Consider the following 72,089-nt stretch of genomic DNA (forward strand, 5'->3'; position numbering starts at 1 on the left):
ATTCAATTGTGATATAAAACATATTTCAAGATATATATTGTTCTATAATTGGTTAAGCAATTAATAATTCCATAATAGGAGTTTTTTTAAAGTGAATATGAAAGTAGCTTTATTAGAAGTAATACTCTAAAATGTGCGCTTCCAATAATCTTTTGTTTTCAATTCATGAGACAAATTATAGCCTATTTAGAATTTCTTTGTTTATAAAAATATATGTATTATTAGACAATTATTATTGTCTATAAAGTTTAATTTTTTATTCATTCATTTCATCTCTATTTACTGATATGTTTTGATTCTTCAGTAAAAAAAAACCATAGGAGTTTTACAGAACTCCTTGTAGGATGTTCTAATTTGTCTTCCTAAAACTTGTTTTATTAAAAGTTGTTGCATATTTTTACATCTATAGTAGCAGGAGTTTTTCATTGTAGTTTCTTTAGCTTCTCTTCTTTGAGTGTCCTAAGAATACTGAGTTTGAATTTTTATGATCTTTCTTATTTCATTTTTGCTCCGTTGGGCAAAGCTTCTGCTTTTTATTATAGCTAAAAACATAAAATAAGTAAAAGACTTAGATTTATTTTTTTCTGTTTAGATAACTATTATAGTACATGACTACAATGGTGAACGTTTTTGTGCACTACCATAGTGAATTGTATCTTTTTACACATGAGACCCCAATTTATTTTACATAATGATATTCATTGCAATGACAAAAAACCTCCTACAACTTTTCTTAAAAATCTTAATAATTTAGGGTACCGAAAATAGGGTCTAAAACAATATTTGCGCATGTGACAATACTGGAAGTTTGAAATCACGTTTCAACATCTTATATTATTTAAATTTTCCTAAAAATTTGAAGAAAGTTTGATGTGACTAATGAACACCGTAATGTAAAAAATTTGGATCATAACTTATATATGTGTGAAAATGTACGAATCACCGTGATAGTATATAAAAAACATACATTATTGTAGTCGTACCCAACTATTATATAGAAACTTTTTTCTTTATAAAGTGTTTGGATATTAATTTAAAAAGTACTTTTATGAGTAAATTAAATAGTAAAATTATTCTAATTTAAAAAATAGCTTCTCAAAAAGGTCTTTTGTAAAATACTAGGATTCTTACCTTCTCCAAAAATATCATTTTTTTAATCATAGAAACTAAAATCTGCTTAAAATAAGCTAAGTCAAACAGGGTCAATCTCAGTGAGATTTTCTCATTCGAAATATTATACAATTGTTATATGTCTTTCCATGTGTTGTTTTTTTTGGATTAACCAGTAGACATGTACTTTCGATGGATGATGCATTCACCTGGTTAGAAGAAATTCTTTCAAACGTGAGATACCAATGTATTATAATTATGAAATCAGTCTACTTAATAAGATATATATATATCTATATAAAAAATATGTATTTAACAATTTTTCTTAATTTTAACAATTTTTCTTGTTAATTTTAACAGAATATTCTAAATATTTAATAGAATATACTTTTAAAACCAATTAAAAATAAATATTTATTAATTATATTAATTTAAATTTAAATGTTATAAAATATTATTATTATTATATTGAATACAAAACTAGATATTTAATAATCATATTAATATAAATTCAATTGTTATAAAATATTGTTATTATAATAATATATAATACAAGACTAAATATTTAATAATTATATTAATATAAATTTAAATGTTATAAAATATTATTATTATTATAATAATATATAATATATAATCCTAATTTTATAAAAATTTAATAAAAATAATTAATATATTTTCTAAATAAAACTTGAAACTAGCATATATATATATATATATATATATATATGTATCACTTATAAAATATATCATTTTGTGTCTCATCCTCCTTGGGTTTTACCTAAGTTGTCCGATCGATGTGGTAAATGGTTCACATCAAGTAAAAACTGGTGTTAAGAATCTATTTTAGTGGAGTCAACTTTCTCATGAAATAGGGCCACAAGTTGTTATTTTCTCAATCAATCATGGAAAAAATAATTAGATACAAGGTTGTTTGCATCTAAAGCAACAACACATAATATGACTGCCATACTTTACGCAGTCCTATCACATATATAACACGACGATGTGGTATGATGCCTCAAATTAAAACACTTAGGGTCAACTCGAACTATGAAATGTATTTTGGTGTTGAACCAACATCAAAATTGTATAATTTTAATATCATATTTTTTTTCCATTCCAACCACAATACTAAAATTTACACTAAAAGTATATTCTATATTATTTTATCTTATATATAAAATAATATACATGCATTTTTATTATTAAATATTAACATAAAAAGTAAAAAAATAAAGAATTTATTTTGTCGTTGCTACAGTATCCCACCAAATCCCACCATATTTGGTGGGGTACTATAGCTTGACAGCATAATAATGAGACAAATACAGTTCAGTTGGATTTTAATATGGTGTGATATTAGCACTATTTTGGCATTTTGCAGTCCCATTAAACTTAACCTAAGTCCGAAAAATATACTTGAATATCTTCCTCACAAAAATCATATGGTACTTGAATTCTTCTTAAGTGTCGACACCTTTGACATGTGGTAGAGTTTTTTCTTTCCTGCACTTTTAAGCCATTTCGTATGTCAAATTGTCTTTGAAATCTTTCATTATATTGGTTACCAACCCATCATTGACATATTTCTTACTTATAACAATGATAAGCCCGAGGAAGGTGAGGATGAAGTCAAGTGATTTATAGTCAAGGTTGTAACATAAAAGTAGTCTTTCTGCCTTTGATTGAAGGAACATGAGTTTCACTTGAAAAATCTTTTTATCTCAAATATACTAGAACCAAACTAAAATCATTATCTTTACAATATAAGTTATATACTTCTTTACTACAAACTCAAAATTATTCTTTATAACGTAGCACACAAATGAATTTCACCTTCAAATGGAACTTATTCTACAACTATTCATCTAATCCAATTCACATTATTTTGTTCATAGTGTATCCAACCTAGACTAAGTGCATATTTCATACTTTTGATCAAATCCAATCGTACAACAACTCAAATCCAATCTAATCTAATTATTGGATTTGATTATTTTAAATCTATTATTATTTTGACATCAAATTATTTAATAGTACACTAAAATGTATATTTTTTATTGGATTCAATTAGAGATGAAGTATTCATCTATTTTGATACATTAATAACTGCAATTTCTACGACGTATATCTCTATAAATTTTCACAAACACAACTCTAACTCCGCTGTCATACCATTAGAAGAAAGGGAAATATCACATACTATGATACTAATATACCATAATTTTTAATTATGTCAACAAAATTAACTATTCCAAAACTATGTCATTTTGTAAAATTTGGACACAATTGCCTCTGTCATTAACAACCCCCCTCTCTCTAAAACTATCTCTCAAACATTCTCTAACCCCCCTCATTCTCTATCATGATGACATCACCATCAAAACCTCCCCGGCGGCAAAGCACCACCTCCCTACGTTGTCACCTTCATTACCACTGTCCTCTTCATTGGCGCTGCCACCTTCCATCACCATTGAAGCACTACATCGAATATCTCTCTTCATTTTTTTTATGTTTTAATGATTCAAAATGCAATCATCGAAATTGTATGTTCTACATACAAATTTTTAGGTTTTACATTATCTAATCTTGTAAATCTCGAAAAAATACCAAAATTAAAATAAAAAAAAACTAAAACGAACATTTAAGTGAAAAAATATGAATCTCCAAAGTTTTCTTCAAATTTCAGCATAGAGCATCGATATTGTATCGAAAAAGCATCGTTTTGGCTAAAAATCAAGTTTTCATGATTGCATCGCAAGAGCATCGAAACAACATCGATTTTGCATCGAAAATGCATCGTTTTTACAAAATCAATGTTGTTTCGATGTTTTTTCAATGCTTTTGCAATGCAATCATGAAAACTTGATTTTTAGCAAAAATGATGTTTTTTCAATGGAATTTCGATTCTTTGCACTGAAATTTGACGAGAATTTTAGAGATTCGTATCTTTTCACACAAATGTCCGTTTCAGTTGATTTTTTTTTAATTTTAGTATTTTTTCGAGATCTACAAGATTAGATCATGTAAAATCTTAAATTTATAAGTAGAACATACAATTTCGATGATTGCATTTTGAATTATTAATACATAAAAAAAATGAAGAGAGATATTCAATGGGTTGCTTCAATAGTAATGGAAGGTGGCGGCGCCATTGGAAATGATGGTGGTAATAACAGCGACAACTTGGGGAGGTGGTGCTCTATTGCCATGGGGAGGTTGTGGTGGTGGTGGTGTCGTCATGGTAGAGAATGTGAGAGGGCTTGAGAGAATGTTTGAAAGATAGTTTTAGAGAGAGAGATGGTTGTCAATGACGGGCAATTGTGTCCAAATTTTACAAAATGACATGGCTTTAAAATAGTTAATTATGTTGCCACATTTAAAAATTATGGTATATTAGAATGCATAATATGTGCTCTAATTCACAATGTTCAAGGTTGAGTTATTTTACAAAAAAAATAAAAATAAAAAATAGTAAGAAGAAAATGGAAACATGGTATTGACCAAGGGCGACGAGAGAAGGATTATATTCTATTCTCTTGTCCATTTGTGTCAATAGACATTTTGCCAACATTTTAAAATAGATCATAAAATATCAAGCATAGTTTCTCGAAATCTTTTAAAAGATAAATAGTCTTGAAGAATAAATTACTTTTTTTTAACAAGAATAAATTACTTGGAAATGTTAAAATGTGTAAACCGCTCAAGAAAAGAAAAAGATATTCTAAAATATAAATCAAACTAATCACAATAGGTAAACGAATTGATAATTTTTTTTTCACAAAATGTAAATGGTAAACATAAAATGTGCCTAGCAGTCATAAAATGGAATGATGAGAAAGGAGAGTGAGTGAGGGCAAACTCTTTTCAATTTATAGAAATGGGTGGTCGACGTTCATAGGGTAGTGTATGTACTATATATAATAATATTACCAAACTCTTTCCATTCCTCAACTTTTCCCAACATTATACCGTTTAATGAATTGTGTAATTGATTCAATTTAATCACATTGCTCATAATCTATCATAATATTATTATATATAGTGTATGTACTATATATAATAATATTACCAAACTCTTTCCATTCCTCAACTTTTCCCAACATTATACCGTTTAATGAATCGTGTAATTGATTCAATTTAATCACATTGCTCATAATCTATCATCTGAAAAGATTGATGCTACAAAATAACATCAATTTAAACTTGAGACGACAAAACGATATGTATCTATGTGATGAAGAACCTCTTATTTCCATTTGGAAAATATGTGGTTTACTTTTCTGTATGCCGATACTACTGCACCGCTCATATATAAGATACCATAAACATAAACATAAACATAGTTGTACAACAAATGTCAAAATCTGTACAAGTTTTCCGACGGCCAATTCTTTTCTGTACACTTTATATTTACAAACAAGCTGGTCCCTAGTTGTAGAGCATCTATCTCCTAGAAAACTCTCCAGTGGGACTTCTGTCATTTTAATGGCTTACTTATAAATCATCGGCCAAAAGTTCTGGCCAGTGCTGTTAGAATATTTAGTAACTGTAGTGGCGAAATCCCACAGATTAGAAAATGAATACAGAAAATGTTATTTCAATGGAAGGAAAAAAGAAGAAAATACCTCTAGTATTTATGCCGTTGCTGCTAAAATCTGTAGCTTGACACCAGTTTGAAATTTTATAATGTGATGACAGCAGCAGCCAAGAACATAAGTTTTCAACCAAGAATGACTTCTACAATGAATTGCTACTGCTCCCAAAAGTTGAACTTTGAGGTGCTGATGCGGGCACCTGTGGGGGAGACATGGTGCTCAGCCCTTCTTTTGAGACATTTTCAGAGCTTGCACCTTCCGTACTTGGTGCATATGGTCTCGTGACTTTATTTTTTAACGAATCCTGAATAACATAACAAAATAACGTTACAGAACAAAACCTCCAATCAAATCTTTACGGAGATGTTTACAGGGCTGCCATATTTGCATCGGCAATTGAATGAAAACTTGACCCTAGCAATATATCAGTGATTTATTCGATAGGAGACCATATATAAAGGACTAGACTCAAACTTATCCAAGTAGCTGCTAATTTATGACATCTCGTTAGCATGAAAAGAATTGATTGTTCTTTCACATGTATCTCCTAGACATAAGAGGTCCACAAAATCATAAGATATTGCAGAGCAACTAAAGCAGGTGTGCTCTTTAAAACACATAATACAGCGCTAAGGACTGACCTTTGATTGGTTGGGTCCGTAAGTTTGCAAAGCTAGCTCAATCGAAGAGTAAACTTCAAAAGCCTGTTGGGAATCAGGATTGCATTTTACAACACGAAATTGTTCCTTCAACTCTGTTGATCTTGTCCGTAAGTACAGTATAAGACGTGAAGGTAGAGCATTTGGATTATCTTTCTTTCCATGGATCAATTCCATGGTTGCAAGGTCATCCAACAGGACATCCCATACTATTGAACATGGATCCTTTGCTGGGCTGAACTTTCTTTGACCAATGATATTGGAGGGTTGCTGGAATTGACAGAAATTCAACACTACTTTATTTAATGTTGTTTGAGAAGGAGACTACATAGAGACATAGAACGTTTTTAGTCAAGCTAGCTTACCTGTAATAATATCACTCTTCGATGAGTAACCACAAGAATTTTTGATTTTGGGATTAAGAAATGATCTTCATAAGCATCAGTTAAGGCAAACTTTCCACGTACTTTAAAAAGATCAACCTGGCCTAAAAATGAACCTGATTCTGCCAACTGTAGAATAATCTGCATAACAAACAAATAATAGCATATGTTTTCGCACATCAGAATGTTGACTATTTATATATATATATATATAAATATATATATATATATATCTTTCACTCCAACAAAATGAACAAGCATTTTTATATCTTTACTAATTAATGTCGGGACCAAACAATTTACTACTGAATGTAGATCTACAAACATTGAAATAATTTTAGATAATTGCAAATCAAATTATCAATCTTAGAGACTTCCTGATAACAAATATTTAGTCAAGGAATTTACATAACCAGTTGAAAAACAATACCTGTCCTCGAGCTTTGTACTCGTCATAAGGCCGGAGTAAATTATCACCACTAATTACGCGAGGAAGTCTCCTGCGAAGAAGTTGTTCATCAGAAGTTATAGCTGATGCTATCTTCATTCTCATTGCATTGGCTCCTTCTGTGGTTTTTGACAAAAGATCCAGAACCCCACTAACTGGTTGTGCCGCTGCACCAATTAGTCCTCTTCCAACACCTTGAACAAAACCCTCAACACCAGAAGTTTTTGCACCTTCAAGAGGCTTTGTTAATATTCCAGTGACTCCCCTGAATAGGCCTTTTGCTAGTGCACCACCTCCTTCTCTAATAACATCACCAAGATCCTCTATGCCCTTGTTTTCCTGTCATGTTAATCGACTTTAAATATTTGAACCTTCAAGATATAACCAAAACAACATATTGACCTTGTAAAAAAAGTATGCAAACCTGTCTCTGCCGACTTTGGATGAACTTCTTATCCATTGATAAGGCAGCCATACCCTTACTCATATGTCCAAGTGCACTGCTTGCGTTACCCAATATATCAACACCAGAAATCAATTGAAGAGGTTGGCCAAGGAGATCCTTCCGTATGTTTGAAATAGCAATATTTGTCATTGAACTCTGCCTCATGCACACATTCTCATGAAACCTTTGATTTATTCTAACCTGGATAATAAATACAAAATATGTTATTAAAATGTTCTGTCAACCTGATGGACACACTCTCGTAAAACATTATCATGTGGCTTTAAGACTTTGACTGCAGTTAGTTAAAGTAGCTGGATATCTCCTTGGTTATACCTCCACCTAAGTCCTATGCTCTTGCATGTTGAAGAAGAGATGGTGTTTAGTGGGAGATGGCCTGTCTGGGTGTTTCTTTGGGTCTTTCTACCGAAGAGTTTAGTTGTCACTTCAGGCACTGTGGTTAAGTTTCTGTTTTGTTTTTGCCTGGTTGTTTCTCCTTCAATAAGGTTTCTTGTTTTCTTAATTTACTAAAAAAAAGGAAAAAGACCTCTCGTTGACACTAGATAGAATAGCACCGAAATAAGTAGAAATGTCTGATTATGAAAACATACAAAGATAAGAGAGGTGCTTGTTTGTAGAAACTTCCTGGTGTTTCTGTGTCCTAATGGTAAAAATAGAATAAAACAAAAGCAATATTGAAACTCCACAGTAATGCCATGTGATTCAGGATGGCCAGAAACATAATGATGGCTTGATAAATGGATGAAGCTCACATAAGTGGTGCAGAGGGAAATATAGAAAGGAGATAACAGGTATTATTGAAAAACACTCATCTACTCAAGACATAATTTTGAGTAGAAAGTTTCATAGTAAAATTACTAAGGTCTGGCCATCATAACAGATTACTGTTTCCTAGCACAGGGATGCCGTTGGGGTTACAATAAAACAACTTCGCTATCTAGAAACATAACATAATAGAATTAGAATACATACTGGCATATTCTCAGTGTTTCCCAGTGCAGTCATCAATGATGCCCAAAAGCCAAGTACACCCCTTGGTCGTTGACTGGGTGACATAGCCATTGACACCTTGAACCGAACTTCTGAGATGTTAAGAACTCTGTACATTCCACAAACATAATTAGAACTCTTCTTAAATACAGGGCATAAACATATAGCCGAAAAACAAATCACCAACTTGAGCATCTTACATACCCAATTTGGATAATTGGATCAACAGCAACGGCAGTGGTTTGGTTATCATATAAGCGATTGAAGTTGACCTGCTGGATCATTTCATGAAGGCGCCATATAATAGGTTCATGAATGTTTATCAGAAAGGCAGCATTTTCAGGACCCTAAACGATCAATAAAAATATGATTAGTATAAAAAAGAAAAAGGAAACAAAAAAACCTCCTCTAAACAATGATCTACTCACATAAAAACCAATATATGGATAGACACAAAGATCCAGCGACCCGTTTGATTGCATGGTCACAGAAAATTTCAAGATATAATCCGTCTCATCCCCAACTTTCTGTGGTCTGAAAAGAACTGGCATTGGAGTTAATGGCAGCTGATTATCCACTTGTATCCCATGCATTCTTAATTTGAACCTACAACACAGAAGACAAATGAAGCGTTGGAACTTGGCGGTTGTGGATAATTAGAGAAATAAAAGCAAAAGCACCAGAGCACCAAACCAAAGCAATGGAACCTATGTGACATTACAAAAGAAACACATGCATAAATTTATCCAGGAGAGTGGATCAAACTAAATCTGTGTTTCACATTCAAGTATACATATAGATGTGTTCTTAGGAGAAGACCCCACTAATTTACTTAAGATTGAACCACAAAATACTAACCAACACATTTTTCCCACCACTAGTATAGTACATACCTTTCTTGTTGATCAAACTGGGTATTTTCCCTAGTTATTGGGTAATAATATGCACAAGGTAAGCTTACACTTCTAACAAGAATAGATGACATCCATAAAAAAATTATATTAATAATAATAAATAAATAAAAACAAGAATACAGCATCAATGCATCCTAGAGATATTCATGAAATACACATACACACGTATAAATATGCTCATAGAGAAGCACAAAAATATGCAAACGGACCTAAACTCAACTATAAAACATCCAAAGGAACCTACCTACTAATTCCAGAGCCCAAGCCAGTAGAATATGCAAAAATAAAAGTCTGAACAGAGAGGTACAAAATTTCTTCAGGTGTGTGATCAATGATTGATACTCCAAGCTCAGCTAATTCAACAATAACATGAAATTCTGAGTCTGAGGTGGACGGTGATTGCTGTTGAGGTGGGTTCTTTAAAGAAAGCTGTGATAGAGGAGATGTGCCTGTTTTACTCAATATTCCAATAGGTTCACTCTCTGGCAACCAGTCACTGATCTTAACAACATTGACTTTCTCTTCTTTTATTATCGAAATGCTTAGAGCTCTAAAAGTCCCACTTGTAACATGCATGGGTTGATGAGCAGAAATTTCAACAATATCAAACTTCTGAGATTTAGACTGGTCATCTCCATCGATGAGGAGTTCCAACAAATGTCTTCTACCAAGATCTTCCCAAAGAAAAGAAGCTGCCGAATTAGGTAGAAGGAACTGCCATGAATCATTCATACCATCTACTTGCCGGAAATGAATGGGCAAAAACATGGAGCGATTTTCAATCCTGCAATTAAAAATTTGATCATTATTGCCCAGTACTGGAGGATATGAATTTACTGACTAATGTCCAAAAAAACATACATAAATAACTTGAAGCAAGTTCAAGTTCATCATAGCAGAATGGAAGAAAAAAAAAGTATATCTCACTACTAATAAAGTTGCACTAGCATATCTTCTTTCACAAACTCATTTATGATTTACAATCAGATGAGGTGGTATAGTTCACTAAAGTAGAGTAAAAGTATAACCTGTAAGGACTTGATGATGAGTCTGGACGAAAAATAACTTCGTAGCTTGAGCTCTTTGCTCCACTTCTGATTGCTACTCTTAGCTGCAGTTGGTCATTACCAGTCTCTTTCTTCAAGCATATTCGCATCACACCTTCATTACAAACACTAAAGGGAGTACTCCATTTATAGCCATCAACCCGCAACTGAAAGGAAATACATATCTCAATCAATGTCATGTAAATCTTATTTATATATACATAAATAATAAAATAAATAAATATATATAAATATATATATATATATATATTTGAAAGAAATAGGGCAGCATGGACCTTCAAAATTTCAAACTTATAAGACTGCCAACGGAAGGGTTTTGGAGAATCAGTGGGATGAATCCATGATACGGAATGAGATTCACACTGCTGCAGGCAAAGACTGTAACCGACCCTATTAATAAACAAGGTGTAGGGCTGAAAATGGAGAACCTGAATATCAACCAATTTAGTAGTTGTTAGATAGTTATTAGGTTCCATAAAAGCCAGCAAATATTCACATAGTGAAGAGCACAAACATTTTATGCAAACATTACGTATACAATGGACCTTCCCTGCAAAAATTTGTTCTGACAGCTATAACTTATACATTGGAAGCCTTTAGCCTAAGTGGGAAGGTTTTTTGTCTAAGGAAAAAAGAAAGAAAGAACTATTTTGTTAATAAAAAACTTACAAATACTAGATAGTTTAACAGCACCAGAAGCAAACAAACTGACGTAGCATATGGATTTTCTACATAAGACTCCTTGGATGGGTTAACTTTAGTACATTTGTAATCTGCTTGTACAGGTCTGGGTCAAAGTTGTCAAGTTTAATTCCCAAAGCCACATCCTTTTGCAAAGCAATATATTTTATTTAAAGTTCATACTCATATGGACAAAAGCAAGAGAATCAGGACGTTTCCGTAAAACTAAACAAAAAGACAACTGCATAAAACCAGATTATACAACACCAAGTCCCATTTTGACAAACAGCAAACTTGTAAGGATCATTACTTTCTTCAATGTACATGATATGAGATTATTTATGTTGAGGATTATTGGTACACGACAGAAGTAAAAATAGCAGCAGGAATAGCTATTCCTGTGAATGGCATTAACATGGTATGGTCATTTCTAATAAAACATGCAACTTTTTTGCATCAAACCAACTTGTGCCATGTATAAAACTCTTTTCCTGCTTGTTGCAAAGTTAAGTTTTTCTTGGTTCTGTATATGACATAAACTGAGCTATAGGTTTCCTTCATATGAAGTCAAATTTATATTAATTATGGGGAATATTACTATATTTTGTTTCGTGTTTTGTGTGAGCAAATATTCAAAAAATAAGGTACCAAGATTTTGGAATTCAACCTTTGTTCTGTCAGAGGTCAAGTTTAGTCGAGCTGAAAGCTTGTAGTAAGAACCATCTGAACTAAATGCTTTTACATCAACCCGTTCCTGCAAGTGAAATTCAATTTCAGTGACCATTAACAAGACAGAAAAGTTTACCTAACAATGATTTCCTTCTCTCTCTCTCTCTCTCTCAATATATATATATATATTATGATTTCCTTTTCTCCCCCTTTTCTTAAGGTTCAAGCAGGGAGAGAAAGAGGAACAAAGAAAAGATGATCAAGAGTATAAATCTTGCACACCTTCTTTTCTATCTCAAGAAGAGATATCCCAGGACTGAAAAATTCTGAATGACGCATGGCAACAGCAATGCCAACCCTGGCGGACACATATGAATCTTTTTGTGATTGAAAAAGGATAACCCCACTGCGTCCTGCATTATCTTGTGGAGAAAGCATACAAGGAAAAGGACTAGTTTCCTCAATTGCTTCAAGCACTTGAATGTTTCTTCTGTGAACAGAATGCTTCCTTTCCAATGAGTTTGTAGGACTTTTCAATGCCATCTTAGCAGATTTGACTGCTCTAGAAAGTATTTGGGAATCCACTTCTGCATTGTCCAATGGCTCTACTTCCACCACTCGATAGGCCAAAGGGAGAGATGAATTATTAACTATCCAGTATGGAACAAAAAACCTTATCGTTTTAGGTGCAGCAGTGGTTCCTCCAATATCATGCTCAATTCTCACACGCAATCTCCTGCGAATTGAGATATGAAGTATTTTCAAGATGAAGAATCAACCAACAGGAAACAAATGAAATCTCAAGAAATATTAAAAAGTAAAGAACTTCAAACAGATACATCTTGTTTTTTTTTATTGGAGGACATTGTTGATTATAATCAATGGAAGTGGCTGTGAGATTATATTTTATAATTATCTTCAACCATCCATTTCAATAAATTAGAGATCTAGAAATCACAATTGAATGCTGAATACCATTTGCACAAAACTCAAAAGGAACAGCAAACAAAAGTAGAAAAAAGGGCCTTTGGGAATCACAAACCGTTTACTCTGTTGCTGAACCATCCAGAACGATGAAGCATGATCATTGTTAGGAAGGTTCAAAACGAGAACAGGGTCCTGAAAAAACAGAGAGCTTAATTTACACTCGCAATTTTTTTCCTCAAAGGAGGAAGTGCGTTAATAGTTGCATGAACTTCTTACCTTCTCCATAGACCAACCACCCTGAATGAATAATGTTAGATAGATAGGTTTCTGGATGTCAGCCGAATATACAGGTACAGTTCCCCGTGAAGAGATAACTCCACGTTGTCTCTCAATGCAATTTCCCTCTTTAGTTTTCTCCCATATTGTATATTCAGCTGGACATGGAAATCGATTTTCAAACTTCAAAGGAGCATTGACAGATATTCGCCAATCATAAACAGGTACATTCAGTTCAGTACGAAGAACTGATGCATCTGTTCCAACACTCAGCCAAAATTGTTTTCTACCAGTACTAGAGCATAGAAGTACATCCTTCTTCTCAAGTTTATCTAACATGAAAGTAAAATTAGACATCTTATTTTCTTGTTTTGAGGCATATTGTCTGGAAAGTGAAACTTGCTCCACAAGAGCCTGATCCTTTCCACACGCATAACCAGAACCAACAGTAACTGCATCACCCCAAGTGTACGGAGTCTGGGGATGATCAACAGAAGGACGAATTTGTAGACATTGGTTGGAATCCCGGGAAGTACTTCTCCAAGGTAAAACTACAGAAGCTCCAGGATGTACAACAGGAAAGTCATTGTTAATTATTTGCTGCCGTGTACGAATCCAACGTCGTCGACGCACAAGATCAAAAGATGATTTTGTGCATGACTTCGAAGAAGTTGGAGGCCATCTCAAACTGGGAAAATCAGGACCATACGCCCACCCATCTTTGTCAACAAATTGATATTTATCAATAGTCCATGCCGAACTCCATCGCCATCCAGGGAGAAGTGGAGGTTCAGAGAAATCCTAACAGAAAAGAAAGGCCCGGGAAAAGTGAAGGAAGTAACAAACAAAAGTAAAAGAAAACTCAAATTAAAATTATCACTGTCTCAATACCTTCGAGGAATTTAAGAAGTCTCGACTGCTCCATGGCCCTGGCTCAACACTCCCAAGACCAGACCAGTTGTTACCCCAACCAGAACTTGGTTGATAACGTTGATTTTGAAAAATTTCTTCTGCCACAGAATTGTTACTTGTTCCTGAGTTGGGAGACGGACTTATTGAAATATCCAACATAACATCCGACTCGTTGACTAGTGTTGCAAGACTTCTAAATATTGCGTGCTTCTTGCCATTTTTCATGACAACTTCCATGGCAATAAAATCATTCTGTAATGATTTTGGGACAACCGACAGTGGAAGCAATGAGCGAATACTCTCCCAGGTACCCTGGGGTCCCAGACCAACCCAGAAACCAACATCTCTTTCCAGAACAGTATCAGTTCCCATATCTTTTTTAATTTTTGGAGTTGTTTTCCTCTCAAAACATGTAGTAGAAACAAACAAGCATCCACAGTCAAGAATTTCATCCGGACTGTTTTGATGAACCTGCAAAATACAACACTAAATCACATGAGAGAACTTTAAAAAAAAAAAAGTCAACAAACAACACAAGAATTAAAAAACCCACCTTCCTCTTTAGTGGATATGATATGAGATTTTGAGCTTCATGAGCTTGATGGAACATCCTCACTGAAGCTACCTTCCTCAACATGAGCGAACCATGCTCCACAGGAAATGAGAGTGCACCAACAACTTCCCCTGTATACGAAGAGCCAAATGAACAACACAACAAACTCAAATAGAGGTGAAGAAAAGAAGAGCAAGACAAGGATGATGTGCCAAGTTTACAACTAGAGGAAAACTTCCTCAGTAAAAATACATTTTGTAGGTACAAGTACAACAGGGCAATATAAAAGAAGAGCAGAGAGCATGAAGCCAATTAGAGTTTAAATATGGCTCCATCAGTATGTGGATCTACACAAGCTAGCCCATACAAGTAATATCCTAGATTCCCCTCTCATTTTATTCAGAAAAATATTCTAGATAAGTTTCTAAATAAAATACATTTTTTTCTTTTAAGAAAAACAAAAAGATTAAAGAAGCAAAAGAATGAAAAATGAATGTGCAAGAATCACTAAATCAAAATATTATCCATACACATATGCAACTTCATGAAAAGTAACTCATAAAAAGAAAAGGCAAACACCAGTGTGTATATTAGTTGTCTAATTAGAGTTGTATATTAGTTGTCTAATTAGCTTAACTCTAGGTTCCTAATTATATAGTTTCCTAAGATAGATTCCTAGTTGTGTATATATATGAGTATTATTTTTCAATGAAAATTATGAGAATACAATTCATTATTCACCTTTGATAACATGGTATAAGAGCATATTTTGGGATTGTGATTCGAAATTTGAAATTAGAGTTTGCCACAAATTGGGGTTTGCAATTAGGGTTTGGTTTTTCTTTCATTTTTAGGGTTCCTTTTTCAACAACCCTATTTGGAGTGCTCTTTTGTTCTCACCGCCGGCACAGGAGTACTGCCCAGTCGCCGACCAACCAATCCTCGCCATTCGAAGTCCTGAAACGCCGCGAGTGGGCCCCACGCGCCAATTCGGTGCTTGGTTTGGAACAGAGTCCTCGTACTTGGTTTGGAAAATTTAGTTAGGCTGTTGAAAAGTTTGGTATGATGAAAAGCAAGTCTGACCATTCGGTGTTCTACAAACAATCAAAGGCTGGTATTATTCAGTTAGTTGTGTATGTGGATGACATTGCTCTTACTAGAAGTGATAATACAGACATCTCATCTCTCAAGTCATTCATTCATACTCAGTCACACGAAGGATTAGGAGGTTCTAAAGTATTTCTTGGGTGTTGAAGTTACAAGAAGTAAAAATGGTATCTTTTAGAATATATGTCCTTGATTTTTTAACTGAGATAGGAAAATTGGGAGCAAAGCCTTGTAGTACTTCAATGACTCCGAACATGCACCTTATAGGAGATGGGGAACTATTTGAAGATCCTGAGAGATATCGAAGATTGGTTGGGAAGTTGAATTACTTTACTGTGACTCGTCCAGATATTGCATATTCGGTCAGCGTTGTAAATTAGTTTATGTCATCTCCAACAGTTCATCAATAGGCAGTGTTAGAGCAAATTTTGTGTTACTTGAAAGGAGCACGTAGACGTGGTATCGTGTATACAAATCATGTGCACACTCATATTAAATGTTTTTCGGATGCAGATTGGGCAGGTTCCAAAATGGATAGAAGATCTTCGGGTTATTGTGTCTTTGTTGGAAGGAATTTGGTCTCACGGAAGAGTAAGAAGCAAAACGTTGTATCACGATCCAGTGCAGAGTCAGAATATAGGGCTATAGCACAGTCTGTGTGTGAGATAATGGGTATATATCATCTCTTGACTGAATTAGGACTTAAAACTTCAGTACCAACAAAATTGTAGTGTGATAACCAAGTTGCTCTTCATATTGCCTCTAATCCTGTGTTTCATGAACGAAGTAAACATATTGAAATTGATTGTCATTTTGTTCATAAGAAAATTCAACAAGGTCTAATTTCTACAGGATATGTGAAGACTGGAGAACAACTAGGAAACATCTTCACGAAAGCTTTAAATGGTATTCGGGTTGATTATCTATGTAACAAGTTGGGCATGATTAATATTTATGCTCCAACTTGAAGGGGAGTGTTAGCTATATATTAGTTGTCTAATTAGCTTAATTCTAGGTTCTTAATAATGTAGTTTCCTAAGATAGATTGCTAGTTGTGTATATATATGTATTACTTTTCAATGAAAATTATGAGAATACAATTCATTTTTCACCTTTGATAACAACCAGAAACACATACCTTTTCCAGCTTTCGCTGCCAGGTTTGTCACCTCCACTTCCAATTTAGCTGCGGCCTGCAACAATCATATTCGAAAAAATCACTAAAATGACTCGTGCATGTAGGGCACCATAAATATTTGACAATGAATTTAAATTTGAGAAAAATAAATAATAGGAAAATAAATTATGTATGTGATAATAACAATCTTTGATTGCTACTTTTTATGAAGTACTGATGAAACTTCAAATTAAACCAGAACCAGATTTTGATGCCAAAGTTTAGTTAAAAACTAACTTCGTAATATATATATGTATGAATTCCTCACTAAAGCATTACAAAATGCTCCTGTACGAAAGCAACCCTGCATGATGATACAATTAAAAGGACGGCAAGGAAATGGTGACATTAAAATTACAAAGTAAAGTTTAGCATTTTACCAATTACTTGAATTCCAATCAATTGCTAGTTCTCCCACTATTTTTCTTTTTTTTTAAAAAAAAAAAAACATAACCTCAACTTCTATTAATATTGAAAAAAAAAATTACAAGCAAAGTGGAATAAAACCCACAGAGCAGAAAATAAATATTAAATTTGTCAGATACCTTCCGAGGAATTTCAAAAATAAAAAGCTCATTCCATTTTGCGGTACCCTCATCCAGATTGTTGTTTCTAGAAATAGAAGGCTTGACGCATTTTGTTCTTGCACTCTGAGGGAAAAGCTTTTGGTGATCTGTTGTCTGACTTTCCACAACAAGACGCAAAGCACAGAAGAAGTTTTGGCCATTACCATCATCATTCATAGGTAAACCCTGATTAATAAAAAAAAAAAAAAGAGGGTAAGACACTTCTGTAGGTCAAAAACTAGCACTGGAAATGACAATAAAACTCAGGAGTATTTAATTAATATTAACCACTTTTACAACCTTGGCTTCAAGAATATGTATCGCAACATAATAGCGTGCTTCTCTGGACTCATCTGAAATGTTCAATCTGTCTGAAAACCTAGGTGGTGGAATCCACACAGAAGCACAATCCCCATGATACAGGTGGTCGACAGTATCTGTATTCTGCTCAAGTCTTTTCAGATAAATATCACACCCAAGTTTATTTTCTATTATCACAGTCTGGAAGTCATCCTCATCCAAAGCAGAAAAAGATGGATCTTCTTTGTCCCTATGTAGACTCCCAATTTCCTGCTAAAGAAAGACATAGTAAGACATTTGAAAGATTTATTATACAGCAACATATACTCAAGAACTAACCTCATTTAGCTTGATGGCTTTCTTTTCAAGTTCTAACTGCCGTCTCCATGAAAGAGTGCTCCCTACGAAATTTTCCAAGCTTGCAGCACTGACATTCACATTTAAAACAGTGGTAGAAGCAATACGCACTCTCTTCCCAAGTTTTGATGGCGGGTTTCCGTTAGTATCGTAAGTTTCAAACCTTGAAATCAAATATGAGAATGCTTCATAAAGGACACAACCTCTACTAAATGTAGTAAATATTGACATTTACAGAAAGAAATAAAAACAATGAAAAAAAAAGTAGGAACGATATAATACTTGAAAATTCCATCAAAAGGTTCCACAAGTGGTTCCCATGCTTCTAACTGAGTATTGAAGGTTGATGCAGCAATAGAGGAAATCAATACTGCATTCAAAGCATCTAGTTGACCGTGTGTAGCAAGCTTAATATTTGTGATTGTCGCATCAAATAGCGGAGTCATCTGAAATAGTTCAAAACCAATAAGTACAAAGGGGAACATATACATTAACATTAGATTCTAGTCTAAATGAATTTTTCCTAGAGAACAAACCATTCCACATAAGCTGTCTAGAACAGTCAAAGAAAAGCAACTCAGCTTCATCTCTGCAGTTATGTTCTCCCGGGTCTTTGGCTTTACAGAATCACCAATTGTGTAAGCTAACCGGCTCGATGGCTTTTTCAGATCGCCACGCGCAAGAAAAGTACAGGCCTACAGAAACATGTACAAATATGCTTTTGAAGTTCCTCTTTTAAGCAAAAGAAAGGTTATGCATTATAAACAAAACAAACAAATATCTGAACAAAAAGATTATGAGATTTAAACTAAACAGAAAAATATCTGAACAAAAGAAAAGTCATGAAATATAAACTAAACAAACAAATGTACGAACTGAAGACATGTAAAAACACTTCAAATAAAGGGAGGATGGAAGAAGGTTTAGAGTTTCATGATAATATGCCAATATGGTAACTACAACCAATCCAGAATTATACATTTACCAACAGCAAGCAAACATTCATTTTAACCTGATTTTCGACTTTCCAAATGCTCCAACACTGAGAAGCCTTTGAACTGGAAGATCTTGAAATGGGACCCTCAAGGATATTAGATTGGTTAACAAGATCCATCCTTGGGCAACAAAGAGTATTGATGCTTGGGGCTTCATCTATTTTTGTGACCAAGCACCCAAGAGAAGCATAACCAGGTGGCGATATTGGATACCAGAAAAAAGCTTCATCAAAACCTTTCCCGACAATATGGGCAACTTTAGTAAACTGCACAGGCTTTGCAGAAATTTCAGGGTTATCAGACTTGAAAAGTATGCCCAAAGCTGGAGGTTCCAAGCTGTAAGGAAGAACAACACATGATGGTTGATGAGAAACAATTAATTCGTTTTTATTATTATTATTTTTGATGGGGACTTGAAAACATATTATATAGAAACACTTGAGGACAGAATTCCTAACCCTTCAGTTATGCAATCCCCCAATATGATATAGCCTGGGCATGCAATAGGACGCCATATTGAGACTGGTCGGCGGACATCACTACCCTTGTCCCACCAGATTCTTTCAAAGTTGGGAGTTGACATGTAGCAAGTAGTTGCTTTTGAAATAGATCTGACAATGTCCCATCCGGATGAATTTGCACTCTGGTTACTTGTTTCTTGACCTCTATTGTCATGATTAACAGTAGAAACCGATGCAGATTCTTTAAGAGAATGGTGTCTATTTGAGTTCCAAATAAGAAGGTGATTCAGGTCCAAACTATTATCAACAGGACATTCCATACAAGAATGAGCAGAAAATGATCCAATCACATTGTCTATGCGCCAGATGCTAAAACCAGACAAGAAATGGGGATTTGAAGAGGCACTAAACATGCACTCTGAATATTTTGTCATTGTTACAAGATCAGAGCGTAAACAATATACAATGTGATTAGGTGGTGCCTGGTTCCCTATGTTTACTACACATCCCAATGCTGTGTATCCTGGTGGGGCAACAGGCTCCCAAACAGAGCAATCAGAATTGACATCAGTTTGGTCTCCTCCTTCACTAAGTCCTAGAATACCTGAGAACAAGCCAATGAGATTGAACCCAATTGGTTTCCGCACACGCCCATATGTGTTACTCACCGCCATTACTGCCTGTGATGGAGGAATTGGCCTGAATACAAATTATAAAAGAAAACCAAAATGACATTCAATATCTTATAACTAGAGAAACGTTTAAATCAGTTCAGATTCCTCATATAGATCAGGATAAAGACATAAGTCATTTTATCATTCCTTTCTAGCTAGATAAATCATTAACTCTGTTATGTTTATAAATGACAAAAGCAAAACCATTGTCCTTCAAGTGAATAGCCACTATGTAATGTCACAATTAAATATAAGTTGGTCTACAACAAGCACAATATGTCATCATTTTTTTTTTCTTTCTGAAGACTTAGGGTAGATTATTGTATTTCCATCTATTTGAATGAATACTACGTTACCTTGACGTCACACAATCTCCCAATATGGCATAATTTGATGGAGCTCGAGGCCTCCAAAAGGTAAGGTTGTAACCAGGTCCATTCTCTGCATAATGCATGGAAAAGCACAGACTCAGATAAAACCGAACAAACAGTATGCAGAACAAAACTAAAAGATAACATCAAAATTCATTGATGATTGATTAAAAAATGATAAGGAAAGAATGTCACAACAACCTTTAGGGGACACCCAGATACGATCAAAGTTTGTACATGGAGCCAAGGGTATTATGTTTCCAAACTGTAATGCTGCAAATGCCTGATTTTGCAAATTAAGCATAAGAGAAATAACACTTAGCGAGAGATGGATGCATATATTGGTTGATATCAGAGACATATTTGTTTTCTCCTTAACAGAAGTATATCCCCCTGAAATATCCACTGGATAAAGAACGATTAGACCAGATCCAGCCTCAACTGTAAGATCCTTCACCAAGGCTCGAATCCACGTATCATTTTCTTTTGATGCATACCTGTTCAAATTAAGAGGTCATATTGTCATTTGTGAAAAGGAATAGATTCATATTTATGAAGATAGCATTATCCAAACTAGAGTAAATGGCGGTTAAAATACACAATGTTTTCAAAATGTTGTACTTTTATACCCAATCTTTTTTTTTTGCGGTAAATATAATCAATGTCTTCAAAATGTTATACTTTTATACCCAATTTTTTTTTTGCGGTAAATATCCCTAATGTTTTTAAAACGTTGTACTTTTATACTTATGTTTTAAAATTATTTTGAGAAATAATAAGAAAGTGAAGGAAAATATAGGATTTTTATTTTTAAAATTGTAAATTATTTTCACTTTCAAAATAATAAAAAAAATTAGATTAGTAAAATTATTCAAAATAATTAAACTTATATTTTTCCTTTACTTTTTTTTTTAAAAGAAAAATTATATTTTAAATTGATGAAAATATATAAGTTTTTATTTATTTTAAATCATTTTTATTAATTTTAATAAAACATTTATTAATGTTTAATTTAAAATAATTATTTTGAGAAAGAATAAGAAAGAGAAAATAATTTAAAATTTTAAAAACAATTAAAATCCTATATTTTTCTTTCATTTTCTTATTATTTATCAAAATAATAAAAAATAAATATAAAAGTGCAACATTTTACAAACATTTAGTATATTTACTGCCCCAAAAAAGGTTGGGTACAAAAGTACAACAATTTGAAGACATTAAGTATATTTACTGCAAAAAAAAAAACAATTGGATATAAAAGTGCAACTTTTTGAAAACATTGGGTATTTTAGCCGCCATTTACTCTCCAAAATAAGTGTCAAACTGCTGATAAAAGACTCATACAAAGGTCGAGATGGGAAGGCAGTCAGCTACCAAGTACCAACTACACTACATCTATGTAGGTCATAACTTATATATTTATAAGAAACAAAACTTGTATTAAAAACAGGGTAAATACAAGGTTAAATGTGGACAAGAAGCCCACATTAAAAAAAAATTACAAAACAGAAAATCTCTCACAATATCTACAGAACGCTAATTTTTAAATTTGACCAGCAAATGCCTAGAATAATTAATTGGATCACTTTGGTAAAGAGGCCAAGTCATTAGCCTTTTGCAGGTTTCTGATTTTAAGGAATTTAAGAAGGTTTCCTATTATTTGATTGTTCTTAGGTGGTAGGACTTGGTGGAAAGCTAAAAGCAAAATTGTGGAAAGTATCTAGAAACAACATAACAGGAAAATCATAAATTCTTACATGAAGCTTAAATCCAGTTTTGCACGAAGAAGCTTTTCCCCAAATGATGAGTCATTCACAGACGATTTTGTACCATCATAGAAGGTAAACTCAGGAGAAACAACCTGAAACATAAAAATTAGCAAGCTTATTAAGAATACAATAAGCTTTCCAAATAACAAGAAAACATAACTAAAGATGATTATTTTCTGATCTACTAAGAGATTGGCACCAAATTTAAGATGATCCCCTATCACCTTCTGTATTTGAAGATGATATCTTATCATCTATAACAACTATAATCCTTTCTTTGATACTAAATATGGTTTCATATTAACAGAAATAATTACAACTGAAAAGAAAAAGAGAATTCCCATTATATACAAATATACATAAATACACAGCCAAAAAAAACTGCTTTAAAAAAGCAAAAATTATCACCAGAAATCATTTAATAAAGAAAGCTGAACACAAGATATGTAAAGTTATTTATGATGTTCAACCATTAATATCATCTTTGATACTTTTTTCTTTCTTTTTTAAACCTGGATTTTTTTTTTTTGGTGGGGGGGGGAGAAGAAAAAACTCCAAAGGATTTCATTTTCTTTTGATAAAAACCAAAGAAACAAGAGAAATGTTTTCTAAAAAAAATAGTTTATTTTCATTTTTACTTTAGAGTATAAAGAAAATGTACAAATAGATTGAAGTGAAAAAGTTTACAAACACTTCTTATAGAATTTAGCAAAGTATTTTCCTCAATCTTTTTCTTCGTCTTTCCCTCACAAATATTTTCTATAGCAAAATCCAAGTTTCAAACAAAACCTTAGAAAGATGAAAAGATTCTCTAGTGTTATTGTAGCACCATGTAAAACACAAGACTACAATGGAGGTGAAAGAAGATCTACACATGCCTCTAACTTAAAAGTTAAAACATCTAAAATTATAAAAAGTTTTATCAACAAATCCTCAACTCAATGATATTCTTGAGAAAAACATTCCACAAAAAGATAAGTACCTGGGTTTCAAAAGTGAAACTTGGAATTCTATTTGGATTGCCTAGAGAAAGAGAAGAAAACTCCGTGGCATCTGATGATTCGTGTGTGTAGTCCAGATTCTTCTTGTCATCATCAGATGAGGAACTGTCCAGCAACATGATATGTACTCCATCCTCAAATGATACTGAGTAACTACTTTCAGTACCCAAATATATGTACTTCTGTAACAGCGAACCATTCTGATGGATGTATGAAAAATAGAAATTATCAACCAAAAGGTGGAGAAAAAGACGGCATATAACCTTTAAAAATGTTAATGTAACAATTACAGGTAACCATGTTATATTACTCTTTTTGTTAAAAAAATAAAAAACTAGGCTCCCCGCCTAACCCTACAATATTTGAGGACTAGATAATGCCATTTGCGATTGGCACCATGCTAAGAAAATAACAAACTAACTACACCATAACATTTGTAGTTTATATCACATTTATATAGAGAATGCCGTTTTAAATTCAATATTATAATTTATCTCTTTAAGAACCTGTATAGACACCTGTAATTGTTTTAATTTATATTAAATATTATTTTTTTGCTCCAGATTCCAAATTACTTGTTATACCTCTACATTCGTTTTTCCTATTATAGATAATTTTTCATGAAATTCACTCTCTAATTATATTATTCATGATTCTATTTCAGATTATGAAAAATGAAACAATCACAAATTGCATTGCAGATTGATGGGAAATCTCAGTACCTCAATTTTAACGTTTATAAACCGCAATCTCTTTCCGCGCCCAATAAAAATAATTGGTTGAGACCTCGTCCAATAAGATTCTTTAAAATCTCCTTCCTCACTTAAGCAGATAGTCTTTCCACAACCATCATATGTATACTCATTAACATTTGAACAATTTGCCACTAATTGCCTACTGGGAGAGAGGTGCACCACATCTTCTCTTTGTTTGTAAGTAGGTTCAGATAGTACAATATTACTGTTTCTACATAGGGGATCATTCTTAGGATCCATGGTTTCCTCTCTTCCAGTTATTGTTCCTAAAGCTGGCACAAAGAACTCAGTCACAGCGAGAAGGAAATCAGGCACAACAAGAACTCGAGGCTGTTGAACCCGAACCACAAATGATTGGGATGATTTTCGCCATCTGTAATCCATCAAGAACATTGTAGAAACTGGTAAATCTCCATGAAGACCAAATTCAGACTCTGTTTTTCTAAAGCTCCCCTTATTTAAGATAAAAGGTGTATTTCCAGCAGAAACTTGTTTCGAAACATCTGTGGATGACCCAAGCATGAGGCGCATTTCAGGCTTTGTATCAGGGCGAACATCGAGAACAGAAAATTTAGGTATAGTAATGTAGAGATCTGTCTCAGACAATGATGTCATTCGATATGATACCCATAGACCTTCTAGCTGCAATGTAGGAAAAGTGCAATGTAAGTTTACATCCCAACATGATAAATAAATTTAGTTTCAGAAAACAACAACACCTTTGATATTACCATGTCCAAACGAATTATGTCAAAACAGTTACAAAAGGAGAAGCAACACATATAATTGAATATCAAGATATGTTAAAACAAATGATATAATTACTCACAGCAATATGAGCCAAAGGTGACTCATCATGGATGCCATTATACAACTCCAGCAAGGCATGGTCAACCACAACCGTCGATATAGTGACAGTACGTGACAGAAGATTTTGACTATTCGTGTTAACCTTGTCAACCAAAAGCCGCATTGTATCTTTTGAACCAGATTTTCCACCACGAAAACTTGGAGGAAGCCTCGGTTCTTCACACAGATTCATATATGCACAATCAAGAATAACTTTATATTCTTTGCTAGTCATGACACAATGCAGTAAGGCAACCTGGTTAAATTGAAATCTGTAAGAATGTTGTGAAATAACAATCCTACATGTCCATGACACAAGGGGATACACGGCAAAAAAAAAAAAAATAGTAGGAACAATGTAAATACAAGACCAAAAAAAAACTAATACATAAATAAGGATTAGTAGATGAGCTCATGCAACATAGAAAAAAGGAACATGAATAAGTCAGATTGATGCATGCAATGTTCAAAGTCCATCAAGCTCTCTAAAGAGTCCTAACCTGCTTGACCCTAGTGCATTTGTATAATTTTTTAAACAAGAAACGATAACTATTTTATTAAACTAGATCAAAATAAGTACAACCAAAAGAGACCAGCTAAGGCAAAACATAAAAAAGCAAATCTCATACAAACCCATAAATCTGACAAAACTAACAAATGTCCAATAACATAAAACAAAACAGTACAAACATAAAACAGAATAAAATTACATCAAGCGTTCCCAACCCCTTAACAAATCACAAAAGGAAAATAAGGCAAAATCTTTGACACCCGTGCATTTAATACAGTGCATACAAAAAAAAATGAGACAGCTTAATAGAAGTAAACTCCTAATCCCAAAACTTATAAACATACTGCAAATCAAATTCTAGAATCAAACCAAGTTACCTTCACTTCAAGAGAAAATGCTGGGACCTTTTTGAAGACATCCCTCAAACTTCTCCTAACATAAATGTCAAGTCCTTTGGCTTCTCGTATCATTGGTTTACCAATACAACCATTAATTCCAACAAACATGTTGATACCTAGAATCTGCAATTTGCTGCCAGTCAGACATAGTTTTGTAATTTCAATTGTATGGCCTAAGACAACAAAAGCATCTACCTCGGCATGCAGAACATCGATATGGACAGCTGAAGGATCTTTCTCTGCAGAACCATACCACCTAAATGAATTTTCAACTTGTAGCTGGCCCAGATCAAGTTGAATGAAACTGCCCCCCAAAAAAAGGTATTATAAAACAAAACGAAAAAATGCAATAAAGGCATGAAAACACAGAAGGCAATAATTCCATGGATCAAGCAATAGCATAATTTTATTATTTTTATGTTTTTTCTTCCAAATCGCAAAACAGGTGTTCCTTCCTTTTTCTTCTTTCTATTTTTCATATTCACATTGAAAGGATCAGCTACTGCCAAGTGCCTACCAGCCCAGCACTGGTAGCATAGACACGTCATTGTTAGGCAGCAATAAAATACAAGGATCCACCAGTTACACACCCTATTGTGGCTACTACCATCCACTTCTATTGCAATTATACATCCAAAACATTACCACAACATAGTCGAAACCACCACAAGTACGCATTCATCAACACTGTGGCCATGACTACTAGTTTAATTTTTCACTTTATGTATCAACAAACACAACCATAACCTTTTTTACCCATCATATTTCAACATCATTTCATTAGAGATAATTTGCAGTATCACAACTTCTAATACATTTAAGGGATATAGTAAAAAACACAGCCAACCATATCTCTGCAGTCTGAGCTAGTAAACTTTTTTGGGCCTTAAAAAATTGATTTGCAGTTTTGTAATTTATAATTCATATAAGTAGAAAACATATAGTATAAAATATGGTCATATCTACGCACTCTTTACTAGTAGAATTCCTTGGCACGATAATCATTGGAGTGTCCAGTGAGAGATCCAATTTCAGTGCTGTAGCTCCATCAATCTCATATTTTTGAATAAACCACTCAAAGCCTCCAACTTTATCAACAAGCTTAATAGCTTCTTCAGTACGTGGGGTGGCAAGTTCCATAAAATAAACTGTAATCTGCAGCAAAAGTTTTAAGCTTGTAATTAATTCAAAACATGAAGAAACCATGTAAAGCCCACAGTGGTACTTTTAAAATAGTGAAATATCATTACATTCCTACTAAAACCATATTCAAATAGTTGAAAGTCATGTCCAACATACCTCCTGAACAAACCTATAGAGGAAAACAATACGAACAGCAGAAAGTCGGCCTTGCAAGCTGTAATCAAATCCTTCGTAGTCATCATCTTCAGCACTATAAGAATTAAATTTGAACTGGAAAAGAAATGAAAAATACAAGTAATTATTGATCTTTCGATAGAAATGCTACAATGAAACAAACCAATTATGTGCATTGCAACAATGGCTTGTAAAACATGTACCTTGATAAGGGATTCAACCCCAGGATTCCGTATATCACAAAGCCAGCCCCAACAGTGCTCTGTTCCAAGAGACAGGTCACAAAGTCTAAAGTTTCCTAATGTTCCTTCAATGGAAAGAGAGCTAGGATAGACCTTCAGAAACAGAGAGCACATGTGAGTAAAGACAAAAGATATGAGCAGTGTGGCTGCAAAGAAATAGCAGAATTTTTTAAGAAAGAAAAGAACTAGAAGAAAGAATATGAGATAAGATTAACTTTTAGGTTGCTACTTGGGTATACAAAACTAAAGGTTTTAAGGGACAATCTATTCTGGATTTAAGCAGAGAGTGGAACAATTTTTTGTAATGTTGCTGTTTTTAGGTTCATGTTTTTTCTCTTTGAGAGTAACATGATCCTATTTCTTTGTATTTTATTCTATTGATTAAATACAAGATCAATAAAGCAACTACAATATGAAATTCACATTCAACAGAAACAAAATAGCCAAAGAAAATAAAATATAAAAGAGAGAGGGAGAGAGAGAGAAAAGAAGAAGAATGATAACATAGATTCAGAGTGAAAAAAAAAATCAATAATGCCAAACTCAACAGTAGTCTGTTTTCCAAGATGCACTTCAGAATGTCTAAAAATTCTTAAACATTCCTTTCATGAAAAGAGAACTAGGATAGACATTCATAAACAATGGAGTCGTTTAAGTTGGACAGTAGGTCTAAGGATAAGTCAAATACTTAGAAAAAATGAAAACATGATTTCTAAGAAGATGATTGAGAAAAGGGGGAGTGGGGAAATAGGCATTAATAATGCCACAAACATAGCTATTATGTTGGGAAGAAAAAAGACAGTATCAAAAGTATTAGAAAAATATTACCTTCAGATCCAACAGGAAACTTTCCTGCACCAACATTGCAAGTGAAGAACCATCTTCCTTATTAAGATACACAGACACACTGTCCACATTCATGTTTAAATAAAATACCACACGATTTTTACCATATCCCAGCAATCCTTTAACAATGTCATTTTCTTCATTCTTTTCTTTGTTTGTTGCCAATTTATCTTCCGATACTGCTTCCATCTCAGAACTTGTTGCATAATTCACAGAGCTTATATCCAACCCAAAACCAATTAAAGCAACAAGAGTAGGTCTGTTGCAAAAGAATTCCAGCTTGGACATGCGAACACTCATCTGGAAACATTGAAAATGAATTGTAAGTTACCCTAGACACAAACCAGCAATCTGGAATCTTGAATTCAGACCAATAATGTGCAATTTACATACCTGTGTATCTATCCCATCATAATCATGCGAACTAGGGCTCCTTGTTGAGAAGACAACGGAAACAAAATCTGTATAATCACCACCCTCTGCCTCATAAAATATTTCACCAGAAATGCCTCTTCCTATAACCATATCCTGTTCTTGAATCAAGGCTTCAGCAGAATCAAAGCCAGTGTCCAAATTCTGAGAGTAACAGGCTGCTTCAGATAGAGATGCAAATTCAGGCAAAGCATCTGTAAATGTATCATCGTCTTCATTAACTGCTACCGGCATCTCCTTCTCGTGAGGATCAGTCATTGCAGGGGACGAAAATGTGCTGTCATTTTTCAGCACTGAGCAAGCTAAATACCGTGGGCTTGCAGAAAGACAACCTTGAAGCTCATCCCTAATTTTTAAAGAATGGAGCTTCATCCTGATGGTCAGATCCCCTTCACAATGAATCATGTGCACCTGTAAACAAAAATGGCAAATATCGTAATGGCTAAACATTGCATGAGTCTGCAAGCACCATGTGTCCAAGATCAAAATTTCACCAAATATATATATATATAGACACACAAGTGGGGAATCCCTTGGAATAAACCAACTATTCAACTACTATAAAAAATAAAAAATAAAAAACATTCTTGTAACTTCACGTAAGGCTAAGAAAGTTTCTAGAAACATAAGTTTGCTGCTTATGGAAAAATGTGAAGAAAAATGGACAGAACTGGTACAGTTTTATCTATCCTCACCCAGCAAAGATGTATTAATTTATAGATATACCTAACAAAAACATCTTGTAACATAAGTTCAAACTTAAACTATTTATTTATACACATTGAGACCTTTTGCAGGTCTAATTCTCATCAATGGTCCACCAGAAAAAAAGGACACCAGAAAAAAAGTACAACTGGTGAAATACCCTCTCTTTTGGTGCTACTCTGTTAAGAGCAAATCTCAACCTCTGAATCAAATTTTGTGAAACAGAAGTAACAGCAGATGACGATAATCAAATTATTTTCAAAATAAGATTTCAATTTCAGCAATAGAAAGTAACAAAAATATAAGTGAAATAGTGGTACAGACCTTCCCACCACCAGCAAGCACGTCAAGAATAAGATTCTCATCGAGTTTGTCACCATCATCATCTCCTGTCTGCACAATATTAAAAACAAATCTATGAGTAGGCCTTGGACCAAATAGAAGTTTTTAATGTTTTCACTATGATAACTTATCCGAATGATTATTTTACTTATTACCCTGCAGATACTTTCGGAAGGTAATCACCGCACATTTGTCAAATAAACATTAAAATAGGAAAAGGGTTGCATCTCACCTTTCCATATATAAAAAGCTTTGTTTCCACCAAGGCTCCATTAATGACAAGTTCAGCTGTTTTTAGACTAGGGGTCTGAGGTTCAGCAAAATCAGATACCTGATCACTTGTCCCTCCCAGTACATTAACTGAAGGAGGTGCCTATATTAAAGAAAAAAAACAAATTAATTAGAAACCCAAAAGATGAAACATGGGGAAATAAAAGAAAGATCTTAAGCCATACAGAGGCTTGATATGTGGCTAGTATCAGTCCCTTCAACCAAGTAGCCTTTTCATCCTCATCCCGATATGCAATTATCCACGTACTAGAAGATTCCAGAGCCTGATAAAGATAAAAGAAAATAACTACAGAGGAAAAGAATGAAAGTAAAGCAGAAAAGAGATCCCCCAGCACCCTGCACAAGGCCATGCTACAACAAAATGAAAACGTAACTACCTGAATATTGAATATTCAGTTTCTACCAACTTTTCATTAAACTTTAACTCATTATGACCCACTTCATTAGAAGTCCAACAAATAAACTTCATATCTTCTTTTTTATTTTATGGAGGATTGGGGTTGGTGGCTACTTGTGGGCATTATGGTTATAAAGAAACAACAGAAATTTTGAAGAGGTGGAAGAGAATGTAGAGAAGTTGTGAGATAAAACCAGGCATTGGGTGGCTATTTGGCTTTTTAGTGTAAAGGAATTCAAAGATGTTCCATTCTCTGATTTATGTAGAGAATGGCAGTACTTTATGTATTTTTTGTCATCTGTTATTGTGGGTTCTTACACTTTTGCTTATATTTTCTCTAAAATATATACAAGCTGAGGTTTTGTTTCAACAAAATAATAAATACAGAAAAAACACATTTAAAAAAAAAAATGGGGTACAGGCAGAACAAAAGGAGAACCAGTAGACAGTAGTCCACCTCAACCCAACACAGAAATCCCAGCTTACACAAACATAAAAGTGATAACCCAAACGTTGTCGTCACAATCATTTGGGCCTACTTAAAATGAAGATGGCTTGGAAGGCACAATACTTGAAAGAATTGTCAAGAGAAGGGAACAGGGAGAATTTCAAAGTTGCATGTATTAGTATTATTGTAGCATTTTCTACAGACCGATAAAATCAGACTTACTTGTATTTTCCCATTTATTAATTTTTCCTTTGGCATATATATTATGTAAATTCACTTGCTACATGAATAAAAAGATGTACTAAGAATTTGAGCAGCCACTATATGTCACTTCAAATCTATTGACTAGCCTTTAAAAAAAAACTAGCACTAATAAGGAAATAATACAAGAACTCTGACAACAAAATCAGGCTAAGATATTGACATCATAAAACAGCAATCTCTAACTAAATCAGCAAGCAAAATCCTTTAAACATCAAAACTATTGACTTGCCTTCTGAATCTCCAATCCCCTATGACTAATAGCAATACAGAATGGCAAGCCACCAATGTTTGTTGGTGGAACATCAAAAACTTGTCTACCAGCCATGCTGCAGCCCAAAAAATTCAGTCAGGAACTTTTCCTTCTTAGTGCCTTCATTACAAGATGGTCACATAGAATATACCAAATAAAATAAAAAACAAAACAAAAGTGAGCCATAAGATTACAAGATAGACAAAATAAATGAGGATAAATACAAACCTCGAGTACCGCTGGTAAGTTGGAGACTTTTCAGACTCCAAAATATAAAGATACATTTCTGATAGTACAAGGAAACAAGGTTGCCAAGTAGCTACAGAATTGCCAATCCCCTGGATCCAATCAGCAGAGGACTACCAATTAGATGCCAACACAACAACAAACTACCAACAATTTTTACGTTAAATAATCATATAAATAGAGGACAAACCTTCCAGACTAGGATTTTAGCATCAGAAGCAAGGTCCGCAGAACTCCATGAAGTAACTTCAGATTGAAAATCATTACCAGCAGGCTGACTACAGGTGTCCATTGTACCATATAATATGTCTAGTAATTCCATAAGTCGGCGATATCTTGATGGTGAAAAGTGCACCCCGAGGTTTGGCACTTGAACAGATATGCGTGTTGATGGATAACTTGGATGAGGAACTTTGATCTTAATTAGAGAGAAGTAATAAGTCGTCAGTAAAGTGAGTGTAACAGTATCACAACCAACTGCAATAGAGTTAATTTTTGCTTTTAAAAAATAAAAGAAAAAGGAAAAGCTCACCTGATCAACAATTACTGCCATACCACACCTATCTATAAGAGAATAAAAGTTGTCAACTTTTTCTGGTGTAGGAGGTATAACTTGATTAGAGTCATAACTTGGCACAACTAAAGTGCAGTTCTGACAGTCGGATCCACAATCTGTGAAAAAAGCAGCAATATCTCGTCCAGATATAAAAAACCGAGAATAAACATTTTTCCTCTGTTCATCAGACTGACTCTCCTGCAACATTAAATTACTCAATTCAGGCTGTTGCAAAATCACCTTGAAACAGACTAAGTTGTGACATTACGAAAGCATACCGTGGTGTATACTGTGAAATGACCAAAGTCCAACAGAAAATGATAATCGCATTTCGAAGAGCCCAATATTCTGATAGGGACTCTAACTTTTGGGGCATCAAAATCAATATCAAGAGCAAATCTGAAATATTTGGGGAGAAGGGCGGGAAGCAAAAAATAATTACTGCTAAAGTTAAGAAGGATCAATGCTACAACCTCGAACCAAGTAGAAACAGTAGCATAATAGATAAGCAGAAAAGCTTAGCACTTCTTTTTAACACCTAACATTTTCTATATCAAACAAAACTTTACTGACAATGAAGAAAGCCTCGGCATACTCCCAACTCCCAACTCCCAACTCCTAGGTTTGAACCCAGACGAGACAGACCCCTTCCTCATACACACTCACCCAACAGTTCAAAAAATGAGACTAATACTGGCACTAACAGTTTCCACCATAATGATAATTAGATCTGTGGCAAAATTATATTTTTGTTTTAAAAAATATGTATGAACATATAATTTTTTTTCCACCTTATTATTATGCATGAAAATATGAATTACATAGTAATAACTCATGGTTGAAAAGACCAGACATATAAATGGTAAAATGAGAATGATTAAAGAACTATATACTTAAAACACAGCAAGAAAAAAACACAAAGTTCAATGTAACATGGTTACCTGCTTTGTTCTTCTAATACCATTTGAAATTGTTCTTGTGCCCTACGTGTAACACTCTCAATTTTCATCTGAATAAAAATAAAACAAAACAGGGTGAACCACCATTGCCACTAAATCAAATTTGATGAAAAATACTGACATTACCTGCAAAGCAGTCGCAGTTTCCAATGCAACAGTAGGACTGACTGCCTTACTTCTCTTCACAAACTCTAAAAATCTATCATAACTTTCCATCAAAATCTGAAAACATATAAAAATTTAGTATGCTCCACATTTCAAAATGAATCTACCAATAAATTTAGTTGTTATAGTGTGGACCAACATCGATTTTAGATTATAAATATCCTACATAATGCATGGACTTAGACAATGTGGAATGGGCAGGAAGGCATAATTGAAGAGGCCCAACAAAAGATTAGTGGGGGATGTTTGATTTGTATTTTTTTTCTTTTTTGTTTTTTTTTTTAAGAAACAACTTTGTATTAATATTGTGAGAAATACAAAGTGAAGGGATCAGATTTGACCTCTTAGAGTTCAAATACAATTATAAATAAAGTAATGAAGAACAATTTGATTTGTATTTTTCACAAAGGAAGTTTTGTTCCTATATGAAATAAAAATAAAAAATAAAGGAAAACTAAAAAGAGCAAGGGCCCATGTGAGAAACTAGAGTGCAAATGTAAGGGTTTGAACTCCAAGCAATATGTTATGTTCTAAATATAGAATAAGCCTTACTCTTAAGAAAACTAAACAACAAAATCAGCAACTACTGGAATAGCAATATAAAAATATATATATTTAGAAACTGAACTTGTATTGATATACATGAAAAAATGTATGTCTGAGAAAATCAGATACAGTGAAGTATGCATCATCAATATCAAGCACAAATATATGCCTTTTAAAAGGAAAAAGGATGAAAAGAAACTGCACTTGTACTAATGGAAAAAAAATAACAAGTCTGAGAAAACAGACTATAATTTAAAAAAGAAGAAGAATATAGATTGGCTGATGAGAAGAGCCAAACTATAAAGTAAAGCTCTAAATAGAAAGTAACTGCTGAACATAAATTTCTCTCTCTCTCTCTCTCTCTCTCTCTCTCTTATGTAAGACAAGGAATTACCGTAACATGGCAAGGAGAAATTGTTGCTGACAGCTTCCAATCAACATTCTCTCCGACTGGTGATTGTATAAAACTAGCAGCCAATGCATTCGACTTCTGCTCACTACAAACACTCTGCAAATGAACTATCAATCATAAGCCAGCTAAAATAAATATACAAAGTAAAATCCTTGACACCATTTTTGGCTTGCAATTCAAATATCTATGTATTCCTATGTATGTATAGGTGTGTGTGAGAGAGAGTACATGTGTTTGCACATGTATGTGTGTGCGTCTCTTTGAGTTCTGCTAAGAAAATCAAGGATTTCTTAAATTTATTATGATTGTCCAGAACTGACAGAAGTTTTTCTCTGTTTTGTGATGTCTCTAATAGATTAGACAGACTTCCTGCCCTTTTGTACAATAATAAAAAGTCAGTTCACTTTGTAATTTTTACACAAAACAAACAAAGAGAACCTACATTTAAATTACAATTTCCAAACAGATTATAGACCCCTTAAGAGAGGTCATAAAACCTATCATGATGGATAACACAGCCCAAAATTATAGGTGAAGGAAACAAACCTCAGCAAGTGAGCCCTCAGGCGCAGATAAACCATAAAATTTCAACAACACATCACAGTGAGTGCTACGATGTCTAAACTTGGTTGACACCTCAAGTTGCTCGAATCTACCACAAATAATTTCAGTATGATTTATGCTGATGATCCGGGCAGCAGCACGACTAACATTTACAGTTACCAAAAAATGGATCATATTCTGCGCCTCCTTTCCAGAGAGAGATGTCAACTCTTCATCTGGCTGGCAACTCAGCAACTTGTTGATTGCTTGCCATTCTTCTTTAGTCAGTGTTTCTTCCAGTAATTGTGGTCCCTCAGAAGAATCTCCAACAGGAAGTTCTTCAGAGGGGGTGCCCCTGACATAGTCAATAAATTAAGTTAAATCACAGAAAAATGAGCAGACAAAACTTTTAACAAATGTTCTATTGAACATTGCAGCTTAATACCAAGCCATGCAATACCATCACAAACAAACCAACAGAGAAAATAGTGATTTATTTCAAGAAATAGGTAGGACAAAAGGGAGTGTTGACAAACCATCTAAATGAAAGCCAGCCTTTCTTTTTTAATCTCCTCTGTTCAGCTGCTTCCTTTGATTTTGCCGATTCAACCTTTGCATGTGCAAGTAACCTAAAATGGTAAAAACATCCCAATTAGGAAGAACCCAAACAAACAACGTGGTTTAAGTTTTAAATAAATTAAAAATACAGAACAAGAGGGCCATAGCACTTTATAACAAAATAGAATATTTATTAGAGAAAATCACGATGGACTTTCTAGGGGAGGAAGGGTGCGATAGGAAAGGAACTAATCAACTTGCTGCATGGAAGGAGGTTTTACAGCTCTTTCTTTTTTATTAAAGAGATAGATAGAGAGAGAGAGAGAGAGAGAGAGAGAGAGAGAAAGGCGTGAGCATTGGGAATTTAGTCTTGAGGAACAGGTCTGTGCTATAGAGTTACGAATGAGTCAAAGTCTCTGGTATACATTGTAATCTAGAGTAAATATTGGAGGCTTGGTAATGGGTGGGGTGTGTGCGTTTGGAAGGATGTTTGGTGCGGCGAGAGAACTTTGGCAAGGTCATTTCAAGATTTATATAGAATCTCTACATCTCATGGAAAATGCTGACACCTATGGTGTTGGGCACTGCAATTAGCACAGATATGAAACCCACAAAAGAATTTAGTTATGTGGACCTTTCTGTATTCGTGTGCGGCTTCAGAATAGGATAATTTTAGAGTTTAATGAGACTAAAGATGGTATGATAGGGGATTCAACTTGTTGGGATTTCCATTTTCCAGGGAATTTAAGCCGCAGAGAAGTTCCTCATCTTATTAGATGCTGAAATCTTTGAACGAAATGTCAATTGGTAACAGTGTAGATAGAAGAGAATGGTTGGCAGACACCAAAGCTGGCTTATCTTGTAAATCATTACTATTTAGATCGATGAGCAAGCCAGGTGAACTTTTTTATCTGGATTAAGTTTATGTGGAGAACAGCGGGTCCCTTTTAACAAAGTCTTTGGTTTTGAATCTTCTCCCACAACTTCTCTGCTGACAAACACCTTTGGTTGTAATCTTTTTTTTTTTTTTTTGGTAAAACAAAACCTCAGCTTGTAATGATTAGAGTAATTATTACAAGCAAAATTAGGAAAAGCTCCTGATTAAATCATGCATATACACATAAAATACAAAATTACATGGAAAAACTCCAACCACTGCATAAATCAGAGAAAGGAACATTTTTTATTGGTGAAACATAGTAATACTCTCGTCTAGTTTCTTATAAATATATATATACAATAATAAAAAATAAAAATAAAAGCATATTAAATTTGAATCTAATTTGCAGCAGATATAATGATTTCATTGCAGTTTATTTTTAAAATATTATACTAATAATCTAGAGAACCAAGATAATTTCATTTACCTCCACAAAAGGATTACTTTAGAATCCAAATCTCTCTCAATTTCTCTGATTTCTGCAGTATTAACATTGGCTAAATGTTGCAATGAACCAGCATATAGTTGAATGTAACGTCGACGAAGCTGACAAAGATGCCTAATGCGGTCCCATGAGAATCTATAACTGAATCAGGGAAGCGTATTTAGATTCATTGAAACTTAAGATTGTTTACATACCAATTTGCAACATAAACTTTAAAACCATATAGTGAGAATATGAACCAATTTCGTATGAAAAACAACAATATTATGAACCAGATCCAGATGAACACACTTTTTTTTATTGAAAAAAAATCTCAAACTCGTATTAACATATTTATGTAAGTTTCTGATGAATAATAACTTATAATATTTCCACAACAACATCCACATTACCACATTTTCCTCTGTTGCAGGCCAGCTTGAGCAGCATAACGCCACCACAAACAAGGTTTCTGAGACACTGGCACCATAGGCCTCAAATGGGACACTTCAACATGTGTCCTGTATCTGGAAACAACTTCCAACAGTTTTATCCAATCATGATATTGCGCCTAATAAGAAAAAAGAAAGAAATTGATGGTATCAACCCAGTTTCTTGTCAATACTTCCTTTTTTTTCTTTTTTTTTTTTTTTGAAAAACAAAAATATGAACTTGTATTAATATATGAAAAAAAAAATACAAGTCTGATATAAAATCAGACTAAAAATTTACAACAAAAAACACCAATCTCTAGCTATATCAGCAAATAAAATTCTTTGAACTCTTTTGCATTGAAAAACCATTAAGCTACCTAAAATCTAACTTTATCCGATAGTATTTTTAGAGTCCTTGTCTTTTGAAATAAAATCAAATCAAATCTTAGAACAATTTTGCTAACCCACCCATTCCATCTTAAATTCTTTTAACAGCTTGTTCCATAACAAAGCAGAGAAAGCACAATGTAAAAACAAGTAATCAAAAGTTTCCCCACTCTTCTTGCACGGTATACACCACCCAGGCAACATAGATAAATAAGGCCTTCCAACCCCAGCTACCCCAAACCCCCCTTCCCCCCAACCCTTCTACTGCATCCAAGCAATAACCCAGAAAGTATAAGCAAAATTTAGAATAAAAAAGTGATTTTAAGATCAACCACCTTTCTTCATTCAACTCAACAGAGCATTTTATTGTTCAACTATTCTTCCACTACCAAACATATATTAGATGAATCTGTAAAAATAAAACCAATGAGAATCAGAACCTCTGTCATTGTTACAGACACATCACTTAGGACCAGAGATGCCTTTTCAAACGGAACATCAGGATCATTTCTTTCTTGCTTCCCAAGGCGGTGATATTTTAGGTTTCCATATATAGGTGACACCACATAATTGCGACTCACTGCCCATTTAGACACCATTCCACTTTTAGCTACAGGCTCATTTATACCATCTTCAAAAATCTGAAGAAAAAAAATTACACAAATAGGAGAGAGAAAAGAAAGAAAAGTGAAAATACATAATAAAAGTAATGTCAATAAGTAAGATTTAGGCTAATGTTTTCATCATTACTAAAGAAGCGTAAAGAAAACAAACGGAGCCTAATGATACAAGAACATGAAAACAAACCTCAACCCATTCCTTTGGACTGAGATCTTCCCATTCTTTTACTATCTTCCAGGGAAGACTATCTGAATCATGGTACACAGCAAGCCTCTCCAGTTGCAATGACTGCAACATGAACAGTAAATGAAGCCTAAACAACTTAAGTTGTTACTAAAATACAAGTCAAAACATTAAAATTATTTTTCATCAGGATGGCAATGTTTACTCTGTTTATTTAGAGAATGGGCGTTATTTTATGTAACTGCTATGTACTTCTCCTGCACTCTTTGCTGTTCGCAGAGGGCTTATTTATCCATTGTTGATATAATTAACCTTGTTTTACAAGAACATAATTTTTAATTCTTCTCTTAAAAAATTCATATTATTCTTCAGTTCACTATCCTGTTATTTCAACATCATATTCAAAGAAGACAAAAGCTACCTTGCGCAACTTATCAAGAGCACCACTTGTATCGAAGGTCTCGTTCCCTTGTTCATCCATTGTAACAGCAGCAAGCTTGGCTAAAGTAATGCCCGAAGAAAAAGAATGTCCGATATTACTACAAAAGATAAATTTGTTCTTTAGGAGGGCACACAATTCAGGCATTAGATATCAACGGTAGAATAACACATTAGCAAAAATTAAACTTCAGACAGTAAGAGAAACTACAAGAAAAATATTTCCACTAACCTGACAGAATCCTCATATCTGATATGTACATTGCTAATTGTTATCTTAAGGTTCCCAATAATAGTAGCAATGAGAGAGCCTAGCCATGAATTCCCAGGAAGTGCCTGCAAAACATCATCGCACAGTTATGTATAACATATCATGTTTAGTGACAGACTGGAATTTTCGGACAATTTAGAGGATATATGTGGCAGAGCCAAAGAGGAAAAATTGTAGTATAAACTAGGGGAAAATAACTGCTAAAACCAATGATGCCTTATGGGTTAAGAACTAGAGACGTATTATATTTATATCCATACACTTCCTTGCTTCGACTTTGATTTTGCTTCAAGGGTTGCTGATTCTGCTTCCTGCGTGCATAAAATAAAACTACAATGTTAAAGAAAAAAGAGTGAAAAAATAAATCATTACCATAATTGAATTTTTTATTTTATTTTTTTGTCAAGAAATACTAAATTCGATAAATGTTAATGTTCATACCATAATTGAAATTAAAAATGAAGAAACAATTGAATGATAGCATCACTTTATTATGGGCATGTCAAAGTGTCTAAGGAAATCTAAAGCTACACATCCATGCCAGTAACTAATTGTTGTCAATCACGACCTCATCTTCATTAACGTTCTAATCATACACTAAATTACTATAAGTTCATCAAATGCTTTAATACAGCCTCTTCTACTTTTTAAGCAAAACATCAAATGCATGAAGGACACACATAATATTCTAAGCAGAAAGAGAATACATGTACACCAATAATTTTACCTCAATCTGTTGAAGTTTAGCTTCAAAGAGCTTTTCCCTGTCTTCCTCCTACAAATAAGTAGGGTGTTAAAATTTATGGACATAATATAACACAAGCTGACCTCAGACCATAATGTTTAATGAAATATGTCCACAGCTAAAGGAAAGACCTTCCTACCTTAAGAGTCCGGCCATCAGGAGCAGGATGAGCAAGAACAAAGACGCGATCTACTAAAACAATCACAGGTTCTTTGCCCAAACTTTTCCAGGGAACCTATGGTTCAAAACAACATAAAGTTAATCAGGAAAATGCATGCTACTTGCAATTAAATATTGAGAAATAACACTTCACATAATGCAATAGCCTTTGAAATAGAGTCAAGAATGCATGTAATAAAAGGCTTGAAATATTTACAACCAGAATCCATATGCTAAAGCCACCTGAATTAAAATTTCTACCAGTACGTACAAAAAAAGTGACAGAAATATAAAATAAAGTTGAAAAGATATAGGGATTGAAATTGTCAGTGAAATTGGGATCAATTAGCTGGTATTTTTTATTTCCTAATAAATGTCCCAGAACAAAACTTTCCTAAGTGATCGTAATTCTCGTTGATGTAAGGAGAAAAATAGGGAAAGTTAGGCCATTAGCTATCTATTTATGTCTCTGTTTTCTTCTGCACAGCAAGTAATAAGGGAAAAAAGAAGTTCCCGTTTCAATGATTCACAAAGGCCAACCAATGAGAGAATAAGAAAACCATTGCTACCTTTAATGTTATTGTACCAATAAAGCCAGCCTTGACAGTAACTGGAAGATTTAGAGAGTTTAGTGCCTCTGCCTTCAGTTTCAAATCTTTAAGAACAACATCACCTGTTCAAAATTGAACAATAAAAAATAAAGATAATTTTAAAAAAATAGTACAAATTCAATTGGGGAAAAAAATGTAGCCAAGATATCATTATCTTTCCTTTTTTATTTATTATATTTTCTTTTAACAAAAACCACAACCTTGTATTAATGTGAAATAGTAATACAAGCAAAAACGGGTTAAAGAAACCCAGTATGAAGCTGAGATCTCATTATTCTGGAAATCACATGTTCATATCATTTAGTTTGTAACAACGCAAAAGGCATGTTTCACACCTCCAGTAAGTAGATTGTGTCCACCGGCAATGATATTAAAAAGATATATAGTACCTAGAACTAGAACTATGAGAAAAAAGAATAAGCAAAACGCATGAAACAAGCACACAAAAGCCAAACCTTGCCAGACACTGATTCTTAAAGCTTCTGCTGAGAGTCCATGGACGTATTCACCCAGGTATCTTCGAAGCAAATGTAGCACCTGCCAAAAAAAGCATGCATTAAGTAACAACAAAATCTTCTTATAATGTTGTTCTCATATATCATTTATTCATAACATCTTCATTTTAGTCTCAACTCTTGTTCTAATATATATTCCACTAAAAGTAGAAACTCCTTCCGCCTTGAAATTTTAAGCAACCTATCAACTATAAAACCAATCCATGTAACTTATGGAGGCTAAGCAATCCATGTAAATTGCATATGAACCATTCTTAGTAAGGTAGCACCAACTTTTCAGATTAGTCTTTTTCCATCTTAGCTCTTATCAGACACTCTGACATGATGACTATTGCACCAGTACTTAATAATATGCTATACCACAAAAACAATTCAATGCAGTTCATAAAACTGCATTCTCGACTTCTCGAAATAATCCGTGGCCACAAAAACCCTCCAAGACATTCAAGGAACCATCAAAATAGAGAATTAAGAAAGAAAAAAAAAGTAGTGATTGTAACTGATTGTCAAATTCCAGGGATAGTGCAAAATAGATTACATCAATTACAACACCAAATTAATCAAAGAAACAGAGGTGATTATAGCACTGATTGTATTAAACGGAGAACAAAACCGATAAGAATACTGCATTCCGATAAGAAAATGGTCACAAAAAGGCCTCGGAAACACTTGAGTTTCATTGAACTTGAAAGAAACAAGACTAAAAAGAAAGATGAATAAAAAACACGAAAGAAATGAAATTAATCGGACAGGAAAATGGAAGAGAAGGCTTACATGAGCTTCGAACATGGCTGCAAATCGTATGAAGAAGAATCAGAATAGCAAATTAAAAGTGCGATCAAGGGGAAGGGAGGAGAGTATTGCCATTGTAGATAAGATCAAGGCTGAAAGGGCTGAAGACGAAACAGCCAAGCTCAAACCCTCTTCTTCTTCTTCTTCTTCCTCTTCTTCTTCTTCTTGTATTGTACCTCAAAACGAATGATACTTTTGTCTAGAGATAGAGAGAGAGCGGACGGTTTGAAAGAATGAAAGAAAAGAAAAAAAAATAAAGAAAGAGCTAAAAAAGGCTATTTATACGGGTGAGGTCGGTCCTTGGGAAAATAATGTAATTGCTTGCCATTACCCATTTTCTGATTCGGAATCAGTTTCAGGTTTTTATTTTTCTTTGGTAGCCACTCCGTAACGTAACCACCTGTCCCACTACTCCCAGCATTATTTACTTTCCTATTTTGGGACGTTGCCTTTGAAAATATTTAAAAAAAAAAAAAAAAACCTCATCTTAATTTATTACAATTTTGTGTGTGTTTTTTTACATTAAGCTTTTTTTTAGTAATAAGTAAATATTTAATAATTGTCAATCTAATTGGGTGGGCAACATTGAAATTAATCCAATTACCCAGATTCAATTCAATTCAATCCAATTATAAAAAAAATACAATTTAATTGGATTTGAATAATTAAATTGGATCAGATAGCGAATGACATTGTCAAAATCTAACTAAACCAATCCAATCCAATTACATATAATATATATATTAAAAAATACTTAATTATTTATATTTCTTTAAGTATATTACAAAAATATTTATATTTCTTTTAATACATTATTATTGGCTAACTATTAGTCTTCTTTATATCTTTCTATACCTGATTAGAGAAGAAAATACTAAAAATATGCATATATTCTTCTCTTTTTCTCTCATTTTTAATAACACTTCAAGTTTTTAGTTGAATTAAAATTGTAAAGTTAGTAACTTTATGAAGTTTGAACTTAAATAAATAGTATTTGTGTGTTGTTTTCAAGTGATTTATTTTATATTTTTAAGTTAATATTAAAAATTAAGTTCTAACTTAGTTTCGGAAAAATAATCAGGTTTCAACTCGAAATCTAATTAAAAAATTGAATCTAATCCAATTACTAATTTAATTGGATTGGATTGTATTTTTATACTTAATTGGATTAGATTGAATGATGATTTTCAAAATATAATTTTTAATTAGATTGGATTGGATCAGTACAAAAATGTTGGATCGGATAGAATGAAGAGCTCTAAATCCAACTATATAATAAATGGAATTGTTTATAAAATAAATTAAAATGACCAGACTTATTAAGTTGTCCACAATATTCACCATCAATTACACAAATATACTCAAAATATTATTATTGAAAATAAAGTCACTATCCACAATTCTTATGAAGTTTGACATATTAGGCCGGAATATCACAAAAAAAGTGAAACTAATAACTATTTGAACAACACACATATACAAATATTTGAAGGAGACCCATCCAAATGTTGTTCAAAATAGACACTCCTTAAATCAACTTTATTACTTAAAAAAATCCTACAATCAGATAATTTGAATAAAAATTGTTTAAAAAAAATTAACAAATAACAAAACCTTCCCAATGAATACTTGAAATATTGCGTTTATCTTTGTAATAATTCAAACTTTAGTTTTGTTCAAGAAATTATCATTTTTGTTAGAATATTTACGATAAAAATATCAAATCTTTCAGTTCCAAACCAATTTTTTTATGGCAATAATATTAAATATTTACTAAAAGTAAATCAATTTTTTTAAGGACATTAGTATAAAATCTGTTTATAGTTGTACTTGAGTACCAAATTATTTTTTTCAATGGAATAATAATATAAAATCTTTGTTAATATTATACTTATTTAAGATATTATTACTTTTTACAAAAATTAGTATTTATATGCAATTATTATTATTAAAGATTTGATATTATTACTGTTAAAAAAAATTAGTACTTATGTACAATTATTAGCAAATATTATTTATTATTGCCGTCAAAAAAATTAACTAAATACTTAAGTGTAACTATTATAAAAATTTTGGTATTTTTGCCACAAATAGTTTTTTTTTTACGTGGAAATTAGATCCTGTACTCATTTTAAATGATCCACTTTAATTTTTACCTACTATTTTTAACTTTTATTTTAGTACCCAAATTTTCAATTGATGTACCCATTATACCCCTTCAATTACATGCTTTTTTTTTCTCCTTAAACACACTACAATTAGAATGTATTTCAAATTTAACTATAATATGACACATATAATACACATTACAACAACACTTAGAATCATGTACTCAAATAAGGGTAATTTGGGAAATCTCATGATAATAATAGGTAAAGTTCAACTAAATATATTTAGTGTCTAATTTTAGTTAACTACTCCTAAAAATGGGTAGTTTTCAACTTTTCCCTTTTTCTATTTGATACTTAATCCAACTTTAGAGAGCTTTAGAAAGAGATGGGCAATAATTAACACTTTATTAATGGATATTGAACAATCTAATTGGGTTTAACTTATGAAAGCCATTTCAAAATCCAACCAATCATCAAATTTCGTACCAAGACTACACACATAGATAGACAATGCTTTTTGCTCATTTTTCTTTGCTGATTTCCCTATGCCCAATTATTATTTTTCTTGTAAAAATAATAATTGAGTAGAAAAATGAGCAAAGAACATTGTCTATGTAAGTAGTCTTAGTATGAAATTTGGAACATAACTAAATTACATGACTACCCCTTAGTATTAGATTTGGGCTAAAGATGAGATTGTGTGGGTGTGTTTCCAAAGACAAAGGAGTTAGTGGTGGGCCTAGTGTGATGACTCAACCTCACAATTTTTGTATGAAAAGTTTCAAACCTTTCTCCTTATAATATATAATTGGTTTATATAGATATTTGTATAATTCTTTGAACTTTGAATATCTCTTATACGTTTGGTTGGTGCCACTTCATCTCAAGTCTTTATCACAATTACAATTGAAAGCTTTTTTAATTTATTCGTAATAAGGAAGGAAGGCTTTATTGAAACTATTGTATTCTTGATGAAGGAAAGGAATAATGCCATTTGCTTACCTTTTTTGTGGGGGGGCTGGGCTTGCCTGCGCTGTAAAGCGAAACACTAACTTTGGGCCTATTATCACGTCTGGCACAAGTCCTCTCACAAGTTTCACTCCATATTGAGGCCGAACATGAGTTTGGCTGTCTGACCATAAGTCCTCTCATAATTTTCACTCAATATAATGGCCAAACATGAGTTTGGCTGTTGACAAGAATTTTTTTTTTTTTTTTTGATAATTTTGCACAATAATGCTTTTTATATATTTTTTGTAAAATATCTTTTAAATAGATTTTTTTATAGAACATGTTATGTTGAATCCTAAATTTACAATAGTGATCCCCAAATTGAATTTTACTCACCATTCAAAGGACTTCAGGCGACTATATATTTGATCTTTACACTTCTTTACTAACAGTACATTATTTAGCACATCTCTGAAAAAAAATAGTGTCGAACAACTCTTAAGAATGGGGACCAAATACACTATCACAAAAGACCATTTGGTTGAAATTTTTTTTGATACTATGTTTGCGAGCCATCTTGCAAAACCACGTCAAAAAATAATACATTTTCGCTTGTTGCTAAAATGGAATATCTTTGCACCACGTGTAATAATTTTTTTCATCTTGCTGGTTGGATTTGCACAGTAGACATTAAAATTATGCATTTTATCTAGTAGCTTCGTTTGGAGCTTCTCTTATTCATATTTTTTCATGTTTATAGCTTGAGATTCAGTGCTATGTTATTGAGCTTGGAAGGATTCTTCGAGTTATTTTCCACTTAATTAAAATTTTAAGCTTGGTCTTGGGGGGAGCTCAAGAGAATCTAACAATCTAAGGGATTTCATCAAGTCATGAAAATTGAAAATCTTCATTAAAAAAAAGAGTAAATCTACAAGTTGGGAAAATCAAATTAGAATATATTGATTTGTATTTATCTTAGTGGATTTGCTTCTTTTGCATTTGGTCAAAATGAGAAAGATCTTAGTTGAACCACTTAAAAATTACTCATGTTGTTTTTCATGTCCGTTGGTTTTTTATTAATCCGGTTACATAGGTTCTTAGTGATTGCCTAGTTGAATTGTAATGGACATATACATAAGTAATAAATTAACTTTTAAAAATAGTATGTTAAATCATTTGAAGTTTACATACTGTTTCATAAAATATTTACAAAAATGAGATTAATACTCGAGTTAATTATTGAATGAAGTCGACCAAAGTAACTCAAAAGAAAAAATAACATAATATGTAGTTGTCACTGTAAAAAGTGAGCATTGGAGGATTCCAATTAGCCTTAAATGAAAAAAATTACTTCCTTTAAAATAAGACAATTGTGAAAAACAATGGATAAATAGTTATAAGTAAAATTTTCACTATTATTTATGTTTTTATTATTGTCATTATTACACTATTTTCTTGTAAAAATAATACAAAAAACATTATTACACGTAGTGCAAAGATATTCCATTTTAGCAACAAGCCAAAATGTATTATTTTTTGATGTGGTTTTGCAAAATGGCTAGCAAAGTATCAAAAAATTTCAACTAAATGGTCTTTTGTGATAGTGTATTTGATTTCCTTTCTTGGGAGTTGTTCGACACTATTTTTTCTTAGAAATGTGCTAAATAATGTACTGTCAGTAGAGAAGCATGAACTATTATTTAATCATGAATTTATTATATTATTTTTTGATAAATTTCTTATACAATGATATGCATGTATTTAATTTTTAATGAATTAGAGAGAAGAGAATAAATTATTTCATTAATAAAAAGATTTTAAATAGTGGTCCAGTATTTCCACTTCTTTCCCTTCCACATAATTTCTTTTGCCAAACATAATTTGTTTTGGGAAATTTTTAAAAATATGGTTGTTTAAAATTAATGTATAAAAAATATAGTTTTACCATAGTACTAGCTTTATCAAATTAAAATTTAAAAAAGTCATATAATATATAGCATTATAAACAATTAAGTTTCAAATTGTACAACTTAATTATACAAAAATTATAGCTTATTTGTTAACCTATACATTTATATAGGAAACTAAAAGCCATATAATTAAAAACTATAAATACATTAACAAATAAAAATTCTCATAAAAATATGGCAAAAATAGCCATTTGGAGTGTAATTTTTGTAGGATCTTAGAATTTAAATCTAGATGCATGCTTCTTATTATTTTTCCAAATACATAATAGAAACATAGAATAACATGACATGCATATGAACATCAGATTCGTAAATTAACATAAATACAAAAATGTAGAAACTTACGAATATGCAGCAGAACTGGAACAACTCATTCCTTCAATCTCTCTAATCCTTGATTCCTTTCTGTAGCAAAATATTATCAAGAGATTGAACTAGATCAACAACACAATCTTCCTCATCAGGCATTTGATCAACCTAGAACTAGTGTGGACTGGTTCTCAACACATGAGATAAAGATCTAAAAGAGAAGAAGAAATATTGGCTAAGAAATTATTAGGGTATCTAGGTTTTCACTTACCCAATGAATAATTGTTAACTTATGAAAACTCTAGATATCATATTTCTTATATAGGCAACTTAATGAACTTTATATAAATTTGAATTAATTAAAATAATAAACAAGAAGATAAAAGTCTTGGGCTCCCACAAATAGACTTGGGCCCAATACCTTTATTTTGAATTTAAATCCCAATTGGGCCTAAATTCAAAATATTTTATTTATTTTTTTAATTAATTAATTAAATCATTATTCAAATTAACTAATTATAATTTGAAACTTGATTTAATTTTTTTTATTTATCTTGACATCAATTTAACAATATTAATAAATTTATCCAATGATTATCTTTTATTCTCTAAATCTCATATCTCTGTAAATTTTCTAAAATTGACCTAGTCAACTTTAAAAATCCTAATTGATAATTAAATCAATTAATTGAGACATTCTAGATGATTTACTCAAAGGTGATGCTGGGACTATGGATCTATGAAATCAAGCTCCAATAAGTTATTGTGAATTTATTTACGAATAACTTCACTACATTATTAATTCCTCGTGGCTCTACTATAGACTTTGAATTGAACTCTTGAATTCATAGAATGTATTTGCCAAACCATAAATACAGTATTCATTGTTATAACAATTACAGTCAGTCAATCCTCTATCGATGACTTACTAACGAGATGGTACAAATTACCGTTTTACCCCTCATTAGTATTTTATCCTTAACTCCCACTAAGTTCCTTATAAATGATATTTATGTGAAGTCAATCACAGAAATGAGATCTTAATCATTTAACCTTTTGAACAAAACAATTAAGGAAACCATTTTTTCACTTCTCATACAGAAGTTATAGATATATGAATAATACTCCCACTCAATTACACTACTAAATCTCCAAGATGTAAGTATGAGCTAGACCGTAGGGTAAGCTGGTAACGAACAAGTCAAAAGATTTAAATAATATAATTAGCATAATATCATCACTCAGAATTAAGATCGACTTAACATATGGTCAACGTTATAACATTGACTAGATTCGATAACAACGATACTTATTTATTAATCAATAATCAATATCGGTCCTAGTCCGATGTAACGAAATACATCTGATCTTATCTACTTGGTCAATGTCTTGGAAAAGATATCACACCCTGAATGTGTAAGTAGATCATATCGTAGATTGCCTAATCAGTGAAAATCCAATGCAATGATCTAATCTTAGGATTCGTTCTTTTTGAACATATAATTACAACTATAATCCACTGTGACCTAGCCACTACAATTGTAAATATCCATATGTTTGGGATTTTATAAATGTTTGTATCATTTCAATAATCATGTAATAAAACAAGCAAGCAACACGGTTATCAAACTAAATAATTTCTACTATTTTTATTGACAATATGAAATCGTGTTACATGTCCGACATGGTTTTATAAGGGCATAAAACCCAACAATTTTCACATTTGGTTTACATTTCCTTCCTCTACATCCACTCATATCATCACTCTCCTTTCAAACATAATGTAGTGTTTCTAATATTATTTTATTAATTACAAGTGAAAAAGTAAAATAAATATAAATATTGTCCCTAAGCAAATATGTAAAATTTACATACTCCACTATAATTTTGAGGAAAAAAATATCAATTAAACGATAATATAAAATTACTTATTCTCTTTATTATTCTTTTTGAACAATTTCCATGCTCACCCACCACCAGATTGCTAGTACTATCTATTGACATATGTGGCCTACCAAAAACTCCAACCCCCAAATGTTGTTGTCCCACTTGTCCCGAGTTGTTATGGGTGGCCAATTGAAGCTCTTAAGGGTACTAAGAAAATGTTTTATTGTACTCTTTTTTACACTCTTTTTCATTCATGCATGACATGTGTATATTATTCAATTTTTTATATTTTAGTATTTTTTTTAAATCATTAATGGAATCCACACACCATTCATTAATTTAAGAGAATACAAAAAAAAATGTAATATAGAGTGTATTTAACAATCTCTTCCAAGCAATTATGATATCAAAACAAAAAACTCTTTATACAGTTGAACTCATATCATCGAGGAGAACAAAATCCTACCACTTAAGTACGTCCTTTAACTCCCATCATTCACGTCACTATATCACAAGAAAAATGAAGTTTGTTTGAAAATTAGGTGTTTTTTTATAAATATTAGCTATATATCTAGTTGTTTTATGTAATGTAGCATTTTTAACATTAGTTTCAGAATTGAACTACGTTCACAATTTTTTTTATTTTTTTTAATAATTATTCTTATGAAATGTAACGCCCTAATTTTTCATAAATTACCGAGAATACAGCGTTGGATCATAATCATAAATATTGCTCTTTCATTGAAATAAAACTTAAAAACAAATACATGGATCCATGGTTTTTACAAAAATAAAATATTTGTCTTTAACACAAAAAAAAAATGAGCAACATTTAAATAAAACTTTTAAAATAAACATGCTTTAATAAAAATAGGCATGCTTGATCTTCCTCGACTATATGGCCCCCACGAGTACATCACGAAGCTCTTAGGTCCCCCTCGCCACCGGCCTTTCTATCATCAATTTTCTGCACAACAACATCATAAGGGGTGAGCTATTAAGCCCAATAAGAAAAATACAAACAAGAGTTAGTCATATAATCAAGCATAACATAAATTCACAAGAGTCATGCAACACAAAACTCTAGGTCATATCATAGCTTAAGTCATAATTCTACATGATAATCTAAGTCATAAATCATAAATCATACTCTAAGTCATAAGTCATAGATCATAAATCATAGGTCATAAGTCATACTCATAATCATAACTATGGGTCATAAGTCATATTCATAACTGTAGGTCATAGGTCATAATAACAAGTCAGATATAATAAAAAGATAAGTGTTTATACAAGGGGTGGCAATTAAGCCCCGGACATAAGTCTGTCATACACTGGACATCACTTAGGTCAGTCATAAAGTTTTGGCAACCGAACCTACCGGACATAGTCCGTCATACATTATTGGACACCTTAGGTCCAGACACACTTACCCCTTTATTGTACCTGAAATGTTAGGTCATACAAACATAAATTATATCATAAACTACATAAACTAGGTCATAATACTAAACTACCTAATTTTCCTTACCAAAAACTAGAATATTGGAGACAAGAGCGAGATTGAAAACTCCTAAAACCAAACATGAGAAACCAATAAGTTTCCTAAAGAAAAACAAGTTGAAGAGAAGATCTAAACCATCCGGATAAGAACCTACCGAAAACTTTATGTTTCAAAGAAATTTAACACCTAACCAAAAGTCACTATCACAAGTTAGGATTTGAAGAAAATGAAAGAATAACATAAACTATAATGAACTAAACCTGAAGATAATGAATACCTTGGATAGCTTAGAGCTCGATCTATAACTCAAACACTGAAATCACACAAAATCTTACTTCCTAAGTGTTTATAAAAGCTTTAGATTTGAAAGCTTTAACCCCAAAACCCTAGTGTTTCTCTCTAGAATAATCTTAGTAGTTTGGAGGCTCTGAACTGTGCTTGAATGATGAATAAAATGGCTGAGAGAAGGGTCTTATTTATAGAGTTCAAGGAGTGAAACTAACTCCTTTTAAAATGAATAAATAAATGATTTAAAAATGAATAAATTTGAATTATTTGTTCAATAGATACCCAGAACTCGGTCAAAGACGTTCAGGCATGAGTCAAGGTTGTTAAGGGTTGTTTCTAGTTCAGAATTTCACGAAAATTCAAATATGGCCACTGGAGCCGATATATCGCCCCTACCATTATACCGAGGGTTCGTGGTTTCGTTCGTGCAACGTCGACGTGTTTTTCCATATCAATATGGGCGATATATCGACCCTTATAGCTGCGATATATCGGCATACGCTGATATTTTAAACACGTTTTTGCACACTTCAGGATAATTTGAAATTGATTAAAACTACTTTGACTGAGTAAAATGTGATCCTAACAGATGATGGAAGGTTCTAGGGCTTCCAAATATTTCTTTTAATTAAACTATCCATCAAAAATACTTAAATCCTTAATAAGCATGCTTGCGACAAGTGTCAAATCCTTATTCAATCTATCTAAACCGTAGGTTATAATAAATAATATTCTTAGGACCAACAATATTAATCAAACCTTATGTTAAAATTAATATTTATAAACCATAGGTTAAACTTATAAAATCCATAACTATTTATATGAGTTTCTAACTAAATCCTGGCTTGAACCAATATCCACGAAAACTAAAATTCTACAACTACTACTACTGCTACTACTATCTAGCTAAGTAAAATTCTGGGATGCTACATGAAAAAATATTTAATTCAAAGTTTCAAATGCTAGCAAGATTGGTCATAAAGTTGGAATAATGAGTTAGGCTCTGTAACGCCTTACTTCCCTAGAGTCGTTACTAAGTGAGTTTAAAAACGTGCTTTCAACTCGCTAACCGAGGTTTTAAGTCAAACAGTGTAATTAAGCCATAAACAAAGGAAAGACTTTAGAAATAAATTCATTTCATTGAAAATCATAAAATTTTAACACTTGGGATCCCAAAATACAATTTAGAAGCATTTACAACATATAAACTGAACCTAGTCGACTAAACGACAAAATCTAGGTTTATTTACAAACATCTCCCAAATTCGACTGGCTGTGGCAGCCAGGCTGGCCAAACATGTACACGCCGCCTCACGCCTGCTGTACTCATGGTTGGTTGATCTTCTCTTTACCCTTACCTGCACCACAGAGCATATGTGAGCCGAAGCCCAACAAGAGAACCCACAAACAGATAATATATGCAACACATATATCAAGCATATAAAGAGGCCACCAATGGCTAAACACATACGGCCTAGCCGTCCCAGGCGTTTACCAAGCCCTGGGTTCGCGGACCACGCCGTGAGGATATCCCAGGTATCCCTCTAGGGACTCGCCCTGGCAACTCGCACTCCACGTGCTCAACGCTGCTCCCGGCCCCTTGCCGTTCTCGGCCTTGCACTCAACATGCCCAATGCCGTTCCCGGCCCTTCGCCGTTCTCGGTCTGCACCATTCCCGGCTCAAGCCGACCATTCACATCATAATATACATAGCATAACAAGCAAGTATAGAATTCTAGCATAATCAGATAAAGGGCTCCGCCCCGCAATTCTAACATATTGGGCTCGGCCCTGCATATCAATTCTATTCAAACACGTTGGGCTCAGCCCTGCACACAAGCTCTATGGGAACAAGGGTTCTCTTACCTGAGTTCCAAGCTTTCTGAGCACCGATGCCCCAAGCACAGTCCTCCAACGTGAGCCTCGCCGAAACCCTAGTCACAACACATTAACAATGTTCATCCATCAAATTCTAATCCAATAAATAACTTAGATCCATAACCCTAACCTCCAGGTCCTTGAATTATATCAATCCCGGTGATAAAATCCATCCTGAGCCTTACCCCTTGAGTTCCCAAGCCTAAAATACCCTTAAAACTCAAACTGGCACAAAGGGTCGCGGCCCCACCCACAAGAGTCGCGGCTAGCCTCAAAACAGAGGCTAGCACCTCACTGACCCCCACACGGGCCGCGGCGCGCCCACCAAGCACCGCGGCGCGCATGAACCTTCTCGGCCTCCCATGGCCGCGCGCGCATACGAGCCGTGGCGCACCCCTCCTAGGGCCGCGGCTCTCTTCACCGAACCCAGAATTCTTCATCAGTTTTCTACCTTTTCTTCAAGCCAATCCTCACCAAAACTCACCTATCTAACTCATATATTTAACACATAAGCTCCAGCTCAATAATAACTCAGTAACAACATCAAAACCCATTAGAATCCACCCCAAAACTCAACTAGACCACACAAGAACAATTCAAACTTGCTAGCATGCATGCATACTCTAATAATCAGCTGCAACTCTAGACTTATCCACCATAATCAAAGCCTACCTCTTGCTGAATTGAGCCTTAGAACCAGCCCCCTTATGCTCCAAGCTCCCTAAATCCCAGCCAATTCCTTGCTTAAGCTAGTTTCCACCAAAGTTTCCTTGAGTTTTGTCTTAGGGAGTGAAAGAGTGAGGAAGATGAGAGCTATCTTAGCTAAGAGAGAATGTATAAGTCGGTTTCCCCAAGGTTCTAATTAATTCCTCTTTTTGTTTTATTTGACTTAAGTCTAAAGGGTTACCTCAAGGCTCGGGGTACCAAAACGTCCCCGAGGGCAAAATGGTAAATTTCCTCAATATTCTCGCCTAGACATTCTATCATCAAATATATCCCCAAATATTTATTTTCATGTCCCGATAATCCCATAACACACCTAGTACCCAAATTACCCCTCGACTTACCCCGAGTCCGAATCTCAACCCCGTTGTGACTCTCTGGTTAAGCGCTCCCTAGGACTGTCTCGGATCGTGCTGCACAGACATATCACATATATAACATTTATCACATTCATGCCCCTAATATCCAGATGGGGCCCACATGCACATTTAACTCACTAAACATGCATCACTATCATATATTCACATTAATTCAGCCATTAACATATTAAAGCATATTAAATCATTTATTGCCCTCCAGGCACACTAATCAAGGCCCTAAGCCCGATTAGCACATTCGGGTCGTTACAGGCTCTTTGCTAATAAAATTAACAAAAATCATGTAGTTTGATTTGTTGTAAAAAAACAAATGGACAAATATAGTGAGGAGTGTAATTTTTTCTTACACCATTGTGGTGCATGAGGATTTAACAAATATTTTTTTTTATGATTTAACAAGTCTGTAAATCTACTCTATAATTTGTTTTAGTCGGTCGATTTATTTTTAATTATGAGTTTGTTATGTAGTTAATTGTTAAGCATAAATTCTCCTTTAGGTTCATTATGTATGGTAGATTTGGATATTTTCAAAAAGAAACATTATATATATTGGTTAAAATAAACTAATAAGTTAATTGTTCATTTAAAAATAGGGAAATTACCCAATATGCTGTTTTTTACCATTTATTTTTTATTTTTACGTTTTTTTTTATTCTTTTTCATTTTTATAAACGGTTTTATGCAATAATACGGCTTCCTTTTTAATCACTTCTCTTTTGTACGATTTTTCATAAAAAAAAAAAACTTGATGGAGAAGGATGAGAATTAATTATATTTGTCATTTGACATAAAGATTTAACTCTTATCATAATAGATGATCATTTATTGATCAGTTTAAATCCTGAGTATTCATGAACTCTTGTTTGTGTTTATTGGATCTTTTGATTCACTCGTTAAGGTTTCTTAGAATAATGATGCTAATGACTTTTGTTTTGGAGATTCAATATCATGGATGGCTGAGAACATGAATTACAATATTGGAATCCATGTTTTCCTAACAAATCGAATATTGGTTCTCTTAAGCGTTAATTCTGGAACTGAACAGTTATTGAGTTCAAATCTATAATTAGCTTATAGATTGATTATTCGCTAGTGAATTAATGGTACTTAATGATCAAGAGGTAGTAGAAGGATAAAACGGTAATTTTGACCATCTCTAATTAACGAACCATTGATGGAGGACAGAACTACATATATTGATTATATCAATGGACTACAAGAGAAAACTCTATAAATATAATTCTATAAATACTTAGAGTGCAATTCCATATTTATAGTGAAGTAATCATGGAATTAATTAATAAGATTATTATATTAAAGAGTTTGATTAATAATCTGGTTTATTGGAGCTTTGTATTATAGGTCCATGGTCCTCAGATCACCTTTGTCCTACACTGTCAAGGGTAAGGTTGTCAAAAGAAAGATTTGTAGAGAGAATGACTAAATTGCAAAGGAATTAATTTTTCAGGGCAAGGAAATAATTATGTGATAATTATGGGTAATTGATTAATTGTGAATTAATTAATTATTTAACTATATAGTTTTTATTTTAAAAAAACTATAGGTTAAAATTAATATTAATCTTGTTTGGATTAATATAAAAAGAGAGAATAATCTGAAGTTCCTCTCAAATATCTCAATAACCACTTGAGTGCATTCCAATGTTCCATGCCTGGATTAGACATGAACGTACTGAGTATACTTAGTGTATGAGCTATATATGGTTGTGTGCTGACCATGATATACATTAGGAATCCAAGAGCCATTGCATATGGAACTTCTTTCATGTCTTCTTTCTCTTCTACTGTAACTGGACATTGATCCTTAGATAGAACAAAATGTCCTCCTAAGGGTACTGATGAACATTTAGTGTCTTGCATATTAAATCTGTTCAACACCTTGTTGATGTAAATTGTCTGTTTAAGATGCATCTTCCCATCAGCTTTTGATCTTGTGACCTCAATTCCAAGTATCTTATGAACATGCCCGAGCTCTTTCATTTCAAATTCCTCTTTAAGCTTGTATTTGATTCCCTTTATCACTGTTTTGTCTTTGCCCATGATGAGCATATCATCTACATACAACAATAACTATACTCTTGTTGATTCCTCAAGATGCTTATAGTACAAGCAGTGATCAAATTTTGATCTTGTGAAACTGTAACGCCCTGGTTACCCCAGAACAGTTACGGTGAACGGTGGACCAGAAATTTGACTCGCTACCCGAGTCCTTTGGTCAAAAACGTTCTCTAAGTGTAGCTAACAGGTTAAGGTATAAAACTAGTAAAAAGGAAATGGAGATTTTCATTACAAACTGCTCTACAGAGCTAATCAAAATAGTTACAAGTTGTTCTCAGTACAAAGTGGTCATTACAGTTTTAAATTTACAATCCCGCCGACCTAAGCGGCAAAAATAGGGTAAACCCCCTAGTTCCTCTGAGAACTCCTTGGCCGTGGTGGTCAAGCGGCCGCATATGTACACATCACCACCTAAGCTCCCACTCGAGGCTAGGTGAGCTTTTCTTTTCCTTTACCTGCACCACATAGCACCCATGAACCAAAGCCCAGCAAGAAAACATAACACTTTTCATAAACATTATCAAATGATTATCATTATAATCACACTGAGCATAAAGCTTTCAAGCAAATGAGTGAACATCACATGAGGTCCTGATAAACCATACTGAGTGACTGACAAGCAAGTCGCTAATTCAAATGGAAGAGTGGCTGCTAGGTAAGCCACTAGCCTTCAACAGGTTCTGATAAACCATACTGCGTGACTGACAAGCATGTCATTGTTTCAAGTGGGAGAGTGGCTGTTAGGTAAGCCACTAGTCTCCAAGCGCTTATTTCATTCATCGACCCTCGAGGTATGTCTGGCATTAATGCTCTTTGAGTCATTCAATGCTGATAGTCGATTAGATCTAATCTTTGTTGGCTTGCGTTAACACGCTAAGGCCGTCCTGACTAATAAGTCAGCGCAATGTGACCAATGCCCAGTACCACTGCCGAACCTAACTAATAAGTCACAGCTTCACAGTTGATACTAGCACCTTTGCCAAATCTGACTAATGAGTCAGTACCATGCACAAGTGAGCAACATATGCTAAGCACTCTATATTCAATCCATGTCCATATTTACACAACCAACATGCCTCATGAATATCCATGCATGTCACACTTGGGGCGCAGTTTTCTTACCTTTGATTCGAGCTAGAATGAACAAAAGAACGACCCTTGATAACAGTTTAGCTTTTAGTCCTTTAGCGGTTATCTAATCATAACACATATAGGATATCGTCAATAATCAAGGTAATCAAGGGTTCTCAAACCATTATCTAGCCTCCAAGAGATCAAACCAAACTAATCCAAGTAGTAAGGACACTCCCAAGGCCTAAAACTAGGTTCCCGGAGTCAAAACGAGCAAATGGGGCGAAAACAGGGCAAGGGCTGTGGCCCTAGCACCTTGGACCGCGGCCCCTAGGGTTCTCTGAGGCAAGGGCCGCGACGCCCAGCAAGCACAAGTTCTCCACCTGCTTCTTCAAGGTAGGGTCGCGGCCCTTCACCCTGGGCCATTCCCAACCGCGTTTTTAACACTCCAAAGCCTCCAAAATCATACCCAAACATTCACCAATCATCAAAACAAAGTTCCCAAGCTTCCCCATGCATCAAAACCCTCAAAACCCAAGGTTTAAATGAATCGGAAACTCAACAATTCACAAAATCAATTCAAAGCTTAGAAACTCAGAAAAACTCAAAACTTAAACTTCGATTACCTTCAATTGGGTTGTTTTCTGTCGAATCCTTCGGTTAAGAAGCTTCTAATCTTTCCTAGGATCGCTATGCCTCGATCCTCACTTGATTCTGACTCCTAGAACTCAAGATTTCGTCAAATAGGCTTAAACGGTAAAACGGACTTTGAAAAGGGAGAACAGGAAGTTTTCTTATCGTACGTTCTATCTGACAGCTACTTTAAGCTTAAGTAACCTCAAATAAAACCTAATGCTCGGGGTCCCGAAAACACCCCCAGGGACATTATAGTCAAAACCTCCATAATTTCACCCTTATCTCAAATATCCCTAATTTATCATCAAATGAACATTTCTATTACCCCAGAATTGACCCCGTTATGACAAAACCGCTAATCCACTAAAAATAACCGTCTCATGTCGAATAGCTCGAATATATCTCCATAATAATGGAATCTCATTCACAAATCACATCATGCACCCAAATACACAAATTACCCTCAACGGGCCAAATTATCATCACACCCCTGTAATTAGAAACATGGACTCACATGCATGCATTTCACATCATATTATAATATAATCAACATATACATGCATTTTATCAATTAATAACGTAATTAGGCAAGTATAGCCCTCTCGGCCTACTATTCACGCCGTTAAACACATCGGAGAATTCGGGGCATTACAGAAACCAATTTCCTAGACATAACTATTGAATCTCTTGTTCCATTATCGTGGAGATTGTTTAAGGCATACAAGGACATTTTCAGTTTGCATACAAGCTCTTTTTCCTCTTGTTCCACCTAAAATCCAGGTGGTTGATGCATGTAGACCTCTTCTTCCAAATAACCATTTAGAAATGTTGTTTTTACATCTAGCTGCTCTACCTCCTGATCTTGTTGAGTAGCCATAGATAACATCAGCCAATGGTTTTATACTTTACTACAAGTGAGAACACATCAGTGTAATCAATTCCTTCCACCTGAGTAAAGCCTTTAGCCACTAACCTGACTTTAAATCTCATTGGTTCTTCCTATATTACTTCTTCCTTCACTTTAAAAGTCCACTTGCAAGATATCACTTTCTTGTTATCTGGTTTTTCCACCAATTCCCATGTGTCGTTTCTGTTCAGAGAGTCCATCTCTTCTTTTATAGCTTGATTCCACTCCTTCTTGTATTTTCCTGAAGTAGCTTATTCTATGCTTAATGGTTCTGGTATGTCACCTGTCTGAACTATAGCCAAAGCATAGGCTATCAGGTCTGCCTCAACATATATTGCAGGTGGGTGAATTTCTCTTCTCACATGATCCCTTGCTAGCTGATATCCTGTTAAATATGTGGAATGGTCTAATTGATCTTGAGCAGAATCTTCATTTGGTGTGTTGCCTTGCTCATTTTCTGGTTTATATCCTTTCAGTTTAATCTCAAACTTTTCAAGTCATCATTCTTTTTCAATGCACCTGCACCATAAACATCACAACCTTTCTCAGCTTTCAAGTGAGGAAACTCATATTCATTAAACACTACATTTCTTGAAATTATGATCTTACGTCTACTGTTTTGATTCAAACAAATCCTATATCCTTTTTGTGCCTAAAGGGTATCCAAGAAAAATTCCCTTAATGGATCTAGCATCTAGTTTGTCCTCTGTTTGGTGTGCATATGATGCACAACCAAAAACTCTCAAGTGTTTAAGACTAGGAGGCTTGCCATATCACATTTCATATGGGGTCTTAAGTTCTATTGCACGATTTGGGCTTCTATTTATAAGATAACTAGCAGTTGCTAAAGTCTCTCCCCAATTGGACTTCCCTAGACCATAACTAATAAGCAAACATCTCACCTTATTCAATAAGGTCCTATTCATGCACTTAACCACTTCATTCTGTTGTGGGGTTCTAACTACAGTTTTGTGCCTTGTGATTCCATACTCATTAAATAGATCTTCAAACTCATTATTTATGAATTCTAATCCATTCCCAGTTCTAAGTGTCTTAAGTTTAAGATTTGTTTGATTTTCTATCTGGTTTTTCCAAATTTTAAACTTCTCTAGACATTCATCTTTAGTCTTAAGTAAATATGTCCAAACACATCTACTAAAATCATATATTATGGATAAGAAATCAAACTTACCAAAATGAGTCGGAACTCTACTTGGCCCCCACAAATCTGCATGAACATACTCCAAGACATTTTTTGTATTGTGTGTAACAGTTGTGAATTTAATCTTGTGTTGCTTTCCAAATATACATGCTTCACAGAAAAGTAATGCACAAGTCTTCAACTTGTCTATGCTCCCTTGTTTGTGAAGACCTCTCAGCGCCTGCTCACTGATATGTTCCATCCGTTGGTGCCACAGGTGCATCCTTACTTTCCTGTGTCTTAAGAACAAATGCTTCAGCAATGACTACAGTTTCTCCTTCTAGTACATATAGTCCATTGACTCTCTTTCCTTTCATGATCAGTAAAGTTCCTTTTGTGATCTTTAGGTTCCCATTCAAAGATTTGTAGCCATATCCTTCTTCTTCAAGAGCTCCCAAGGATATTCAATTCCTTCTTAGTTCAGGTATGTGTCTGACATTGTTGAGCACTTTCACCTCTCCATTGAACTGTCGAATTGCCACCTTTCCTAGACCAATTACCCTGCAAGAAACATCATTCCCCATTAGTACTCTACCACCATCAGTTTCTTTACAACTAAAAAATGAATCTAAGTTAGGACACATATGGTAAATGCATCCTAAATCAAGGATCCATTCTTTGATATCTAATTTCTCATATATTGAGAAAAGTTCTCCTTCTGATGAGCAGTCATCTTTGGTTTCTGCCACAGCTGCAGAATCATTCAGAGACTTCATTCCTTGCTGGTGTTTGTTGTCATTATGAAATTGATTGTAGATGGGTCTTCTCTGGTCCTGGTTTGATATGGACCCTTGTTGATTTCTTAACAGAATGCAAAATCTCTTGATATGACCAATTTTCCCACAGTGATAACACTGTCTTGAGTCTTTCCCTCTTGACTTCGACCTTGAATGGTGTGATTGATTTCCCCTGGATGAGCCTCTCTTTGGATTTCTTCCTCGAACAAAGTAAGCCTCATCTCTCCTGGTTTCTTTATCGAGTTGTAACTCAAACTCCTTCGAATTTAAAGCTCCAAGAACATCCTCCAAAGCAATCACATCTCTGCCATACTTTATTGCTGCTCTGAATTCTTGATAGGCAATTGGTAATGATCTAAGCAAGATAATTTCTTGACTCTCTTCATCTACCTTATGATCAATATTAGCTAAACCAACAATAATCTCATTAAATTTATCAATATTTTCATCTAAAGAAATAGAGGAGTTCATTCTAAAACCGTATAATCTTTTAAGAAGATTTATTTTGTTCGAAACGTATGGCTTCAGGTACAATTGTTCCAGCTTGTCCCAAAGACCCTTTGTAGTCTTTTCTGAGGTTAATTTCCTTCTTACTCCATTGGAAAGATACATGATGATCGTGTAATAAGCTATCTCCTCCATTTCAGCGATTTCTTCTGGTTTCTTCTCTGCCAAAAGTTTTTGATCTTCGAGCACTTTAGCCACCTTTTAATGCACCAAGATACCTTTTAAACTCTCTCTCCATAAAGCAAAATCATTGGTGCCATCGATTTTTTCCAATTCAAACTTTTCCATTGTTGAAATACTTTCTTGATTGTGTTCTTAAACAATTCTTTATGCGGAAGCTTTGAATCTTGATCTATCCTCTTGATCGTGAAACCTGGCTCTGATTTTGTAAGAAAACTCTTATGTTTTTTGTGGTCAAGATTCTTAGAATTTAACAACAATGACATAAAATAATTTCAATAACTAATATATCAAATTAGTTATAATGAAAGGTTAGAAATTAATCAAAGTAATCAAAAATTAAATGCAGAAAAATATAAGGAAGAACACCCAGAAATTTTATACACGTTCGAACTAGATGAATCTAGCCTACATCTTGTTTGATCCACTATCATCATCATCAATTAATAAAACCTTTGAATACCATTACAGCTGAGAATAAGCACTTCCAGGACTCCTAAGAACCTTCCTCTCTCTGAGCTTCTAATCTCAAAAACTTTCTAACAGTTGTGTTCTCCTCTCAGTCCTCACAACACACACGCTCAAATTCTCTTTCTTAGTATTCTCTCTTTCTCTCAATACAACTTATCTACCTGTCTCTTAAAAATGAAAGACAACAATATATATATATATAAGTATAAGCTTATCGTTAGGTTAGTTAGGATTTGTAGGAAAGATCTCCACATTATGGGATATATTTATTGTATCAAATGCATAAAATAATATATTAAATTAATATAATTATGTATTTAATAAAAAAAATTGTGAATTTAAATCTAATCCGTGAGATATCATTTCAACAATTGGGATTATTAACTATATGATATAATAAATTACACACATTCTTGTTCTATATATACAATTTTATTTCTATGTATATTGTTTATATACATGTTTTGACAGTGAAAAATATATTTATAATGATTTTTTTTTAAGTTTAAGTGAGATACTATGTTTTTTTTTAAAAAAAAAAATTCTAAACTTTTAATTTCGATTAAAAAAGTATACCTTGGTCGTGTTTTTTAGTTAAACTAATTTTTTTAAAGATATAAATGTCTTCAACTTTAATAAAATTTTACTAAATAAAATTCAAGAAACATAGTGACTTGGGGCATTTTGTGGTCCTGGATCGTTGTGCTTGACACCTAGCTACTCTTCTCCATGTCCGGTAGGGCAAAGCATAAAATCTGAAAAACCAAAAAAACTGAGTACACCGACCTTCCGAACACCGAAAAAACCAAAACCAATTAAACCGAACACCGAAAAAACCGTTAACGGTGTAAACCACCACTGTTCGGTCGGTTTGAAAAATCTGTGTGAACTGACCGGTTTGAACTGAAACCGACCGAACTTATAAATATATATAGGTTATGTTATGCATATGGACTTTTAATTATGTTTTCAAACTTTCAAATTTGTGAATGTAACTATGTTCTATGTATTTATGTTTTAAAAAAGCACAAAAATGGATTCCAACAATCCAAAAAAAATTTAACTAAAACTTTCTAAAAATTATAGAATTTTTTTAAAAAAAAAAATTAACTTCACTTTGGTCGGTTTAACCGACCAAACTGCGGTCCAAAACGGTCGGTTTTTTTCTTTAATTGGTTTGGTCGGGCAGTTTTTGGATTGCACCAATCCGGACCGAAAACCGAATTTGGATTTAATAATATGAAAAAAAACGCCCAAATCGACCGATGCTCAGCCCTAATGTTCGGATGTAACGACCCAACTATTTCTAAGACCTTGGACCATTAAAACTACTAGACATAACTACTACTAATTGAGACAACATACATAAGAAATAATCATAACTTTACTAAAACTCCAAATTAGATATTGTATCAAATACAAAATAACATAAAAGCATAAAATAAAATGTGATAGGGTATGGGATCCCATTATTTACAAAACATAAAAACATAACTTTTAAATACTAATTGCGGAATTACATCTAAAAAACATATTTTAAAATACTAAACATAAATAACTTCGTCCTCGATCGACACCCAGTCCATTCAGTCCATTCATCCTCAACCCCCATGCCAAGCTACCAAGAATCCTTCCGCCTTCCATGTTCATTTTCTTGCATCACACTAAAATAAAGGAGTGAGCCTAATGCCCAGCAAGGAAAATCTACTAACAACCACATATCATAACGTAAGACTATATCATAAACATATACTATAAAACGTATGATTATAACAACATATATCATATAAGACTATAACAATAATGGCCATCATAAATCATTGGGGCTTGTTAGCTAAGCAAGTCATGTGCCCATAAATTTGTGGGGCTTGCCAGCTAAGCAAGTCATATGCCCAATATAACTTCTTGGGGCTTCCTTATCTAAGCAAGTCATATGCCCAATCATAAATTCTTGGGGTTTGTTATCTTAACAAGTCATATGCCCAATCATAAATTCTTGGGGCTTGCTTATCTAAGCAAGTCGTATGCCCAAGAGACTGAAAACATATTCTTGGGGATTGTTGTTTGAACAAGTCATATGCCTAAGGACTACAAAACATACTATACATATACTTATCATAACATAAACATATCATAACATATAAGCACATAAAATCTATCATATTTTCCTTACCAAAAGCCGGGATATTTGGGAACAAGAACGAGATTAGAATACTCCTATAAACCAAGAGTAGAAAATGTGAGAATCTCTAAGAATCAAGATGAATATGAAAACTAAACCATCAAGAAGAAACTTACCAAGAAGAACCTTAAGTTTCAAGAACTTAAATACCTAATCAAGAATCATAAACAAGAGTTAGGATCTGAATAAAAGAAACTAAAGAAAACTAAAGGATTATAAAGAACTGAACTTAGGAATAGGAATACCTTAATTGATCTTATGGATTGATCTAAACCTTAATACCAAAATCACACTATTCCTCACTTCCCAAGTGTTTGGAAAAGCTTAGAATGATAAAGCTTTTATCCCAAACCCAAGTGTATCTCTCTATCGTAATACTAGCACCTTAAAGGCTCTGATCAAATGCTTGAAGAATGAAGAAAATGGCTGAGCACTAGGTCCTATTTATAGAGTTTGAGAAGTGAAACTATCCTATTAAAAAAAACTTAAATCCTTAAATAAACATGATTATGACAAGTGTCATGCTCTTAATGGTTCTGGAAGGTTCTAGACTTTCTAGATCTTTCTTTTATTTAAAAAAAACTTAATTTCATTCTAAGTATAACCAAATTTAAATTTAAATAAAATAGAATCCTAATTTCTGTAGAAAATATTATCTTATTAATATTTTTATTAAATAATTGAGGAATAATCTAACATAAAACTACCTAGGAAAAAAAAATATCCCAACCTCTAACTTCCTAAATCTCGTAACTCTAAACTCACCTGTAGTAAAATCAACATAACTGGAGCTATAGGATTCCAATTTATATCACCTTCATACCATTAGAAAGCTAATTCAATTATCTACAACTTTCTAGAAATACTATTTTTCGAAATTCATAATATAACCAGGTCAAAAATAGGTCGGAAGTTACAGTACCCTAAAGTTACGAAAAATCTATTTAATTATCTAAATAACAACCTAATCCACAAATATCTTGACTAACCATAAAATAACAAACTCTAATTCCTTAGGCTGATTTCGAATTTACTAAGCCCAAAATCTTATTGGGCTTTTGGGCTTTATGTAGGCTCGATCCATAACACTTTTTAATAATATCATAATTAATTTATTCTTATGCAATCACCCCATTTTCCACAAACAGGGCTACTAATATCATAAACCTATACTATACTATAATAATCATAACTAATAAAAAAAATTAAATCTTATTCTATCACCACAACTCAAGCTAAATCTATTCTATAAATGTAAGACAACCTACAGTCACAAAAATAAAGAGGTCTAAGAGAAAGGTAACCTCGGATACTACACCGGAGGAAGGTCCTCGCAGACCTGGAGGAAGTGAAGGGAGGAGACGGTTTTATATTGAGACTTGGGGCATCATCCTGGACGTGGTTCTTGGGAAGTGATGTTTCTAGGAGGATGTACTCCTCCGATTGTGGCGAACTATGGTGAAGGACGGGTTTACCTCCCGTGGAGCTCGAAATAGCTTTTGGGAGACTTAATCAACCTACGTGGACTCTTAATTCTTTTAAAGTATGTCACGTGATAAGTACTGAATTTGTTTATTTTTAATTCACTATTCTTCTATAATTATGCACTTGATAATTTATTTATATATGTTGAATTATTTTATTTTGTGTTTTTAGGATTTTCAAGACATTTGGATGAAAACGAATGAATTTTGGATGTTTTACAAGCAATGGTTAAGCTCGGAATTACAAGTCTGAAACTTCACACTTGATTTTGATAATTTTTCAATACTCTTTTGGAAATATACCTAGAAATATAAGTTTTATATTTTTTTTTTATCTTTGCATAGCTTTTTGAATCGTCCAATTCCAAGTTATATCGAGAAAGTTATGCTTAAATTAATTTCAGTTGCTGCAGCAGAAGAAAACCAAAAAATGGGAAAAATTGCTACAGTCGCGGCCTGGGGGACAGAATGTGGTAGCCGCGGCCAAAAATGTCCCAGGTCGCGGTCGGAGCCCGATTTTTTAGAAAATACATTTTCTAGTGGCCGCGGCCAACAAGAAACACTAGCCGCGGCCGGCGATCGATTTTTTCAGAAATTTCAATTTTTAAATGTAATTTTTGGTGGGTTATAAAAGAGATTAGGGTTAACTTTAAATACAACTTTGGATTGCGAATTTTAGAGGCTAGAGCAATAGAGGAAGAGAAAAGACATCAACATAAACATTCTTCAATCTAGTTTTTCTTTCTTATCAAAACTCTTTTATTTTCATTTAATATTTATGTTTATGAAGATGAATATGATTATGGAGTAGTTTCCTTTTATAGTTAAGGGTTATTTCAAAACCCTAAACATGAGATCTTGAATCCATTGAAGAATTTTATTCCTTTTATTCCCTTATATTAAATTGCTTCTATTTTTCTATTTGAATGTTATGAATCTTGTAAAATCTTGTTTAGATGGCCACTAATTAAGGTTTTTCATTATTCTACTATCATCTTAGGATTTCTATTCACCTAATAGTTTAGGATTCTAAGTAGAGTGATAAATTGCAATTAAGGTATAGTGAGTAGTATTTTAATTGTGATGAAAAATAGAACATAGATTAAATGAATTGCATGCTTAATGAATTTGTTGCCTAGATTAACTTGTTTCCACATAGTGTAATGTTTTTCCTAGGTTAAATAGATCGCATGCTTAATGGATTTATTGCTTGGTAAAAAGGATTAATTAAGAGTGCTTAGCTTTAATTAATTATATTATGGAAACTGGGATAATTGACTGTTTAAGTGTTATCTGCGGGGTTAATAGTTTAATTGGGAGTAGGGAATATTATTCGTCATTGTTGATAGATTGATTGTCGAAGGAGGAGAACAATTCTTAACTGTTTTTTTTAAATCGTATTATCCATTGCTCTTTGTTTATTACTTTATTTTGTGTTATTAAATCTTGAAACAAAATCCTCTATTTAATTCTTCGTTTTATTTTGAATGATAGTCCTTGTGGGTTCGACCCTTACTACCACTTTATAAATAATTTAGTGAGTAATAAAGAATAAAATATTTAAATTTGATACGACATACGACACCCATCAATTTTTTGGCACCGTTGCCGAGGACTATTTTATTTAATTTGTTATTAATTTTTTTTTCTTTTTACTAACTTGGTCTATTAATCGTGGTTGATGTTTTCAGGGCCTGCATAAAACTTGATTTGATACATGACAATGTACTATCAACACTGTTATGATCCTCAAATATTTAGATATGACCCATAATCTAACAATTACAATTCACAATGGGAGGAATATTCTAATACTTTATATGGTGGACATCAATATGCTGAGACAAATTACTACTCTCAATCAAAATATAACGAATTCGCGCCACAATATTCAGATCTCATCAATGCAATGAATGCCAGCAATCTCCTACTTCAACAGATGTCAGAGCAGACTTATGAGCCTTTTCCTCAACAACCTCCTACAGGAATGTCACAAGATCAAGAACCATCAATTTCAGATATGCTAAAAACATTGGTGGCTTCAACTATACAGACCCAAGTTATTCTTCAAAGTACAGAAGCGTCTCTCAAGAATTTGGAGAGTACTATGGGAAAAATTGCTACATCATTGAATAATCTCGAGGTTGAGAATATTGGAGAATTACCCAAAGGATTAGAGAGTAATCCATTAGAGAATGATGATACCCTAACTCTTCAAAGTGGTCCACAACTTGATACGCCACCTTATCCAAACATAACGTTTGATCTAATTCCAATTCAAGAAGTCAACAATTCAACCTCAGAAGCATCTTCTCCACTGGAGATCGAAACTTTCACGTCAGTTGGTCCATCATCACAGAACATGCTACACAAACCAACTGTTAGTTCGTATGTCCCTATTCCTCATTTTCCGAGAAAATTGACAAAATTTAAGAATGAGAAGGAAAATAAGGTGGTCCTTAAAATCAACATTTCGCTCCTTAAACCCATTAACCAAGTACCACCATATGCTAAGCTTCCTAAGGAGTTGTCCACATATAAAAGGAAACTGAAGGGTGATAAAAAGATAAATGTGGGGGAGAATGTTTCTGCTATTCTCCAAAGGAAGTTTCTACCCAAGTGTCAAGACCTTGGGATGTTTATAAATCCATACACTATTGGTAAAACCAGGTTTGATAATTGTATGATAGATTTAGGAGCATCTATTAATGTTATGTCTTATTTTATTTTTGCATCTTTAAATCTAGGTTTATTAAAAGAAACTGGTGTTACCATTCGATTGGTTGATCGCACTATTGTGCCTCCCCTAAGGGTAGTTGAAGATATTTTGGTGCAGGTTCAATTTGGTAGGCCATTCTTACTGATTACAAGTACAAAGATGAATGTCAAAGTATGGGTACTTACAACAGAGTTTGATGGTGAAGTTATACAGTTTGATATGTTGAATTCTATTGATAAGTACAGGAGGAAGAAAGTTCTGTTAAATGACCAACTGTAACAATTATGACCACATCATTCAGTCGAGCTAATGACGTTAAACAAAGCAAACTTGCAGGAGTTTTTCTTACCCTTATCTTTTTATTTTTCATTGATTTTTATTATTATTTATTTAGTATATGCCTTGAGGACAATGCTTAAATTAAGTGTGGGGGAAGGGAAAACTGCATGTTTTATTTTTATTTGTCATTTATTTAGTTGTTATTTGTGTTTATGTTGTTTAGTTGATTTTTTTTTTTTGTTTATTTGTGTTTGTGTTGTTTAGTTGTTTCTAGTGTCGTTTTTTATTATTTTTTAGTTTGTCATAAGCATGGTTGTGTTGAAAGTTGTCTGTCAATGATAAAACTTCTGATTGAGATAAGAATATGTTTAAGAACTTGAAGAATTCTGCATGAATTGTGTGCTTAACTCTTGTGTGGTTGTTACATAAGTTTGATCTTAGATTTTTAAACATAATATGTGTACGATTAGATTTATCTTTCACTAGTGTTTGGAGATATGTATGCATCCTATTACTTATATATAGTCTTGACCACTCTAGAAACCATTGATTAATTGTTTGAGGCAAAATTCTAAGTACACATGATTAGGAAGATGATTAAGGCATGTTCTTTGAATCGTTTGAACCTTTCAAGCTTACTTATGAAATTGAAAATCCTAGTTTCCCATTTTGAGCCATAATGAATAATATTTTTCTTTTATAAGCCAATATCTAAACCTTTTGCATCTTAAATTTTTTATCCTTTTAGTGACCCATTACACCATAATTTTATATAATTGTTTGATTTGGTGGGTTAGGTTATGGATTGTAAGAAGGAGAAGTTGTAATGGTTTGTTGGATTATATTGTGAAAGTATATGATCTACTATTTCTCCCAATGAGTTTAATTGAAGAAAAAAAATAGAGAAAAAATATGCATAGAGAAATATTGAAAAAAAAATTGCAAATGTATAAGTGTGGGGGAAATAATAAGATCAATGTGAAAAGAATGAAAGGGAGAGATTACGTATTCTTCAGGTGTATGAGAAGTTTATGGGAAGATCTAGAGAATAGAAGAAAAAAAATATAGGCTATGGTGTGATTTAAGCTTAAATATTCATTTTCCATCTACCTTTAACCTTAGCCTTACATTACAAGCTTTTAAAGACATTTTGATTATTGATTGTGTGTGTTTACATTAGTGGAGAATAACTGGTTAATGTCTATGGAGTGGATGATTTTCATGAAAATATCTACTATACAAGAGACTTTAAAACATACTTTGGTTGAATGTTTTTGTTTTGGTAAGTTTGATTGTGTATAATCATAAGAGATCAAGTTTAAGTGGTAATTGGCATTGAGTTGAAATTCTGAGAATTGTGAAATTCGAATTTTTCTTATAACGTATTTGGTTAATCAATCTTTGAGACAACTAACGTTTTTGACAAAACCATTATTTATGTTTTTATTTGCTTATGTGTATAGTTTTTATTTTGTTTGCTCGAGGACGAGCAAATGTCAAGTGTGAGGGAATTTGATAAGTACTGAATTTGTCTATTTTTTATTCATTATTCTTCTATAATTATGAACTTGATTATTTATTTATATATGTTGAATTATTTTATTTTGTGTTTTTACGATTTTCAAGACATATGGATGAAAACGAATGAATTTTGGATGTTTTACAAACAATGGTTTAACTCGGAATTACAAGTCTAAAACTTCACACTTGATTTTGATACTTTTCCAATACTTTTTGGAAATATACCTAGAAATATAAGTTTTATATATTTTTCTTATCTTTCCATAGCTTTTTGAATCGTCCAATTCCAAATTATATCGAGGAAGTTATGCTTAAAATACTTTCAGTCGCTGCAGTAGAAGAAAACCAAAAAACGGGAAAATTTGCTACGGCCGCAGCCAGCCTTATTTCAAGTCGCGGCCTAGGGGACAGAACATAGTGGCCACGGCTAGAAATGTCCCAAGCTGCGGCCGAAGCCCGATTTTCTGGAAAATACATTTTCTAGTGGTCGCGGTGTAGCGTCCCGGAATTTCACTTAGTTAGATAGTAGTAATAGTACATAGTAATAGTTTATAGTATGTTAGTTTTAGTGGATATTGGTTCAAGTCGGGACTTAGTTGGATACTCGTAGAAATAGTTATGGATTTTATAAGTTTAATCTATAGTTTAGAAATATTAATTATAACATAAGGTTTGATTAATATTATTGGACATTGAATATTATTTATTATAACCTAATGTTTAGATAGAATTATTAAGAGAGTGACACTTGTCACAATCTTGTTTCATGTAGCTTAAGAAATAGAGATTTTGTTTAGGATTTTAAACGCACGAATCCCAAAAATATCACCTTTTCGGGTAACTGCAACCTTTTTCCCTTAAAATATGAGATTCTTTTAAACTGGTATTAACCTCCCCACTCTTGCGTGGGTACATCCTCAATGCCCAAACTTGACAATAGTTCAGGAATGACATCCAAGTCAATCTCGCCCTTTCGAGCCTTTAGTCTCAATTGAGGCAATCTTGTTATCTCGAGCTTTCGAGCTCGAGTTGTCAAAATTATAATTTCCTTATGATTTTCTATATAATGGGCCCTCACCTTTTTCTTCCTTGTTAGATGTCGCAGTACTCTGAGAATCGGTGGGGGCCCGAGTTCGTTATCCCTTATTACCCATCAACACCCAGTTCTGAGTCACCTTTCACTCGAAACCAGCGACTAATCCACGAGCATAAAGAGAGGAGTGAGCAAGAAGACATACAAGACCGCTTTCGATGTCAAATAGACGAGGTCGAAGAGAAAAAAAGGAAGAGACTTCAAGTGGTGGCTTATCCTGACCTAGACCCCGAGATCAAGCCTATTCCCTTAGACCCCATGCTTACAGTTACAGTCGCTTTTCCACTTGGTGTCCTATCTTTTACCATAATGGAGGACTCTTCAGCTCATCCATCCACCTCCCAAATTCTTTCACTCCCCACCTCGAAGGAGGATCTTTTTGAGGCTGAGCACTATTGGAGCTCAATCACGTCCACCAGCCATATATTCGAGTTGCTGGCCTATCATGGCCTTAAACTCTCTGGTACATTGATGTTCCGTTTGACGACCTCGAATGAAAGGATTTGCTCGCCCCGGGAGATGGCAATCCCAACCGTAAAGTCAAGCTCGCCGCCTGGAGCCGCAAGCATATAAGGATTGGGGCTCTGCTACCCTTGAAGACTTACTTCAAGGATTTCTTGGACTTCGTCGGACTTGCCCCCTTCCAACTCCAGACCAACTCTTTTAGGGTCTTGTCAGCCCTTAGGTTGTTGTAACATGAGATGAAATGGGAAGGGCCTTCGGCACCAGACATATTATATCTATTCTACCTCAAGAGCAACCCTTCTCGAGCTCGTGGAGGAGATGGCTTCTTTTACTTATCAAGCTATCCGAAAGAGAAACGGCTATTCGAGGATATTCCAAACCATCCTCCAAACTTCAAGACCGCATTCTTCTGGACGGATGGGCTCGCTCCTTCCTGGTTTTATTCCTTCCAACGCATCCGTGAGTATTTCAATATCCATATAATTAAATATATTCATCATGAAATATCCCATGATAATCGAGATTTATTATCAGATAACAACAAATCCCCAAGTAATAGAGATTTCCTAACAGC

General features: G+C 33.5%; 2 protein-coding genes across 3 annotated transcripts; one reads left to right on the forward strand and one right to left on the reverse strand.

Moving 5' to 3' along the window:
• Positions 1-5,338: 5,338 nt before the first annotated feature.
• Positions 5,339-42,271, reverse strand: LOC133819601 (uncharacterized). 2 transcript variants are annotated; one of them, XM_062252886.1, is made up of 63 exons: positions 41,969-42,271; positions 41,135-41,216; positions 40,638-40,741; positions 40,049-40,144; positions 39,892-39,939; positions 39,425-39,475; positions 39,126-39,229; positions 38,877-38,994; positions 38,459-38,560; positions 38,092-38,292; positions 37,244-37,401; positions 36,834-36,992; positions 35,445-35,537; positions 34,912-35,263; positions 34,348-34,461; positions 33,369-33,464; positions 33,225-33,292; positions 32,562-32,682; positions 32,260-32,481; positions 31,918-32,145; positions 31,710-31,819; positions 31,461-31,557; positions 30,287-30,385; positions 30,064-30,204; positions 29,814-29,882; positions 28,746-29,195; positions 28,335-28,652; positions 27,468-27,599; positions 27,247-27,360; positions 26,918-27,102; positions 26,143-26,251; positions 25,927-26,070; positions 25,019-25,294; positions 24,157-24,831; positions 23,416-23,634; positions 22,422-22,525; positions 20,866-21,161; positions 20,650-20,734; positions 19,617-20,318; positions 19,176-19,494; positions 18,700-18,858; positions 18,446-18,609; positions 18,146-18,326; positions 17,807-18,076; positions 17,486-17,692; positions 16,902-16,956; positions 14,657-14,787; positions 14,083-14,574; positions 13,192-13,992; positions 13,031-13,107; positions 12,271-12,724; positions 11,987-12,073; positions 10,914-11,066; positions 10,600-10,784; positions 9,816-10,355; positions 9,086-9,263; positions 8,862-9,004; positions 8,640-8,766; positions 7,626-7,847; positions 7,184-7,540; positions 6,736-6,894; positions 6,353-6,640; positions 5,339-6,015 (listed from the first exon to the last, which is right to left on the reverse strand). In XM_062252886.1, exons 1-63 carry the CDS (start codon positions 41,981-41,983, stop codon positions 5,854-5,856), a joined length of 12,768 nt encoding a protein of 4,255 aa, XP_062108870.1. In that variant the 5' UTR covers positions 41,984-42,271; the 3' UTR covers positions 5,339-5,853. The 2 variants fall into 2 exon arrangements, with proteins under 2 accessions (XP_062108870.1, XP_062108869.1); XM_062252885.1 differs by having other exon boundaries at positions 17,807-18,079.
• A 25,076-nt stretch (positions 42,272-67,347) lies between these two features.
• LOC133815614 (uncharacterized) lies at positions 67,348-68,436 on the forward strand. Its single transcript, XM_062248431.1, has 2 exons — positions 67,348-68,098; positions 68,186-68,436. The coding sequence occupies exons 1-2, from the start codon at positions 67,348-67,350 to the stop codon at positions 68,434-68,436; spliced, it is 1,002 nt and encodes a 333-aa protein (XP_062104415.1).
• The last annotated feature ends 3,653 nt before the right edge of the window (positions 68,437-72,089 follow it).

This window comes from Humulus lupulus, chromosome 2 (genome assembly GCF_963169125.1).
Source record: "Humulus lupulus chromosome 2, drHumLupu1.1, whole genome shotgun sequence".
NCBI classification, from domain to species: Eukaryota; Viridiplantae; Streptophyta; class Magnoliopsida; order Rosales; family Cannabaceae; genus Humulus; species Humulus lupulus.

What these genes read in the sequence shown, in the direction of transcription:
- LOC133815614 (XM_062248431.1), top strand. Translation starts at nt 67,348, where the DNA reads ATGAATGCCAGCAATCTCCTACTTCAACAGATGTCAGAGCAGACTTAT. An exon ending in TATAAATCCATACACTATTG is followed by an intron (nt 68,099 to 68,185) that starts GTAAAACCAGGT and finishes CTTTAAATCTAG; the next exon opens with GTTTATTAAAAGAAACTGGT.
- LOC133819601 (XM_062252885.1), bottom strand. An exon ending in CTAAACTTCAACAGATTGAG is followed by an intron (nt 39,476 to 39,891) that starts GTAAAATTATTG and finishes TTATGCACGCAG; the next exon opens with GAAGCAGAATCAGCAACCCT. An exon ending in AGCTTTTTATATATGGAAAG is followed by an intron (nt 29,883 to 30,063) that starts GTGAGATGCAAC and finishes AATATTGTGCAG; the next exon opens with ACAGGAGATGATGATGGTGA.